Raw genomic sequence first — 72,089 nt, 5'->3', positions numbered from 1 at the left:
TTTCCTTTTCCTGGTTCTTAAAACCCGAATCCACCTAATTCTCTTCATTCCAAATGTTCTCACCCCAGGCCCTATCACAATTTATCACTCATCTGGAAGAGTCTCTTATTGCCCCTCTCCAATCTATTCTGTAGGCCACAGACAGAGTTATTTTTCTAAACACACATCCAATCAAGGTTAAAGTTAAGAATGAGGGTTTGGCTTAATGTTTGAGTTAGGATTTAACACCTAATGTTAATCCTTAATGTTAGGATTTAACATTCCTCAGTGGATTCTTACTGCAATTAGGATCGATTCCTTCACAGGACTTTCAAGACTCTCCCTGATTATTCTCTGGCTAACTTGGAAAATACCTCTGCAGACTCAACCCCTACCTCACCTATCTCCCTTCCCTTCACTAACCTGTATCCATTTATCATGGACTGAATGTTTGTGTCCCCTCCCCAAATTCATTTGTTGAAATCCTAAGCCCCAATGATAGTATTTGGAAGTGGGGCCTTTCAAAGGTACTTAGGTTTGATGAGGTCATAAGGATAGGGCCCCCATGATGGATTAGTGTCCTTATAAGAAGAGGAAGAGACACCAGAGCTCACTGACTGTGCTCCTTCGTGCTCGAGCTCGCTCTCTCTCTCTCTCTCTCTCTCTCTCTCTCTCTCTCTGCTATGTGAGGACACAGTGAGAAGGTTGCAGTCTGCAAAGCAGGAAAAGGGCCCTCACTGGTAACCATACCTGCTGGCACCTTGATTTTGGACTTCCCAGTCCCCAAAACTGTAAGAAAATATGTCTGTTGCTTAAGTCCCCCAGTCTGTGGTATTTTGTTATAGTGGCCTGAGCTAAGATACCATTGTAATTCTGAGTTTGTCATTTCCTTAGAATCTTTCCTTGTGTCCCATGGCTTAGGTCAAGGACTCTAACAAGTACTCCCACAGCATCCTACATATTTTCTCTGAGATGGTTTGTAACAGTTTATTATGTAGACTTGTTTAGATGTCTATCTTTTCTGTTAGACTCTAAGACCATAAGCGCAGGAACCCACTTACATTAGACTCCCAAAGCTCATCACAGTACCTGAGACACAGTAGGCATAAAATGCATATTTAATAAATGATGAGTGAATAACTTGATTGTACCATGCTGCCATCATATTGCATATTTCCTATCTATTTCCTGGAGTGCCAAGCCAACAAATCCTCACCCATCAAGACTTATCATCTCTTCTTGGGGAACCACCTTCATATTCCCACGTAAAGCTAGACACCTCATTTCCATTTTCTCACAGAAAGACCCCTATCACTATTTTTTTCCCATTGTTTACCTCTCACACATGCCCATTAAATTATGAGCAACTTGAAGGCAATTATCATTTTAAGCATCTTTCTGTCTTCACTGCCTATGATTCAGTCCATGTTTGCTTGAATGAATGATAAATGATTCACTTGAGAAGGAAGAAGTTTAATACCGAGGGATGGGTTATCCTAACTAGTCAGTGACTCCAGCTCTTCATTACCCTATCTGAGAGGAATTATAAACATACAAGAAACAATATTTTATTTTTAAAAAGAGATGTCAAAAATAAGAGTGTATTCCACTATTTTTTCTTTAACAATTATTTTTCTATTTGTAATTCCTTTATTTATCACTCTTATTTTCTGGCTTTACTTTCTGTAAATATTATGGAGATAAAAATCTATAGAAGGAAAAGATTTAAATTCTAGGAATTGGTGAACTGTTCTATTTCAGACCTCTGCCATTGACTGGTCACAAGACATTGATGGAACCACTTTATGTTTCTGGAATAACTCCATTATGCCTCACATGAATTGTGGCAATCTTGACTGTAAAAATACAGCAAATGCCCTCTTAAATCCCTTTTCACTCCCTGCTACTGCCACGGGCTTTCATTGCTGTTGAGGCTTTATCCAGGCAGTTTCTCCAGCTTGAAGAACATTTTGTATTATTTGAGACCATTATAGTTAGCTTACATTGATTTATCATATTTTTACCAGTTTTTCTTTGAGACTGTGTGTTTTCTCTTTTAAAAAAATGTTTTTTCAGGTGAAATTAATATAGCATAAACCATCTTATGTTACATGAACTAATCATCTTAAAGTGTAATTAACCATCTTAATGTGTGAAATTCAGAAGCATTTAGTACATCCACAGAGCTGTGCAATCATAACAACTATCTAGTTCCAGAACATTTTCATCATCCTCAAAGGAGATCTTACAACCACTAAGCAGTCATTATTCATTGCTCCTTTCCCCCAGCTCCTGGCCACTGCTAATATTTTCTGTATCTGTGGATTTACCTATTCTGGATATTTTATGTAAGTGGAATTATATTAATACAATACCTTTTGTGTCTGGCTTCCCTCATTTAGTACAATATTTTCAAGGTTCATCCATGTTGTAACATGTATCTATTTCATTTCTTTTTATGGCTAAATACAATTCCATTGTATGGATATGCCATATTTTGTTTATCTATTTACCTGTTGATGGACATTTGGGCTGTTTCCACCTTTTGGCTGCCATAAGTAGTGCCGCTATGAACATGTTAACTTCTTAAAGACTGGAATTATTTTATTTTTAATTTTTTAAATTTTTTTATTATTTTGAGACAAGCTCTTGCTCTGTTGCCCAGGCTGGAGTGCAGTGGCATCATCATAGCTCACTGCAACCTCAGACTTCCGGGCTCAAGCAATCTTCCTACCTCAGCCTCCCAAGTAGTTGGGACTACAGGTGCATGCCACAGATAAGTTTTCTATTTTTTGTAGAGACAGGGTCTTATTCTTGTCCAGACTGGTCTCAAACTCCTGACTCAAGCAATCCTGTTGGCCTCCCAAGTGCTAGGATTACTGGCATGAGCCTCTGCACCTGGCCCAAGACTAGAATTATTTATCTCAATATTCTCTGTGCCTGAGTAGTTGATTAACCAAAAGTCTTGTTGATAACAATATAAATCATGATTTTAATGAATATCCAAAGATAAGCTCATATACATATACACGCACAAATCTTGCATCTCTTCCTGTCTTACTCATCCCAAGTAATGATACCAACACCCATTTAGAGTAGCCCAAGCCAGAAAACTCACCTCCATTTCTTGTATTTAATTGACTAACATGTCCTATCAATGCTAACTCCTAAGTGTCTTTCAAGTCTGCCACTTTCTCTCTGTCTTGACTGCTTCAGCCTTATGCTAGGGCCTCATCCTCCCTGGCCTACACTATCACAATACCTTTCTAAGCGACTTCACAGTCTCTGGGCTCTTTCTAGTGCTGCTTGGTTATCTTCCTAAAGCATAGACCAGATGGTTTCATTCTCCTGCCTAAAACTCTCTAGCGGTTGTCCATGAATTATACATTAAAGGAAGACTCCTTAATATGGCACAAGATGCCCTCCATAATTTCTCTCCTTCACACCAACAGCCTATTTTCCTACTGCTCTTTAATTATACCCCCAACTACTAACTTTGAATATGTATCGATCTTCCCCAAATGTGCCTTCTCTTTCAGGTCTCCCTTCACTTAACGAATTTCAAATGAGTACCAAACCTGACTCCAACCATGATAAATTTTATAGACACTGTGTTGAATAAAACAGGCAAGGTTCCAACCCTCACAGGACTTACGTTATAGAGCAGTGGTGATATTAACATTTGAAGTGGATAAGTCTGTCGTGGGGCCGATCCTGTGCATTGTAGGATGGATGTTCAGCAGCATCTTTGGCTTCTGTTCACTAAATGCCAGTAGCATGACAGTCAAAAATGTCCCCAGATACTATCAAATATCCCCTGGTGGACAAAGTTGCCTTTTGGGAACTACTGTTCTAGAGGGAGATCATTATAACGTTAATTATTTAAGTACAAATTATGATAAATGTCACCTCCCACTACACATGTTATACCATCTTTCTAAAAAGATTTTTCCTCTCCTTTCATCATTCCCTTCTCCTGGAAGCCTCCTCAACTTACCCAGGTAGAACTAGTTACTTCTCATTCTTTGATCCTCTTTCTGAATTCCCTTACACCTTATGGATACATCGTTCACTGCATAAATGCAAAATATCTTTGTTTTAGAGAGTTAATGCATTATTTTCTCAGGTTAGGCAAAGTAATCCCCACCCCCATTAGTAAACTGTCCCTCCTTCAAATTTCAGTAAACAAAGGATTCCAGCATAGGCAGATTTCATTTTGTATACTTTTCCCCAACCACAAGAATTTTAGTTACAGTATATAAGAATTATGAATCATTCTTGTTGGGGATAATTAGAAAAAGAGGAAATTGGGTGATGAGAATTAAAAAGTAAAGGAAAGCAGATGGCATGGCAGTAACAGAGGTTTTTGCCTTGAGGCTTTAGGAAATAAGGGAATATGAGGAGATGTAAACCAGGACCTTAAAATGGCACTCCCGCAGCTGCAAGGAAGGAGAGAAGTGATATTTGTGTAAAAGGGGCCTGATGGCATGCACTTTGGGGAGTTATCTCTGGGACTGAGGATGCAGGAGTCAACAATTCCAAATCATGAAATCAAAAAGGCACTGTACATTTGGATGGAGGATCAGATACAGGGTGAAGGATCTTTTCATATTTATATTATCTTTAACAAAGCAAAGCAAATTTATGGGCATTTCATTGAAATAGCAGGGGAGAGAGACCCTGAGAAATTTCACTTGAATAAGAGATGGTAAATGGAAAGCAGTCATTTAAGATGTGAAAAATGTCACTGATCCTTCTTTATTTAGCATGCTGTCATGATGGTTCTACTTTAAAGATGATACAAAGAAGATTTGTAAGGGCTTGAATTTAATCCCTCTATAATTTTATTGTCCCCCTAAAATCTAATGTACTTCAGACTGCAAAATCTCCCTTCCCTCACAATTGGGAAGAACCTGCTGTATTCGTTAACAGTCACCTGAGATTAAGATGGTATCTCTATCTTATCCCTCTACCCACCCCCAACACATAATAAGAACTCCACCATTGCTTGTTGAATACAAGATTCGAAACAAGATGTAGCAAGAGGAACTGGTAAAACCCATGCTATTCTCTCAGATGGAGATTCTGAGAGCAAAGTCGAGACTGGGAGCAGGCATGGCAGAAATGCCTGCTGCAGGCAATGGGTGGAAGTCAGAAGCAGAGAAAGCACAGAGACAACAAGCCAGAGCTGCTCTTCAGATTGCTGTAAGGATTAAATGTTGCAAAATATTCTAGACAAATGCCAGATGTTATAAACAGAAAGAAACTTGCAATTAAGAGACCAGTTCCCTAGTTATAGGTCTACCATAAGCTGGCTAGTCACATACCCTCTCTAGGCATGTTTTCTCATTTACAGAATTGATTAATTCATGCAACTAGCACTTACTGAATACCTGTTGTATACCAGACACTTATCAGACATTAGAAATGTGGTAAAAAACAAATCTTAATTCCACACATTTACAATTACGATTTGGATGATATTTAAATTATCTTCCAACTCTAAAATTTTATGACTTGTAATTAATAAAATTAGCTCTTCCCTATTCTTAAAGCACTCTCTTCTTCATAAATTTGACTTAATAAAATAAAATATTTATGAGCTACCAGGGAATAATTAGGTGTTACTATTGGGTGAACTGGCAAAAATGCATGCAGTATTATTTAAGCAAATTTCATGTGTTGATTGCCACACTATCAATAAAAGGAAATTTTAAAATGTATAGATTAAATAGCTAACCATCAGTGAAGAAAATGACCAGTATTTCTATTTAAGTTCCTTATTTTCCAGTTATGTCATACCAAATCAATATTTGTTTATTGAGTAAATATTTGTTGAGCATCTCTAATTCAACACTATACCGTAAAAGGGTAAATAAACGAAGCATTATCTCTGCTATAAAAGATCACACATTTAAGTGAAGCCAGTTAATGAACAATTACCTCTTTTAATTAATTAGTCAACTAGTCTGGTTGATATTAGATATAAGATTAGATTAAAAAGTGCAAGCCATTTTGAAAATGTGCACCAGAAAGACTTGATCCATTCTAGGATATCTAGAAAGTCTTAGACAAGGCACTTCAGCTCTCTGAGCCTCAGTTTTCTTACTTATAAAATTGGAAATAATAAAATATACCCCACCAACAATTAGATAATGATTGTTGACACTTTGAGACAACTTATGTAAAATTCTTACCAATAGTACTTGCACTATATAATAGGTAGTTATGATGCCGCATTAAATAACTGGAAGATTATCACACAAATAGCATATTCCAAAGATCAAAATCAAATTTCAAATTTTAAAGAGTTCATCAGTAATACCATTAACTTAATTTGGTAGTTATTTTAAAATTGAAATATAAACTATATTAATTCCGCATATGGTATCACATAGAATTCAATCTTTATAATTCTTTTTCTACACATAATATATGAACTAGAGCATGTATCTTGACTCAACTTAGTGGGTGAATCAATTGACTACCAACACCCAGACCTTTTCTTGCAACTGAAGTGAAAGTCTCCTTATTTCTTCCAGCTACTTGAGAAGAGTTAAAAATTATGATTCTGGAAACTAAGCCAACCAAAGTTCTAATAAACCAGAGTAGACTTTTGGAATGCATCAGCATTCTGGCGCTCTTCGATTTAAGGATGAATTTGGAACTGGCTGAAAAAAATGTAATCAGCATCTTCTCAAAGAAAAAAGTGGATTTAATTGAAAGCTGGAATTTGTGTGCCCTAATACATCTTTCTGAATTATGAAGCTTAGAATAGTCAATAACAAGATACCACAAAACAACTATTTCCACACAATCTGTACACAAGAATACTCAGAATCATGTATAAGTAAAGTGGTTGTCTATTTCATGTTTCTAAACTTGAAAAATGGGGCACTGAAGATTAAACTGGGATTCATAAAATATGAAATAAATAGACTCTGTCTATACATTTAAAGGGACTTCATAAAAAAAATTGATCACTACCAAGATGAAAAAAAAAATCTATATGCACTTAAATGTTCTTGCTTCAATACTAAAAAACAAATGAGGAGGAGCATAACAGAAGAAACCTAATGAAAAACATTTTCATCGAGGGCTTTAGAATGGGAGTTAAGGTTAAAATTAAATAGCTGATTCAGATGGTTTCATTCTGAACACGCATAATCCTCTTACATGTTAATCCTACTATCATCCTTAAACCACACCCAGTTCTCTCCCGACTCCTAGTATAACTAAAATTTGGCCCTAGATGTGTTTATTACCTCAACTCTCTCTCTTCCACTTTCTCTCACTTGAATTCTGTTCCTCTGAAACCACCCTCACCAAGTTAACCAGTGACCTCCAAGGTACTAATATGTCTAATCTTTTTAGCCTTACTTGACCCCTCAGAAAAATGTGAAACTTTTCAGTACTCCAAAAAACTATGCTCTCTTACCCCCGAACAACCTGTTTCCTTTCCTTCTGTGACACAGACATCATGGGTTTTTCCTCTATCCAATGTGGCTGCCCTTCTCAGTTGCCTTGATGGTGTTTCCCCTTCTGTCCATTCTTTACATGCTGGAGTTCTTCAGGGTTTTGTCTGAGGTTTTATTTTATTTTTTATTTTCATACACACGTGCAACCTGGGGGATGGCATCCACTCCCATGACATCAGTCATCTGATGACTCCCTTATCTATAAATCAAGGGCAAATATAAATTGTGGACTTCAGGTCTAAATATCTAATTATCTAGAAGACCTATCTACTTGGATGGTCCATAATCACCCAAACTGAACATGACTGGCCTCTTTATCCTCCCCACCCTCACCTCAAGCTATCTCTTCCTCAAATGTTCCCTAACTCAATGCACGGTACCTCCAGCCAGTCAGTTGCCAAAGCCAGAAACTGGTGATAATCCTTGAGTCTTCCCTCTTCCTCATTCCTCACAACCCAAAGTCACTGTTTTCCTTCTATTTCTAAATCTCACCAACTTTTCTTGAACTCCATCACTATTATCCTAGTTCAAGCCACCGTTGTTTTCCCTGCAGCCTTCAGATTTCCCTTTCTCCACCACGTTCCCCTTCCAATCATTTATCCACATGGCAGCCAAAGTGGTCTATAAAAGCACTCCCTGGTTATATACTTTCTCTGTTTAAAACAGCGTAAACACCCCTGTGGCACAGTTGAGAAAACACGAACACCAGAATACAGCTTAAAAGGTCCTTTTAGATCTGGTCCTGGCAAGACCCACCAATCTCATCTCTAGCTCCTTCCTCTGTTCTCCCTCTTTTTCCCCACAATCGCATCATGCTGAAATGCTTTCCATTCCTCAGATTGCCAGATTTTCTAATGTCTCTGTGCCTAGACCACTCTCCTACCTCTTTTTGAAATTCTGTTCCCATTTAGGGCATACACAAGAATGCTGCATCCTCTAAGAAGCCCTCCTTAACTGCCCCCAACTAAATCTAGATTAGATGTCCATCTTAAAGCCCTCCTTAAACACATAGGCACCCTACTACTCCATCATCATTCTCATCACATTCTTCTCTGTCCTCTAACAGATGATAAGCTCACTGAGAGCAACGAGGATGTCACTCTGTTTCACAATTATACACCCACCAACTAGTACAGTGCCTGGCATAACATTAAACATTACTTGAGGGAATATACATCTTGTCTCATGTAAATAACTAACAGGGGCTGAATATCCTAATTGATATGACCTAGAGCACGAACTCCACACCTTCCAAACAAATATCACAGAAAGAACTCAGCCCTTAAGTCTTTTCAGCTGCCACCTTAATTATCAGCAAAGACCTTCCTTTTTAGCAACTGTTTGACAATCAACTCAACTAGAACTGGAACTACAATCTAGTAGTGTAGTGCTGGCACTTTTCACAGAGTGGAACCTCAATAAATGTTTGAAAGGAGATGTCAGTCAGACATTAAACTTTGATAAAAGAAAGAAGCATAAGTTTAAGACCACATGGCCTTATCAGGGTTCTGCATTCCTTTATCAGCCAGATTCACAACCATTCGTTTGTCATACGTAAAGGCGTGGCCAAGTTTGTAGTCTGTGGGGTTGTAAGAAGCTGAGGAGATCATCTTTTCTTGCATCAGAAAATAATTTGGGAATAGGAATCCAGGTGTTCACTGTCTAGCAGCAAAGTTGCAGAAGTTTTTGATCTCCTCTGCCTCCCTTCTCCCAGCCCTCCACTCTCAGCCCTGACCTCACCCCACTCCCTTCCTCTTTTTTCCTTCTCCTCTGTGTCTTGCTCCCTCCCTGCCCACGCCCCTTACACCATCAAGGCCATTACCAAAGCACTCTTTAAAGCTCAGGTCAGCTCTCCCAGTCCCGCCCCCATCCACACAAAAAACTGCTCCTTATTTGGAGTCACGAAAACATTTAACAGAGATCTAAATGTAAGCATTGAAACATTTAAAACAAACACTAATCAACTATTTTCCCCTAGTAAGTGATCAGTAAGTGAGAGAGTGTCAAAATTGTATGTGCAAATGGCTGGAAGTGGAATCTGTTTCTCACTTTAAGAAAGAAAAGTTTCTGTTCCGTTTTCTCCATTTTCATTGTTTCTTTCTAGATCCAGGGCCTCCCACCAAACGCTGACGAATGCCTGCTCCAAACCCTGCCACATCAGCAGGGAGGGCGCCCGGCAGCATTTGGTATTTGCATCAGTTTCCAGGAATGCTTTTCAAGTTATCAGTTCACTCTGCCCTCTTTAGCAGAGATGTTTTTCCTCTAAGTTTATAGATGTGTGCTGAACTTACATTTCTCTAAATTTCAAAAACGAGCAGAGTATTTTTCTTTTTTTTTTTTTTTTGCTAAAAGGGAAATTATAATCACTTCTAAAAAATGTCCTACATTTTAAATTATTTTTGACAACAACAAAACCCTCAATGAAATGTTTAAAATCTCGAGTAGCTATTGCAAATCCAATGATTTGGCTAATTTGATCCCAGAAGAGCTATCAGAAATAAAAGCGACCTCACTGAAAAGCATTTGAAGGGTTTCTTTCATAAATCTGTTGCCTTACATACCTGAGTGATTTTGTTCAGAATTAATCTCTGCCTTTTAGCTACATAGGACAAGTGCACAAATAATGTTCTGCGAAGGCAATTCAACAGAGTGGTAATTAAAAAAAAAATTATTGGTCCTCTGATTAATGCAGAAAAAAACATTTGGCTATATATAGTATTGAAGTTTTTCTTTCCTGATAAAAGTGACTTCCACCTTTAAAGTTTTGGGTTAGTTCTATAACAGCAATATTTTGGGAAAAGAGTAGAAATGTTCTTGGAACATACAACTAAACCTCAAGTCTTTTGTTGTTGTCCCTAGAACATATAAAACTTTAAACATTATTGCCTAGTTAGAAACAAATGTGAATGTGGATTCCTCCTTGTAAACAACCTCCTAGGACTGACCAGACACACTTACAAATTCTTTCACTCCAAGTTATTTCAAAAAATCTTCCAAAGTTGCCTCCGAAGTCAGTGCCTTTAATCACAACAACATAAGAGTGTATTATAGTTTTTGGTTATTCACTTTTACTTCCATTAACTCTTTTTCTTTTAAGTTTAGAAAGAGGAACCAGTTTAAGAATATTGAGTGTCTTAAGTTTATAGCAGCTGCTGAAGGAGTTAATGCAGAAGAATTTATGCAGAAATTCTTCCTTAACTCAAAGCAGAAAAGGGGGGATGGGGGTGGGAGAAAGGAAGGAGAAAAGATGATTCTCAAGGAACTACAGCCCACTCGTTTCTGGTTTCTGTTTCGCAGAGACAGAGCTGACCTAAAGATGCCCCCTTTGCCATGAGTCCTGGGACAGAATGGCACTCGGACTTGTCCACACCACTGCCTCACCAAGCGTGCGAGGCCAGCGGCAGAGAAGCCTGAGACCTATGGCCTTTCAGATGGAGCCCCGGGGCCTGGAATGACATCCCAAGAGGTTTGTTTGGAAAAGGCACTCAGTATTTCACAAAGCACGGGACCCCCGCGTCCCGCCTTCAATGTCTCAGCAAAGGAAGAGGGAAGTTGAATGTTGAGGAGAGAGTGAACATCCACGTTGGCAGGGCACTGCTTGGGGTGTTACCAGAGAAGACTGCACATAACCCAGTCAGAAGGCCCTCAGCGTGGGCTAGGCATTTTCTCCTGGGTGGGGAGAGGAGTTAGGATGAAGGCAGAGAGGGGCCTGGGCATGGGCTGTAAGAAAGGGGTCCCTGAGCGGGCAGCAAGGTCAAGAGGGACTGGGGCTCCCTGAAGGGTGATGTGGGTCCAGGCTCAGGATAAAGCTGGTGAATCCCGACTAGGAGTCTGTGGAGAAGAGGAGGGGGGACTTGAACCATGAAGGGCATGGGATGGCATCTCCACCACAACCTCAGGAAGAAGAGACTGGAGAGGTCCTCCGTCTCCAGGTCGGTAGCAGTCACTTCACAGTTCCAGATAATTCCCCAAAAGACCTGGATTAGATCTAGCCTCAGTAGAGGCGTGCCAGGAGGTCAGGAGGTCGAAGGACTCCCAAGTGACTTGGTCTGGAGTGCGCAAAGCCTATCCGGGCGCGCTAGCCTGCTCCCTACCCCATCCCCCAACGGTAGGCGTCCTCGGACGGACTGCAACCCAACCAACCACAGACGGGACCCCCCACACCCTCTCCTGCAATCCTGAGAGAGAGTCACTGCTGAAAAAGTAGGCGCGCACACGCCCCCAAGCTAGAGAAAAGCAGGACGGGGACGGGGGAGGGGTGGAGGGGCGGGGAGGGCGGCCCCGGCTGCGCCACGCTGTCGCGTCTTCCCTCCCTCCTCCCCTGCCCCCTGCGCGCCCACCGCCGCCCCTCCACCCTGCAGGTGGCCTGCAGGACACCAGGTGAGGCAGGACTGGACAGCTCCTGCTTTGATCACCGGGCTCCCGGTCCCTCTACAGCTGCCAGGCTGCCCTGAGATCCGCCAAACTTTGCCCACGTCGGTGTCTGCGGAGCGCTCCGACGTGTCCAAAAGTGTTTCCAAACTTGGAAAGGGCGGGGGAGGGCGGAGGTATGCAGACAGCGAGTCAGAGTTTCCCCTTGAAAGCCTCAAAAAGTGTCCACGTCCTCAAAAAGAATGGAACCAATTTAAGAAGCCAGCCCCGTGGCCACGTCCCTCCCCCGTCCGCTCCCTCCTCTGCGCCCCCGCAGTCTCCTCCCAGCGGTGGCCGCCCGGGCCCCCAGCCCCAGCCCTCCCATTGGTGGAGGCGCTTTTGGAGGCACCCTCCGGCCAGGGAAACTTTTGCCGTATAAATAGGGCAGATCCGGGCTTTATTATTTTAGCACCACGGCAGCGGGAGGTTTCGGCTAAGTTGGAGGTACTGGCCACGACTGCATGCCTGCGCCCGCCAGGTGATACCTCCGCCGGTGACCCAGGGGCTCTGCGACACAAGGAGTCTGCATGTCTAAGTGGTAGACATGCTCAGCTTTGTGGATACGCGGACCTTGTTGCTGCTTGCAGTAACTTCGTGCCTAGCAACATGCCAGTGTAAGTGTTTTCGGCTTGTTTGGGGCACACCGGGAAGAGAGAGGTGAGAGGGGTGGGCGCCCTGGTCTGAGAAAGGAAAACCTAAGCCTGAATTCCAGGTATACAGCTTGGAGGGAAGGCTCTCTGGCAAGTGGAGAAATGCCAGAATCGATAAGAAACACGGAAATTACCTTAAAAATGAAAACAAAAAAAGTTCGAGTCTCGTCAAAAGTTAGGAAACTTTTTCCTCTTATTTCGGAGTGAGACAGCGGAGGACCTGGGTCCTCAGCTTAGTGAAGCTCAAAGGGAGTGGAAAGTCCTTAGTGAAGCTCAAAGGGAATGGAAAGGATGGGATATTAGCAGCTAATGTCCTGAGGGAAGTCAAGGGCCTCTGCCTAACAGGCCCCATAACTGCCCCAATACCCACCTTGTAAAACTTGAGGCCTGTTTTAGAAAGCCCTTTAATTTAGTAATGTAAAACTCACCCCCTAAGAGCTTTTATCTTATGGGCGTTGTAAGGCTTGTCTGGATGATGATGATGATGATGATGATGATGATGATGATGATGATGATGATGATAAGGCGCCCTCTGGAGGTAGGAAAATGAAAGCACAGGGGACCAGACCTTCAGCTAATGGAATCCCAATTAGAGAGACTCTACATTCAGGTAGAGTCAAGTTTATACAGAGTAGTGATCTCAGGTTTATAGAGTAGTGATCTATCTACATTTCTGGTTGGAGCCATTCCTACCAGCTAGTCAGTGTATCCTCAGAAGGAAAATGGATGCTACTTGGAATAGACACATTCTAAAAAGTAAAATATGCTTCTCAATTCACTATCTGGTAATGAAAATGGTAACATCATTTAACTAAAATCTGCTCTACCTTTTGTTCAGCCTTAGAATTACCCCTTCGACATGCCCCCTATGACAAACAGACATTATGAACACAAAGTTGGGCTATATCAACATTGACCTGAGGCTCAAGAGACCCAGGTTCTTCCTGTGGCTTTGCCACCTTTTTACCATGTGACCTTGGGCAATTCAAACTGGGCCTTTTAAAAAATATGGGATGGACTAATGATATACTCCAAGGCCACTTTTCAGCTTTACCTGAACAGTTTCATGTGAAGATATAATGAAGAAAACCAGTCCATTTTCATCTTGGAAATGGCTGCCAAACTGCTAGACAAAGAAATTGACTTGATGGGGGGTGAAGGGTGTCTGGCCACACCCAACACCCCAAAAAGTTGCTCCACCCACATACCACCATGTTTCCTACCATTGCATACTTACTGATGCATTTGTACATGTGTGTATGTGTGTTATGTGTGTGGTTTTTCCCTTCTTTCACTTTTAGTATATACACTGTGAATACTACCGACTATGGAGTAATTGCACTGAATAAATTCACATTACCAAGTTCATTTTTTATGAGATCTGACAGTGGGAGGAAAAGGTTGGCTGCTAGAGAAAAAATGAAAACAGACGTAGGCAAGTGTGAAGGCACAAAAGCAACTCACCTTCTGCTCAATAGCCAACCACGATCTGGAACAAACATTAGAAACACACGTTCTTCAAAATGTCTCACTTCTGAGTAATTAAAAGGCAAATTTCCAAAATCTTAAGGACTTCTGTTAATCAAGTCAGGCATAATTATTCTTCCTGCTGATGGACACAATGAAGTAAACATATCATTCTTCTAATTTAACAGTAATTGCCCTTAAATGTCAGTGCTGGATGTGGTCCACCCTCCTGAATTGTGACTCTTGCAACAGATGTTCTCACTCCAAATAACACACTTCTTGGCCACCTAATTAAAGCAAATTTTAGGAGTGATTCATCCTATTGCAAGCTTGGTCACATTTGTATCCTGTATTAACTTGTAATTTTTATATTGTAGGAGAGGAATTCAGTTTTTAAGGATTTGTAGCAATTACAGCAAAGGGGGGGCGATATTAAATTAGTTTATTTTTTGCATTATTTCTTAAGATCTTTAATCCACAGTTTTTCCATTTATACAAAGCAATCCTTTCTCATGGACAAAAATGATATATATTAGTAAAGTGACCTTATCTAATTTAAGTGAACTAATTTAAAGCAAAAATTCAAATATCTGAATTAATCCATTTACATAATTAGTAATGTAAAAATTAGACCTTTTGAAAAAGGATATTAAGAATAGTGTAAATTTAGTGAAGTACTAAGTAACTTCGATGTTTTATAAAAACAAAATCTGCTTTAGGTAACATACTTTCCTAAATTTTCCCTTTTTTAGATATTTAAATATTAAAAATGAATCAAGCTATAAATTATTACCTCATCAATCTACTGGTCTTGTCTTAAATTCAGTGATTCATTTGTGCAATTCACCAGCTTAATTGCTAAACATTAGAAATATCCTTCAGACACATTAATATTTCACAGCATTTATAAAATAGTAAATAATTAACAATTTAATTCAAAATATATTTACATATTAATGTTGCAAACAAATCACCCTGCTGATCCCTGCCATTCTTTTGACCTGCATAATTTCGTATTGTTAGAATATTCTTAATAAAAAATATAATTGGCCCTTTAATTAGGTAACTCAATTTTAAAACTTGTGTATCTATTTGTTAATTACTGCTATTGATCAATGAAAAGATACTAATAATTATTTCCTACTCTCCCTTTTCTTCTACAGCTTTACAAGCGGTAAGTAAAATTATTTTTAGATTTTTTTTTTAATGCTTTGATTTCCTTGATCACAATAATGTCTTCTCTGGGTAGGTAAGGAGACAAGCTACCCTGGTATTGGCCAACCTGGATTCCCAAGAAAATCATGAAGTTATGGTAGTCAAAATCTTTCTGGCTGCCTTAGAAAGTGCCCACCCCATTTTCCAAAATGGGTGGAGCTACTGAATAAGACTAGCTTTATAAAATACCCATAAAGAATACAGTGTAAATAATTGAGTGGAAGTTTGAGTTTTAGCATCAGCTACTATGAAGCAGAAGACTTCACTAAGCTAGAGAATCTTTTCACTCTCTTGGAGTCATCTTCAAAAATATTTATTATGAACAAATTCATAGTTTGTCCATTGAATTTGAGGCATAATTACAGATAAGTATATATCTTTGGTTCTGTACCTAACATATTTTATTTAACTTCTTGGTAAAATTTAAAATTGTGTTTTGAAATATTACATTAAGGTAATAGTAAATACATAATATAATGTACTCTGTAGGTATATTTGTATACTATACTAAAATGGGAGTGGTTTTTAAAAATATGTGTATAATTCTCCTAATAATAATCTTTTTCTTATTCTTTTCTAGGAAACTGCAAGAAAGGTAAGAGTCCAATACTTCTCCATAAGTATCTGAAATTATCAGGGATAATTTATAATTTAACAAAATTGATAGTAGACTATAGTAGGAAAATACTTTGTCAAGATTTTGCACACATTAATATGCATTAGCTAAAGCATAAAATAAAGTAGTTTTGATGCTTAAGATAATAAAGTTTTATTATCTTCCAGAATCATCTCTGATTATATTTATGTTATACAAACTTGTGATTTACATGCTAAAGAAAAAAGACATGTTTATTCTGGAGAGGGAATTCATTTTATGTTAATTATAGGTAGTAAATGAAAGTTAAAGGGCTTTGACTATATGAATGTACCGTTAAAGATGTAACAAAGTAGTCATTTCATCTGCAGTAATCATCTTACTAAAAATACTATGAATAATATTGGCCTAATGGCTGGAGACTATAGCAGATTCCAGTTCCCCAGTTGAAAAAGATCACATATAATTATAATAAAACAATATACTTTTGTCTATTGGATTGTGTCAATTTTTTAGCTACCATCTAATAACATTGTGATTAGATCAGTCTTACCAACTAATTATCATGAAGAATGGTTTGCATGATCATTGGAAATTACTTAGACATCTATTATTATGCTGTTTGTGTCTTCCTTGTAGGGCCCAACCGGAGATAGAGGACCACGTGGAGAAAGGGTGTGTAATTTTTGAACTATTAAAGGGCTTTGGTCCATATTTGAATCACTATGTATTAGATACTACAGGAGACTGACAATTTATAAGAATATTATCTATTCAGATAATTGTACCACCTTTTAGAGAGATAATGCCCCACAGAATAGGAGAATGAGCATTATTATATATAATCAATATTCTTTTTAGATCAAGATTATCCTTTAAAAAAGAAAAAACTATTACAGACAGCCATATTCTTTGCATGATATACCTTTCTTTGTTTTTAATTGACCTGTCTAACACATACATAATAGAACTCTATCTACCTATCACCATAGTCCTCTTTTTAACATATTTTGTTTGCTTTTGAAGTAAGATCCTTTACATATCCTGGGAATAATAGTGAAACAGTAGTCAGTAACATGTTTCTCTGTCCAAATTCATTCATGTACAAGTCAGACTTACATTTTATTTTAGCATCCTTAGACCACCCTACTATGCTTATTTAACATTTGTAATTATATGGTTTGGCATTATATAACACTTTTGCCAATATATAAATCTTATATCTGTTACAAAGTACAGACTTACATGTACTCCATTCAAATGATTCATTAGAGAGAGAATTATATCAGTTAATTATTTTAACAACATAAATGGTGTTAGTGGTAGAAAATCTGCAGAATTTTCTATCCTGTGATAAAATGATCTTATTAAATATCATATCAGTTAATCTATTCACACATGACATACCAAAATTATTGAATAAGTTTATCACAGTCAGAAATCAACAATCGAAATGCATAGTACATCATTAGACACTGTTAGATATATGAAATTCACAGAATTATAAATGTTAGCTGTAATTTCTGTATTTATTTGAATACTGGAGCTCTCTGACATAGAAATTATTTATTCGTTTATTCATTCAATGGTGGAGATATTCCTCTAGGAAAACTACCCTGTGTTGTCTTGGTAAGTCAGTTACTAAACCTCCTTCTAAAATAGACTCATGTCATAAGTGAATTTCAAGCAATGAAAAATATGGTAAATTAGATATCCACCCTACTTGCACATTGAAGAGGTCTGAAGAACTGATCTTACCACATGTATTCTGAGGTTTTCACACAAGAGTTTCTATAGGGCCTATCTAAGCCTGATCTCATTTGCTTTTCGCAAAACAGGGTCCACCAGGCCCCCCAGGCAGAGATGGTGAAGATGGTCTCCCAGGCCCTCCGGGTCCACCTGGTCCTCCTGGCCCCCCTGGTCTTGGTGGGGTAAGGGTTTTAAGTATTGCTAACTTTTAGCTAACTTTAGTTTCTTATACTTCTGTTGAAATAAGGCTCATGGTGAAATTCATTTTTAGCAGTTAAGGGAGAAAGAAGTCTACTGTTTGGAAATTAGTATATTTTATTTCATTTCTTTGGTTTCTTCATTCAACTTTCTGTTTTGCTGGTTGTCTTTGTGAGCCGTTGTCAATTATGGGACTAGTCTTTGTGAGCGCCGAAGTTAGCTGAGGCCATCACTACCATTATTTAATTTGGGGATTTAATATCTTTTATCAGTAAGGCACAAATAAGAGGTGTTGCATTATTAAAGAGTTTGATTAGATTGAATTACATAAGTGAAATCCCTGATCTTAAGCAATTTCACAAACATTCTACTCTTTTTATTCTCCTTGGCTTGAAGTCTGCTGAACCAACATTCAAAGCAGTCTTAGGTTTAATTTGCTTGAAACTAATTTGAGAAAAGTACATTTCCCTTTTTCATTAATATCTTCTTTTAGCTTTATGTCTTTAACAATGGTATGAGTGCCAAATGGCCTCACTGCAGGAAGGAAAACATATTTGCTTAATTGGTTAGCACTATGAATCAGAAGCCTGATTCTAATACCCAACTGTATGCTGTTGAAATAAGACCTTTCTCCCCCAAAGATCTTATTATGATTGCTTATCTACTGAGTGCATTAAAAAGCACCTTTTTTTAATAGAGCTACCACTATAAGAGAGATCTTTAACAGTAAAGTTATTACTGTGAACTATTTTTTTAAAAGTTTAATCTTCCAAGGGGCATTTTAATTTAATTTTCCTCTAAACTTGAAAACTCTATATATCCTTTCTGAAACTTCAGCAAGAAAAAGGTCTCAGTCATTTTGTGTAGGTCTTGTGCGAAAGGGCAACAGGTGGAAATGCAAAGTTGTCCTCTTGATCTCTACTTAATTTATCAGGAGCTCTCAGTGACATTAAAAGTTTAGAAAGCTTCCCTTCCTCAGGGTAGACGTAGGGGGTGCAAGTGGAGGTGCAGAGTTTACAGGGCAGAAGAAGGGCTTAAAAGGCAAGGTAGGGAGCTTCTCCACTTCAAAGGAGGTGTGGGCTAAATTTTAAACTTATATTTCTTCTGACTTTTTAGGAATTGAGCTCAATATAGAATTCTCAACCAATAGTTATATCACAAACCTTGTTCTCTTTGAAATAACAACAGAAAAATTTTTACAAATAGAATAAGAAAATGAACTACCTGGCTAGTAATTATTTATATTTATATATATATATATATATATATATATATATATATATAATGTACATATATTTGTATATATATGTATATATTCTTTTTACCCTTGCAGAACTTTGCTGCTCAGTATGATTCAAAAGGAGTTGGACTTGGCCCCGGACCAATGGTATGTTTATCTCTTTATGTTAGCCAAAAATTTACTAAAGAGAGAATTTATTCTATGTTAAGTTTTACAATGCCACTTATTTAGCTACCTACGTTAACATTCAATACTTGGATCAAATGAAAACAGTGACTCTTTTTGTATTCAAGTTTATCAAAACCTAAGCCTAAGTTAAGGGTTCAAATATTCCTCATTAGGATAGGCCAGATGTTTATCTCCCAGAAATAATCTTTGGACATAGTAGCTATCCTAGGTGAATCAATTTATTTCAAAAAAGTAATCATCCTCATTAATTTTTTTTACATTCTTTTAACATTGCTTAGAATTTTAAGCAATACTGAGAAACATAGAAATATTTATTAAGTTCCCCAAACTTGTTGGAAAGGGTCAACAAGTTCTAGTCCAGCATGATCATTTTAAAACTGGGAGTTTATACCCTTTTCCCAAGATCATGCAGATGGTTAATGACAGGACTGTAACTAACCACCAGGCAAGATGTCTGATAGTCAGGGATATCATGGTTCATTGCATCTAGTCCTTGAATAAAACATTCATTTAGTCAACAAATATTAATCAGGAACCTTCAATGGGCCCCAATCTCTATTATGCATTGGGGAGACAACAGTGAATTTGACAGATTCTGACCCTTTCTCAGGGAGTGAAAAATACAGGAAATGTTTCTTTTTTGCCATTTGGATAAAAATCTGTTTTTTTTAGTCTATTGATTATAAATCAACATAGAAGAGAAGATGAGTAAAATTTAGCATTTACGTCACTCAGTACAAATATTCAGCAACATATTCTGTCATTTGAGTAACATTTAGAAAAGTTTCCTATGGTTATAATTATGATGACCTATCTAACAAATTAAGCTTCTAACAAGCATTAGTGAGACATTTTAGGGGGAAAAAAACCAATATGAGCATTCAAAATGTATTCTAGTATATAGGAAATAGAGGAAAATTTGCCAGAAGTAAAAGCATTATTAAGCACTAAAGAATTTAATACACATGTACACAAAACTTAATGATTCTAATTAATTGTTTCCAGACCAAGGTATTTATCTACAGAAAGTTACCATAGTCTTTAAAATATAAATTTTACCTGGGCAGTGCATTCAGTGCTCAATCTTCAAAAGAAGATGTTCTGTTGGAGCTAATGGTGCACAGTAAGCTAATACACTCTAAGGGCAAGATAATATTTTCTGTAAATTAAAACTCTCACTTGAGAAGTCATATACCTTTAATCGATGATTTCCGATTCCCTGATTTTTCCTGGTAATTTAAAATGCTCATATCTGAAATGAAAAGGTAAAGAGTTTCTCTTGGCTTTGTTTATATTGGATATTTGAAATTAGCCGTTTTAGCTAATGCTGGACATTAATCAGTTTTAAAGCAGTACCTATATCTCAAGAAGCAGCAAAGTGGGGGAAAGTTAAGTGCTAGTAAATATCATTTTTTTAAAAAAAAAGCCCACATAAGCTGGGAAAACTAATATGGATTTCAGATTCCCTTGTCTTTGGAACATCTCTTTAGGGGACATAAAGCAGAATATCTTACTTTTAAATATCAGTGAAATAGAATTTAAGCTTTCACCTCTACACACATGCACAGACATACGTAATCAGCAATGTGTGTTTCACAAACAGGGAAGATAGACAGCAATAAAATATTAAAATTATTTTCCATTTTGGAAAATCAATAACTATAAAGTCCCACAGGGTTCTTCTCTGAATGAATGAATAATCATAGTCTGTTTCACAGCCGCCACAAAATAAACTGCACTTTATGTAAATGAAATTGTTGCAAATACACGGAAAAATAAATATAATTAAAAATTCATGGTGCCAAAGAAAATCATTTTTAATGATGCCTAAGAAAATTATTTTGATTGAAAAGTGACAGTTTCTTTTAATGTTGAAGCAGTTTCGAAAACTAAATGAATAATTCTTATAATTAAAATTAGGTGCGTTTTAAATAAAATCCATGTTATTTCACGCTAGGCATCACTGCAGTGGGGTAGGCTTCACTGCAGAGTCCCCATGGTCGAAGTGTCATGAACAAATCACTCAAGACTTGTATGTAAGCATTATGAGGAATGGACCCTACAGATGTGCTTACACACTATTCATTACTGCAAAAGGGAATCAAAAATGTATATTTAGCTTGCAGACCAGTTATAGTCTGTTTTACTGTACTTTAGTGCTATGGAAAGAACAAAGGGAAAAACAGTCTGCTGTCATTTGAGCCATAGTTTCAATAATAATATCACATAATAGACTCTTCCAGTAGGCCATTGCAGTAATATTTTATTTTTCCTTCACCCCTCATTACATCCACTTTTGTTTGACATTTTCATCAGTCACCAACAGCCCTTAGAGGAGCTATAAGGTTATAACAAACCTACCTCTAATCATTAAGAAGGACTTTTGATTCTTTTCAATTTATACCCTTTGTGACAATAAAAATATCAATTGCTTAGCTAAGTATGACATGGGAAGATGACATATGATCAGGAGAATCCAAATGGAAATGCTTTGTCAGTTGCGTAGAAGGCAATTGTATATTCTGCACTTGTGCAAAGACCAGTGCACTTTATTGCACCAGAACTGTCTCAATATGACCAATTTCTCACAACTTTAAGGAACCTATGACAGCTCCATCCAATTCTCATTGAGTTCTGTTGATCTGGCTTGAGAGAAAAGGAAAAGCAAAGAGAGCGAAATAGTGGAGGAAACTTATGTCCTTAAGTGCTTCCCTGGGAGGGACAGCAACTATGAAATAAAATCAGGACAACTTTGTTCATCTGTCTATCAAAAAGTGTCAATGGCATTTCGTATCTAGTCCTATCTAACCTTAGCCAAGGCCATGACAACTTATCAGTGCTAACTCTACCTGTCCTCTTTACAGGGATTAATGGGACCTAGAGGCCCTCCTGGTGCAGCTGGAGCCCCTGTAAGTACCAAAAGCTTGTAATCTTTCTTATGGAAAAAGACAGAGAATTCAAAACTAAAGGCTTGGACTATGATATATTTTTTTTCTTTTAGGGCCCTCAAGGTTTCCAAGGACCTGCTGGTGAGCCTGGTGAACCTGGACAAACTGTGAGTACATTTTTCCCCCTTTGTGATAAATTTTTTTTCCAGGAAGTTTATTAATATAGCCTTAATGAAACATGTGTCTTTCACTTTCTTAGGGTCCTGCAGGTTCTCGTGGTCCAGCTGGCCCTCCTGGCAAGGCTGGTGAGGATGTAAGTGTTGACCCCTAAGTACTTCCAAAACACCTTTTAAATACTCCTGCCTCAATGAGCATTTCTAGCTCCGAATTAAGTATTCTGAATATGCCTGACATAACTCTTCCCATATGGGAAATATTATTTTAATGAAATATTAATAAGCTTGCTTGCATTTAGGGAAATATGATTGTTAATTAAATATGTACTTGGATCCAAAATTGTTATGTAATGCTTTTCTCCTCTATTGTAAAAACCAAGATGCCCCCACTTCCATTTGATGGTTACCCAAAAGATAACTCTATGATGCTTTCATGTTTTAGGGTCACCCTGGCAAACCTGGACGATCTGGTGAGAGAGGAGTTGTTGGACCACAGGTGGGGCTTTTTACAACAGTATATAGTCCAAACATCAGAGGCCGCTAAGATATCAGGTAGCTGCTGAAACTAGCTTCAGTCTAAATGACAACACTCAAACTTATAACTCAAATCAGAGCATCTGACAAATAAAAGAGCCTACTAAACCGTGCATATATTTTTTATTAATCCCAATAATGGAATATTAATGATGACAAGCATACTATAAGCAACTAAATTCTGTTTTCTACAAATACCGTTGTCTTAGTTACTCACATTAGAGCAAGTTAATTTGTGGCTCTGTGCTTGAAATATATTAGTCTTTGATTCCAAGCTTGAACTTTGAGGAGAAGTACTTTGGAGGGAAGCAATCATTGCCTTTTTACTTATTACAAAACATTTTCCACCTTCTTCTCTATTTCCTTCTCAGGGTGCTCGTGGTTTCCCTGGAACTCCTGGACTTCCTGGCTTCAAGGGATTAAGGGTGAGCACATTTTTTAGATAAGAGAAAATGCTGACATTTTTTTGGAAAAAACTCAAATGTATTTAAACCCCTAGGTAACACATATTTGCTTCTAAATTAGCAGAAATTTACTAACGGGGAGAGAAAGTGAAAGGGTTAAGATTGATTAAAAGTAAAATAGGGTATAGTTTTTTCAGTCTGTTCATAGATAGTTACCAAGAAACAGGATCACTACAGAGAAAATTGTTTAGAACCTGTGTTACTTAATGAGTCTTTACAACCATCTGAAAGTGATAGTATTACTAAGAATGGAAAGAATGCCATAGAACACCTAGTCCTGCATCCTTCCCCTCCCAAGTGCAGGAAGGGTAAGAGACTTACCCAAGGCAATAGAGTGAGTTTGCCAGGAGCTGGGACACTGGACTCCATTCTCCTGAAGCCATCACAGATTCACCCAAAAGATGTTAATTACATAGAAAAGTTTTATATGACCAAGCACTATAATGGAACAGCATTTTTTTTTTATTTTATTTTTTTTTATTTTATTTTGGTATATTATGGGGGTACAGATTTTAAGGTTTCAATAAATGCCCATTTCCCCCCCTCCCCCCAAAAGTCTGAGTCTCCATCATGACCATCCCCCAGATGGTGCACATCTCACTCACTATGTATGTATATACCCGCCCCCCTCCCCCCTCCCACCTGGAACAGCATTTTAATAATAATAATAATAAAATAAGCATTTGCCTTTCAGGGACACAATGGTCCAGATGGATTGAAGGGACAGCCTGGTGCTCCAGGTGTAAAGGTAAATATTAAATCAGAAGCATTGTCTTTAAACAATTTATTTGAAATTGTCCATGACCGCCAAAATCTGTATTTTTCACTGAAGTATTATTACCCATATTCTAAAAAGTATCTTATTTCCCCTTCTGTACTTTGAATTTCTTAGTAGTAGGGACTGTGAGATTCTGTGACAAAAGGTCTATTATTAATATTTATTTAACCCAATGTCTGTTAAATAATTGAGATAAAAATAATGTTCATAATTCCTTCCTCCATTTCCTTTCTTCATTCTGTAATTTCATTGTATTTCTGTAGCCAAAATAAAGTAAGTAAACATAATCAGATATTAGGACACTGTGTATTATTTTAAACTGTAAATTCTTCTTTGCTATGCACTAATTAGATAGGTACATTCATGTCACTATACACTTTTCAACCCCTTTCCTGTGATTTATCCATGCACACTCAAAAAATTTTTAATTAGGTAATTAAAGTCTCAGAAGTGTGTTATCTCTTGGCTGGCTCTTCTCTGACAGCATTTTCAACTATAAAATGTTCTCTTTCCTATTAAGGAGATAATGTGATATTAAAGTGAATACCAACGTAATTACAAATTAATGAGTAACGAATACTAGCGGGACCAGAAATGAACATGAATATGGAGAATCTGTTCTAACTTTCCAGCTGCCACACAAATGGATAAGGTCAAACTCATTCTCCCAAGAGCTCAATATAACAGCTCAGACTACTAATCACAATATCATAAAATGTTAGTGCTGCAAGGAGATTTAGAGACCCCCTCATTTTGCAGATGTGGGAAACTGAGGCTTAGCAAGAGCTAGTGACTTGCCCAGAGTCACACATCTAATGGTTAGAAGGACACAGGTTAGAGACTCTGATCCCCCTCACTGAGGTGCACTGATGTGCTTATTCCCGAAGAATCTACTTCCCATAGAATCCTAGAAATGAAGGCTTCTTTTGAGGTCTCTGAAACTATGTTTCTTCTATATCCACATCAGATTATCTTGAAAGAAAGTTATTTCTCTTGTGCCATAGAACTAAATCACCTCCCCCTACTACCACTATCACCATGGTTTTTTTTTTGTTTTTTTTTTTTACTCAGGATAAGAATATAGACCGTAAAAAATATGACAGCTCTAAAAAATATTATGAAGCTTCAATTTTTCATGCATATTTTATGAAAGTGATAACATTGAGTGTTCAGAATAACTTTAAAGAGGGTAAATATAGTTATATTAAAAACAAATTTATCCTTTGCCATCTCTTTTTATAACATCATTCTTAATATATAATAAGCTAGTCTAGGTGATATCCGGACTCTAAGGGGAATTGGGGGAGGGGTACACTCAAATAACCACATCTCCTTGGTACCTTGATATTTGGCATTATCTAAATAAAAACTCATATTTTAGCAAATTTTTAAATTTGTATACCTGGTATAATTGAGAAATAATATATGTGTAAGAAATGTTGCAAAATATATGAATGATTCAAATTGAAATACTAGGGTAAAAATTGCACAATCAGGAAAAATAATTGAGATATATAATGAACAAAAATTCAATCCTTCTTCTCTATGTAGGGTGAACCTGGTTCCCCTGGTGAAAATGGAACTCCAGGTCAAACAGTAAGTATTGATTACTCTATTGTAAATCTAAATGTGTACACTCTTTGTGAGCTGGAACTTCCTTCATGTTTTCGCTAATTACCGTTTCCCTGGGCATTGTATTCTTTGATATTTTTCTAATAGCCTTCTGCATGCTTAATTGAAATCCACTACCTTTTAGTTGGAATTAGAACAAGACCCTATTTATTTTTAGTGGATTCTTGTGCATGTTGGAAAATTGGACAAAGCAAATGATGCCTGTGACTTCTTTTAAATTAGCATTCTGGATTTCATTGAAATATTTCTGCTTCTAGGGAGCCCGTGGGCTTCCTGGTGAGAGAGGACGTGTTGGTGCCCCTGGCCCAGCTGTAAGTGCTTCTATGTTTGCTCTTTTTTATCCCTTTTGGAGAACTTGTAGTGACTGCCATATAACTTTCCACTTGATCTCCATCTTTACTTTCTTCATAGGGTGCCCGTGGCAGTGACGGAAGCGTGGGTCCTGTGGGTCCTGCTGTAAGTTTTGACACTGGGGAGTTTGGAAGGGGTGGAGAGTTTGGAGTGGGAGCGATCTTCCCCATTCATTTCTTATGAAATAGTACCATTTCAGACACTTCTCCAAATGTCCTGTGAGATCTTCTGCAGGCTCCATTTATAAGTAGTACAGGCTATTTATAAGTACCCGGGGCTTTTGATTGATCTATAAAGTAAAACCTACCCTACCTTGGACACCGTGAATGTCTTGCCTTTGCTAAGACCTCAATGACAACACACTATTTATCAGTTTTTTCTTTGCCTGTACCAATTCAGATCAAGACAGTCTAAGCAACCTCAATGGTCTGTTGTTGTTTTCTTAATTTACTAGGAGGAAATTTCTTACTGCCTTCTGCTTTGATTTCAGGGTCCCATTGGGTCTGCTGGCCCTCCAGGCTTCCCAGGCGCCCCTGGCCCCAAGGTAAAAACACCGGTGACCATCGTCACTACCTTGATAAACTTTTTACTGTGATGTGAAAGATCAAAACTGTGTTTGCAGATAGGTAGATAATTATAGAACAATTACCTTAATTCGTCTCTCCCTTCCGAATGAACATAGGATAACCAGTTTTCTCATTCCCGTGTTTGAAATAGATCATCTCTCCACTCTAGTGCACTGTGATCGTAGAATAGACGGCAACATGGAAGCTGATTGCATGGGGCCACTATGGGGTAGGTTCTCAAACTAGTCAGGACTGGCTGAGAACCAGAGTCAACCACAGACAGCGAGGAAGAGTGAGGGTAGCAAAAACAGCCAAGACCCTGCAAGGAAAATAGAAAATCAAATCCAAATCTTGTCCTAATGAGCCAGATAAGGGAAATGATTGCAATTCTGAAGACATTTCATAAAACTTGTCCTAAATTCAGAGATATGTTGTGTCATTATTTGCTGGCTAATTTCTCAGTTTCATTTCTTTTAGGGTGAACTTGGACCTGTTGGTAACCCTGGCCCTGCTGGTCCTGCGGGTCCCCGTGGTGAAGTGGGTCTTCCAGGCCTTTCTGGCCCCGTTGGACCTCCCGTAAGTAGCCATTGTCATTAACCTTTATGAAGCAGAAGAAAGAAAAAAAGAAGAAGAGAAATGAAGGTGGGGTCAGAGAAGAACAGAAATATTCCCATTAATTAATACCCTTCTCCTTTCCTTTTCCTCGTAGGGTAACCCTGGTGCAAATGGCCTTACTGGTGCAAAGGGTGCTGCTGTGAGTACATCCAGCTAGCACTTCGTGCTGCTGTGGTTTTAAAGGCATTTTACGGGTGCTGCCCCTGCAGCCCGTTACCTCCTAATGGATCACACTGCATTTTCCTTCCCAGGGCCTTCCCGGTGTTGCTGGGGCTCCTGGCCTCCCTGGACCCCGTGGTATTCCTGGGCCTGCTGGTGCTGCTGGTGCTACTGGTGCCAGAGGACTCGTCGTAAGTGATCATAGCTGTGGCCTTCATCATCCTGAAATATCAGCTCTAGCTAGACTTCATGTCATCATTTCTAGCTAGACTTCTTGTAGTTTTATTACTCCTACTTTTTCCTTCCGTAGCATTTTTAGTTTGTTTTTCTACTTTAAGTATATGTATTTGCACATACACTCCCTTCTCACACACACACAGACACATCTCTCCTGTTCTCTTAGAACATTGCCTAAAGGTAAATGAGGCGACAAAGTTCTACAGTGTCACTGGTACCTTGCAACCATGACCATTCCTCTGTAGGCCATTTAAATATGAACTGAGCACATTCTTAGAGAACAAGAGCTTCCTTTTACCTTGACCCCTAAATATTCCAAGAGATTTGTCTGCGATAGAGTTTTGGCAGATGTTTGTCATTTGACCACTGTTTTGTTTTGTGTCCTAGGGTGAGCCCGGTCCCGCTGGCTCCAAAGGAGAGGGTGGCAACAAGGGTGAGCCCGTAAGTAGCCCTAAAATCACAGTTTTATGGAGTTCATTATCTTTTCAATCCAGTTTCTCTAGCTGGATATAATATAAAAATTATGTTTCTACCCCCCTTCTTTTTTTGTTTTCATTGAACAGGGCTCTGCTGGGCCCCAAGGTCCTCCTGGTCCCAGTGGTGAAGAAGGAAAGAGAGGCCCCAACGGTGAACCTGGATCCGCTGGCCCCGCAGGACCTCCTGGGCTGAGAGTACGTTCCAAATGCTCCTGCCACCGAGACATACCAGAGGCAGATGATGACACCCCTTGACTGGGAATTGGTCAAAATCACTAAGTGTGTTTTCTAGATGAAAAAAGCATCTGCTTTCCATCTGCTTTATTTTATTAAATCAGTGACTTTCAATTTGGTATGTTATAAAACTGGTCTAGAAACAGTGTCGACCTACTTTTGCACGATGCTCATCCTTGCATTCCTTTGGGGTTTGGGGTGATGTTTTGGCTTCGTTTGGGTCTGGTTCTCCCCCTCGGGGGGATCAGGCCTTGTCTTAATAAACCCGGCCTTATCAGATGCAGAAGTTTTCTCTAATTCCCTTCTGTTCCGTGTACTTTCTTGCAGGGTACTCCTGGTTCTCGAGGTCTTCCTGGAGCTGATGGCAGAGCTGGAGTCATGGTAAGTTGTCCATCACTCACTTCCTGGGGGGGAACTTAAGGCTTCTGGTGGTGGGCGTGTCATTAACTTTAGTAATCTTCTCCCTCAACCCCTCTTTTTTAATAGGGCCCTCCTGGTAACCGTGGTGCTAGTGGTCCTGCAGGAGGCCGAGGTCCCAGTGGAGATTCTGGTCGTCCTGGAGAGCCTGGTCTCATGGGACCCCGAGTAAGTTTCAGATGGGTTCTGAGCAAGTCACATCTGGCACTCTCTCCTTCTTTAAAGGGTTGGTTAATATTGAAGATAACAATAAAAACATCAAAAATAAATTTGTTAGTAGACTTGCTGACAGTTGCCTTGTAATTTAACTATCAAAGCTCAGTACATATTTTTGTGTATTTAATTAGTTCATAAATTTCCTATTTGTTACTTGACACAATGGCTATGAGGTCTTTGGAAGAATAGATCTGTTTTAATATATCCAAATTAGGTTGGTTCTCTTATCAGCATGAATCTTTTATCTTAATTTGTGAGTTTTATATAAGGTGTTCATGAAATATATTAGGACTATACATTATTAGTTTATTAGATTCATAAGTGAAATCATCTTTCCAGCAATCACAAAGTGCTATAATGTATTCAGCATCACACTAGCTATGGAGAAATAACCTTTAGATCTGTAGACACTGTAATCCATAGCAATAGAGTAATTTTTTTTTTTGCCTCCATTATCTCTGATGGGTGAGTATCAACTGTAATTGTACCATAAACAAGAAATAGGGACACAAAATATAGCAATAAAAAAAATCCACTTTGGAAATTGCTTACTAACAGTATTAGTTTTTTTCTATTATGAGGTAAATAATGTGGTACGTTTTACCCATATACCATACTGCTTAACCATTTCTTGAGATGTCTGTAAATGGATCGTTTGCACTTAAATTCAATAAAAAGAAAGGCACAAAACATAGAAAGAAGAAAAATTTCAGAGCTCTTTTCACACTTCCTCGCTAGTGGCTAATATTGCTAATGATTTGCCCTGGGCAGCAAACAAAAAGTGTGAGGTCAGGGAAGGAGTGCTTTTGTGAGATTTCAATTAATTTAAGCCTGGAGTACATGAGTTAAAGTGCCAATATAAAAGCATCCTCGTTTGTCTTATAGGGTCTTCCTGGTTCCCCTGGAAATGTTGGCCCAGCTGGTAAAGAAGGTCCTGTAGTAAGTACGGCTCATTTCCCATTATATTCTCAAGGACACTTATTGCACCCCTATCAAGTCTATTTTGTGGCCTATTTATACATGAATACGTTGAAAATAAATATCAGACACATACATCATCTGGGAACGCAAAGTAATAGATTGTAATTATGGAGTCCAAATGAATGCAGCCCTGAAAGCAGAGCGGGAAAAAGAAAAACATGGCAGGGAAAATTGAAGCAGGTGACCAGAGTGTGGAGAGAGAGGGGAAAGAGGGAAATTGCGTACATAAGAAATTGAATTGGCTGCGTGTGTACTGACATCCTATTTAGAAAAGGAAAATGGATTCGTAATTTATTGACACTTTGTACAGAAGCTCTGTGCATTCAGGAAAATATTCTGTTTCATCCCGTGGCAGCATCATAAGCTTGAGGTTGCAAGAACGTGTGGACGTGCAGTAAACTGTAAATAAACTCTGGTTTCAGGGCCTCCCTGGTATTGATGGCAGGCCTGGCCCAATTGGCCCCGCTGGAGCAAGAGGAGAGCCTGGCAACATCGGATTCCCTGGACCCAAAGGCCCCACTGTAAGAATCACCATAACTTTCCATCAGCACTTTTTGCCTACATTTCTCCAAAACTCTAGCATTTCTCTCCTGCTTACCAATCCCATACACCTCAAGGGGGTTCCTTTCAACGCAGGAAAACTGCAGGTCATGTACCGTGTTCAAAGTTTCCCTCCAATGTATCCTTGCATACCTGCTGAAATCAACTCCTGAATCCCACACCTGTGCAGATGCACGTGCACAATCGCAAAAGAACACAAAAGCAAGCTAGAAAATAACATTTCAAAATCAACATGGTTCGTGTGACATTAAATATGTAAGGTTGTTTGTTTGTTTTTAATTTTTACTCTAGGGTGATCCTGGCAAAGCTGGTGATAGAGGTCATGCTGGTCTTGCTGGTGCCCGGGTAGGTGCTCACTTTTGTACAGATCCATTCACGTATTATTCACATGAGAAACACACATCCACAGAGGCCATCTGGTTATCATTCTGTCACTTTCTTTGCAAGATGACATCCTCAAGCATTCTTTTATTAGCATTAATTATCTTTTTTTAAAAAAACCAAATTCATAAGGTAGTGAGCTATACCAAATCAGAATATATGTTAAGTCAAAAATACTTACAGATGTATTTGGTTTTTATTTTATTCATCTTGTGATAAGAAGGGTATGGATCTGTAGTAGCATTCTCTGGCCTTTATAAATTGCCTTTCTTCCATGGACTTCTCTTGAGCTATATCAAAAGTTAGTAGGTTCTATGTGACTGGTACACACAAAAAAAGCAAAAAGCAAAAAAAAAAAAGAAAGAAAGAAAAAGTTAGTAGGCAGTATTTGGGTTTTGGCAGGAATTCAAAATGAGTTTAATTCATGCTAAAATGACAAACTGGTTTTGAGGAAGTAATGCATGAAGCTTTGAGGCATCTTAAACTGTCTAGCTTGCAGGTAACCATCAGCTTTTCTGTTTAACATTTTTAGGGTGCTCCAGGCCCTGATGGAAACAATGGTGCTCAGGGACCCCCCGGACCACAAGTGAGTGTTTCTCTCACTCTTTTGTTTTTCTGCACCAAAATGTTGCTAGTCCCTCGAAACAACCACCTCCACTTTTTCAGTCTAAAACTTCTCTATCTAGATAGCAATAGTGGTACATATGCTATTTATGCTATGTTTCCTGTCATTTTTAGGGTGTGCAAGGTGGAAAAGGTGAACAGGGTCCTGCTGGTCCTCCAGGTTTCCAGGTAAGTCAACTAAAACATACACAATACTGCCTTTTGTCAGACTATCCAAGCGTAAGTCACCTTATCACTCTCTTTCACCACACTGAATATGATTTCAGAATTGAAGCAAAGAAAGGTGCATTTTTTCTAAACAAACTTTTGTGTGATGCTTTACTAACATAAAATCGTGCTCTTATTGACATTTGCTAATCTCTACTCCCACACACAATTATTAGCAAATCTCCTAAACACAGCCATAAGATTGAGATTTGCATTTCTTTTCTTTTAGGGTCTTCCTGGCCCCTCAGGTCCAGCTGGTGAACTTGGCAAACCAGGAGAAAGGGTGAGTAAAACACGTAATAGTAAAGCCACCTCGACTTGAGAATTTCCCCCTATTTTGTACCCTACTGCAGTGCAATTATAACATACAAAAGCAAATTTCCTATTTTGTGTATTAACAATAGTGTTTTACATCTGTTGGTGCTGATGGAGAGAATGAGCCGAGTTACTTTAGTTCAACTTACTTGATTTTACAGATTTAATGAAACATCGCATTATGGAAATAAAATCTATCAATGAATATTTCATTTAATAGCCTTATTTTTTTTATTGTTCCTGGTAATGTTAGAATACAAATTATTTCCTTCCCCATAGTGAAAAAGTAAATGCACTGATTTTCCATCAAACTAGATCCTGAAAAATTGCTTTTAATGTTTTTCTTGGCATTCAGACATGACACTGCTATCCACAATCAGGGCATGAGTTCTGAGTCATTTTCTCTGTAATTGTGATGAATGTGCCTCAATTTAGTTACATTCTGTGGCCTGGTCTCCTTTGTCAACAGTGGGGCACATTAAGGAGACAGCTGGTCAGTAATAAAAGAGATACACTTGGGTGTACAATTAACTAGGTAATGTACAGAATATGATAATTTTTATTAAGAAGACATTCTGTTATATGACTAAAAATAGGCAGTGTCTGATATTGTTCATGTTTATTTATGATATTATCAAAAGTGATAGTCTGTTTTATCACTTTTTAAAAAGCAGTAAGCTAAATAATGGGAAATGATTGTTTTGTACCAAGCTCTGCAATACGACATCTTTGATATCAATGGAATTCTCTTTTTTATCTTTCCACACTAAAAGTTCTGTTGTTTTTATTATCCTGTGTAACTACGCACTTGTGTGTTAGAGCCAGCTTTATTCCACTCTTTCAAAATCTTTCATATATCTTAATCACAAGTGAATTTAGAGATCACCCATAAATTTCATGCCTTATTGATTCTCATGTTTTGTCTAGGGTCTCCCTGGCGAATTTGGTCTCCCTGGTCCTGCTGGTGCAAGAGTAAGTGTTAACTTAATTAACTTTCATAAACTCCGGCAGTATATTTTTAAAAGAAGTAGTGCTTTCTCCCTAAAGCCACCGATGGCCTTGCAACAAGTTCCTGACACTCTTCTGTAGGAAAATGTAATCAGTAGAGAGCATTAGATTTCTAAATTGATAGACTTTTTTGTTGTTACTCATGTTTCCTATTCAATGACTGCATGGTTATGAGAAACAGAAATGAATTAATATATATAGCATAGTCAGTGATTTAGATGGACAAGTATGATATATATATGACAGTGGTTTGACTTGAGCCAAGGAAAAGTAATTTCTTACTAAGATCTAAAGTCAATTTTTGCAATGTATATTGATGTTCAAAGTCTAAAGTTGGACTCATGAGTCTAATCTTATAAAGAAAAATAAAATAAATAGACTTAGTTTGTCCATGGGTTTTAGCATAACAAGAATGATTAGTTTTCCCTGAAAGTTTCTCATTATGTTGCTAGTTACCATATATCTAGGATGCCCAAAAAAAGTGTCAGAAAATTACCATAGCATAGAACAAGATCCTTTGAAACAGTTATAGTATAAACTTATGTAATAAATGTTCTGGGCCATAGAATGCTGTGTTATAGTGATATTTAGATGTAAATTTGGAGATATTTATGTAGGTAGACAAAGATATATATAGATACACATGTATAAATATATATCCTCTTAAATATTATAACTGTTACATCATTATTGCATGAGATTATAAACAGGAGGCATAGATATAAGAATATCTAATCTTACCTACAGCTGGCACTATTATTTAACTAAAATGACAATCGTTTCCTTTGAATACTAAACATAATTGGCATAATTATTTTACCTATAAATCTATCACAGAAAAGACAAAAAAAGGAAATGAATTCCAAAGGTTGAATATTATGCTCTAGAAGGAACAAATTTTGGACTTCTAGTCACAGAGCATCAGAGCCAAATGAGACTTTAAAGATTATCCCCTCCCATTCCTTCATTTTACCAGTGAAGAAATTAGGAACACAGGAATTTTTAATTTGCTAATAAATGGCAGAACCAGGGTGCAAAAACTAAACAGGTGTGTGAACTCTGGTGTGTGAAACAGTATCTCTGAAAGTGATAAATGAATGGTGCAATGCTTCTTCTAATCACTTTTTTCCAGGGCGAACGTGGTCCCCCAGGGGAGAGTGGTGCTGCTGGTCCAACTGGTCCTATTGGAAGCCGAGGTCCCTCCGGACCCCCAGGGCCTGATGGCAACAAGGTAAAATTGTATGTTCTATGTACTGCTGGTTTGGCCTAGTCTGCCCTAGAATAAGTAGACCCTTTACACTAGGAGAAGAATCGCTTTTCAGATTTTTATTTATGTTCAGTTCTGTGATAATTTCCCTCTCAGTAAATAGCAATCTGATTCCAATGTGCCTGAATTATTCAAAACAAACAAATGACAAAAAAAAAAAAAAACCTGTAGGGGAAATTTCAGTATTCCACAAACATAAATGAACTAATATGGGTTTTCCCCCTATACTTCTCATCACACGGTTTATGCTTTTGTTTTCATCTAAAAACATCACATACATTGAATGTTATTTTTAGAGAGCAAACTTTTCCCTTCTCAACATCTCACCCCATAGAATAAAATTTCAAAAAGTAGTCTAACTTGTAATAATAAGAGAATTTATGATGAATGATGATGAAAATTAACTGGTGATTATATTCACCCCTAAAATATAAGTCTGAAAACTTATGTTCTGAAACAGAATCTGTGGTTTAGATTTTAAAATACATTTCTGAGAAACAAATTAACCACAAGAAAAAAAAAAGGCAACTCATATTACTTCTAATTCTTAACTTTAAGGGGAAAAAAATGTAAAGATTTGTTACAAAAAGCTATTGTAGTATGTGGAAGGATATTACCAGAACAACAACAACAACAAAAAGCAAAGTAAGAGGGAGAGAAAAAATAAGAAAGAACATATAGTTCCATGTGGTAGCACTTTCAAAAGAGTCTATTTATCTTAGAAGCTAGTCATCAGGTTTTAAGTATGTGGAATTGTAGGGTTTTATATAAAAGTGGAAGTTACAGTCTCCACTCTTAAGGAGATTAGAACACAAACAGCTCCCCAATTGCCGAAATCTCTTTCTACAGTTTCCTGTCTAGACTAAGAAACTTATCCTTGAAAAATGCCCGTGGGCAAACATTTTTCACTATCTGCTTCCCATTGTCCTACCCTCTTCTTCTTCATGTCTGCCTTCCTCAAGAGGACTGGAGTAGGTTATTGAGGAATCGCTGCCATGCACTCCCACTACCCTGTCTCCGCGTCATTAATAGCTTCTCTCTCGGTTACATTCTCCCTCCTTTCAATAGCCTTTGTGTCTCTAAGCAGGCAAGAATGCCATCTATATAAAGGTTGAAATTGAAATTCTTCAAGAGTTTGATTCTTTAGTTTCTTCTTTCTTTGCTGAAATAATTGATTTCCCATGTGCTTGATTCCAGGGTGAACCTGGTGCGGTGGGTGCTCCAGGCACCGCTGGGGCATCCGGTCCTGGTGGACTCCCAGGAGAGAGGGGCGCTGCTGGCATACCTGGAGGCAAGGGAGAAAAGGTACCCTCTCAGTGCCGGACCTTAATACATATTGTGGATGAACTCTGGCAAAGAAGGCCAAACACGAATGCCCGGTTTTTTTACATGTCTTGGCAGGTGGTCCGGTAGCATTTCGATATCTATCTATACACATTTCCCTCTGCCACCTAGCACCTACGCGCATTGCTAAACTCACTAATCTGGCAAAATTCCTTGCTACCATGGAATTTCACACAAACAGATGGTGTTGAGTAATACATGAGGCTCATTTTAATGCCACTAAAAATAATGCCTCATCCTGCCCTAATTAATGGGAAGAAGCTATATTGAACAGCTGTCAACCGTGCTGCTGCATTAGTTATGCCATAAGAGTGATCGGGCACTGCAGCCCATTGTGATGTTGCCTTTTAATTCTGTCCACGTGAATTTGTACCTTGCCTCATTATGCTTCAGGAGGGTGTATGAAATTAGAAAAGAATGTTTAACAATAATCTGCAAAGGGTCTTGAGTTATTTTTTCTTATTTTTTTTTCCTTGATTAACATCTTACAGAAAGGTAGAGAATTAAGACATTACTAAAAGTCTCAAATGACTGAAGGGATCATAACATGTTCTGTAAAAAAACAAAAACAAACAAACAAAAAAACTTCCTGTGAATTTTGATTCAAAAATTTCATCAGAAAACACAAAGTTGCTCTTGCTTTATGTTTTCAGGGTGAATCTGGTCTCAGAGGGGAAATTGGTAACCCTGGCAGAGATGGTGCTCGTGTGAGTAGAGTTTTGTATGTTTCTTTGTACTTAGATTTTTTTATTCTTTTACATTTTATTTAATTGGAACTGAGTTTTCCAAAATACAACTAAAAAAAAAAATTTAAGATTAGTAAGATACTGTTTCATTCCTTCCTGGATCTATGATTAATAATACCATTTAACGTGTTCCAAAAGAAAAATTCAACAGGACTTAACCTCTTTGAAAACCATATCCTGAATTTTGTACTTTCCCCCACTGTTAACTACACCAACCACAAACTACAGACCAAAATGTCTAGAACATTAAACAATTATTTTAAGTAATAATAGGGCTTTAAAAAAAAATAACACCAATTTTCTTAAATTTTAAGAAGCCAGAACTTCTAACAAGGTCCTATAGTTATTCAAATATATGCTTTCGAAATTTGTCACTCAAAGAGCAGCCCCAAAGATTAGCTGTTAATGCCAGGAAGATGCCAAAGATAATCCCATAAAGGTATAATTATCCTACCTAGGGAGTTGGCATCAGAGCTCTTCTAGGCCATAGTCAGCCTTGGTTTTTTCTCACCTCTCCCTCAGAGCTGATAACTCACTGTGGCACATTTGTAACAGTCCTTCCTCTGAATCACACAGTTCTAACAATTCTCAACAAGACTACTCATTTGCTCCTCTCCAGGGAATCTTACAAGAGCAGAGAGTTCAGATCTCCCAAATATCCAGCCTGCCCTTGAGTTATACATTTCCATAACCTTTATTACTGGTGTACTCTCCTCCTGAGAGTGGCTTCTAATAATCCTGATAATTAGAACTGAAATGCATCAGAGGCTTTCCTGATGCCCAACCAGAGTGTGCAGAAAGTGTTCAGTCACTTTCAGAGCACAGCAAAGAGGAATGACAAGGTTCATTTTTGATGGTATGGGGTGCTTATAATAAGACATGTTTCATTTTTGGTACTAGGGTGCTCCTGGTGCTGTAGGTGCCCCTGGTCCTGCTGGAGCCACAGGTGACCGGGTAAGCATGCATTTTCACTGAGTTGTAACTCTCTGAGCCAATAGCAATATCTAAAATTTCCTGTCTGCCCTAGTCCCAAAGAGCCCCAGCAATTCATTTTTATGGCTTGGTATAAAGCCCACTTCTTTAAAAACCTAGCTGTTGCGATAGAGTAGCAGGAAACAAATGCTATGTGTTTAAAATTTTCTTTCCTTTCCTATAGATGTGCCAGCTATCTGATCTATACTCCAATCCTTATCATTTGTTTTAAAGCCTTTCCTTGTTGCCCATTAACAATATCCTTATGCACTGAGCCTTCTCAAACCCTTCAGTTGTAGAAAATCAATAAAATACATAGCGTGCCCATTTCACATTGAACAGTCCACTTAAAATAGATCTTATTTATTGTATCGCAAAGATTGCAGCAAATGGATCAGCCCTATGTCCATCTAAAAATTAAAATGTCCTCCTTCTGGCATTGTGGGCACTGATTTATAGTGTTTTCTCAAATGTACAACCAATACCACTTCACCCCCCAAAATGAATACAGCATTAAGTAGAGCAAGCATCCACTTCATTGTATTCCGGGAGACATGCATTAGTTATCTCTTCCAAGGCAATTGCAAACTCTGACAGTAGCCCACTGTCTACCACTGTTCTCTCTCCCTCCTCCCGCTCGGAGCATCTTATGGAGGCACATTAACAAACTCATCTTTGGTTCCCTTCTAGGGTGAAGCTGGTGCTGCTGGTCCTGCTGGTCCTGCTGGTCCTCGGGGTAGCCCTGTAAGTGGAAACTTGGCTCATTTAGGGTACTTCTACTTCTCAACTTTTAGACATCGATGAAATTAAGATTGCTGAAACATTTTTAAATCCCTTCTCCCACCTAGGGTGAACGTGGTGAGGTTGGTCCTGCTGGCCCCAACGGATTTGCTGGTCCCGCTGTGAGTATCACGTAATGAAGGTTAATCTGGAAAGATTGCAAGGTGAGGAGGAGAGTGGATCGGGATACCAAAGCTATGACTGTTCCTTTCCAACAGGGTGCTGCTGGTCAAGCTGGTGCTAAAGGAGAGAGAGGAGCCAAAGGGCCAAAGGGCGAAAATGGTGGTGTTGGTGCCACAGGCCCAGCCGGACCTGCTGGCCCCTCTGTAAGTTGAATTCACTGATGGTCAACACACCTTGTGTAATTACCATGGTATCTCATCATCCAGTACAACAGTCCAATGCCTACTATACACTGGGTGATGTATAGTAGGGACTGAATATGGTAAAAAAATATAAATAAATAAGAATTAACAGTTGCATACTGCTTTACAATTTATAAAAGTCTTATAAATACTGTCTTATTTTAATTCTTCCATAACCTCCCATATGGGTGGTAACACTGAAGAAAGAACACAGATTTTACTTTTCATTTTGTTTTTTTGTTTGTTTAATTGTTTTCATTTTGCATAAATGCTCCAAATTCTGGGTGAAGGAACACAGATTTTATATGACATAGATAATCATTTTTTTCATTTTTTTAAAATTTTTTTCTAATAGATATGGGAATGATCCCTTTGAAGAAAAGAGTAACATTTATAAGAGTTTGCTTTGTCATTTGACCCCACTTTTTTGTTTGCATTTAGGGTCCCAATGGTCCCCCTGGTCCTGCTGGAGGTCGTGGTGACGGAGGCCCTCCTGTGAGTATTTGCAGTGGACTCTGATCACTTCTCTTTCTTCAGAACCTGTTAGGGACAGCTTGAAAGTTTTGATAACTTTGGGGTGTCTTGAGATTGAAATTCATTTTATTCAGAGCAATTCCGATACTGATGTTAACTTTCACCCAGCCAGAACTCAGTGCGGTATACATATTTTTCTACCTCCTTGCTTGGGATAATAACCAAGGTCAACCCCAATCAGTTTAATTGCGAAATGGGGAAAATATTTCTTTGGTGCCCTTTATTCCTTTGTTGATGTCCCCATTCTTCTGCCTGACTGAATCCCTTCCCTTTGTGTCCAGGACTATCACACCGACTCTCTAGAGACCCAGAGCTTCCCAGGAAGGGGCCGCACTGACTCCTCCTCTCACTAGACAGTACTTCATGCTCTAGGTCACCTGCTGCAGCTTCCTCTGTAAACAACATAACTTATTCAGTGGTCACTTCCTTAGCACTCAGCCCGGTGGTTAAGATAGTCATTAATGTATGCACATTACCGTGTGATAATGACACAGTGTCCTATCTTCTTGCCCTTATAACCAGCAGATAATATGTTAGCATTTCAAAAAAGACCATCAAAATCTTAATGCAAAATATGGGCACTGCAACTGACATGCGAGTAAGCAAGATACGTGGGGAAGGAGGACCTTCAGGGTCCTGGTTAAATGACACTGTATAGGAAACTACCTGCTACCTACTCCTTGGTCCATCCCTGGTCACCTGTACTGGCGATTTGCCAAAGGAGAAATTCCCATCTTATCCAAATTCCAGGAGTTGGTGTTGACTGTGGAATTTTAATGTGCTTGGTTCTTAGGGTGTTACTGGTTTCCCTGGTGCTGCTGGACGGACTGGTCCCCCTGGGCCCTCTGTAAGTAGATCACTCCAAACATGCATCTTCATTTACTCTAGCCAAAAGACCTAGCCTCTGGTAGGAAACTGGTAAGAACTCTTTAGGAAAATATATCGCTAATATTTGCTATTACTTTCCTGGTCTGAAATCAGTTTTTCTGAATCATTAAGGCAAAACCATCACAAATTACATTTTCTAATATCAGTTTAAGAGGCCTTTATTCATGCAAACATCATTCCCCGTGCAGGGGCATGGTGTCTTTGTAAAAAAAAAATAAAAAACAGAACCGTTTTAGTCACATATCAGATATTTCTATATCTAATTACCCTTTGTGGCTAACATTCTGCCTCCATTGTTAAGGTATAATTGTTCCTGAATTTAAAGGTGGTTTGGCCTCTAATTTAATTCCAATTCAGACTCTCTTGTCAAGGCTCAGGAGAATTTAATTAATTACTAAGGATTAAGTCTTCAGGTTAAGGTTTCGGGGAAAAAAAATAGCAAAGATGTTGATTTCTTGGAATCCTTTTACAGGTTCATAACAGAAAAATCTTCATTCCCTGTAGGCATTTAATTAAACCTAGCTGAGAGCATATGTGATTCCTCAATTATCAACAAAATGCCAGTATTGGCTTTCTTCAGAAAGAAATGGGCAGAGTCCTACAAAACTCCAAGTCCTGCTCATTTACAATGAACTCATAATTTCTCATAGTTCTGGTTCCAATATGCCAGGGTATTGGTGGTACAACATTGCTTTTCCTCCCAGAAATTTGCTATAGACACTGTCTCAGTTATTTGCTTTGTTACAGCCCCAGGAGAAGGAAGACAGGAGTAGCTTCTTTCTAAAAGAAAGAAGATTAAAAAGTCTAAACATTTCCCCAAAATGGCCAGGATATTATTTTATTGCATCACATAGTTTGCATGTTACTATCTAAACTCTCTAATGCTCTCTTCCGGGTTCTTTAAGACTAAGAGAAAGTAAATGACCTTGCACATTTGCTCACAGGGTATTACTGGCCCTCCTGGTCCCCCTGGTGCTGCTGGTAAAGAAGGAATTCGTGGTCCTCGTGGTGACCAAGGTCCAGTTGGCCGAACTGGAGAAACAGGTGCATCTGGCCCCCCTGGCTTTGCTGGTGAGAAAGGCCCCTCCGGAGAGTCTGGTACTGCTGTAAGTGAATTCGAACTCCCCTTTCTCAATACCCTGTGTTGCATTAAAGTAAAGCCCCTATACACATCTTCAAATGGCACATACCTGGGATGAGTATTGCAGGAAATCTGCCCGGTATACACTGGGGTGCCTTGGCCTGTGCAGATGCTTGGAAAGTCCATCACAGGGGTGGCAATACATGAGGGAATTTGTTTTATCACAGCAGCCCTTTAAGCAGTTGAGGGCGCCTTGCTAGTACCAGGATGAGAACAGCATCCCATTGTTGTGGCCTTCCTACTGTAAATTAGTCAGCCTCAGTGAGCGACCATTTCCTTAAACCTGCATTGTCCAATGTTAGTGCTGCTCTGAAAGTTGCCTTCATTGCTTCAGAGGCCAATATCAAAATTTGCTTCCCTTTGATATACTGATTTCCTTTCTTTGGATATATCCCCAGCAGTGGGATTACTTGATCATATGGTAGCTCTATTTTTTTTTTTTTTTGAGAAATCTCCATTCTATGTGCAATCATCATGTAGCCCTAATCATTAAAAATTTAAAAAATTTTTAAATTACATCCTTGAATGGGTTCTATAAAAACTTTTTCATCCCCACCCCCAGGAGCTTTATTAACCTTAACCACATATTTTTAAATGTTTTACCATCGGTCTCAAGGAGGAACCAAGTACCAAAAACGTATATATGTCAAGATGTAAACTCATTGTCATCACTAGAGAAACCTAGGATATGTTCTACTATTAAGGGGCCACTACCCTTTTTCCAAGCTGAGGGCAACTCACTCTCACAATCCCCAGGCCAGCCTGTGTTATCCCAGGGTCTCTCAGTAATACTCGGTATTTTTCCTCTTGTGTAGGGACCTCCCGGCACTCCAGGACCTCAGGGTCTTCTCGGTGCTCCTGGTATTCTGGGTCTGCCTGGCTCTAGAGGTGAACGTGGTCTACCAGGTGTTGCTGGGTCCGTGGTGAGTGTTTGACACCATTCCGATTTCCATTAACATAATAAAAGATTTAAAAAGCTGCCACTTCAAATGTGACAGATTGATCACTGAATAACTCCACTTAACATTTTTATTCATGGCATTTTCTTTATACAGATCACGTCACTTATCTAAGAAGCTTTAATACCACCTTACTTAGAAACACACTGTAAAGACACAGCTTAACATTATGCAGAATGATTTTTGTTCTTTCTACACGCTTAAGAACGATATAAGCTCTAATTGCATTTACTCCCCTGCAATATGAAATGCTGGCATCATTTATCCTGTAAGAAGAATGAAACTCTGGAAGTTCTGAATCATTCCATTAAACCTGATATGTGACAGCAACTAGGAACCATCTCAGCTCCACAAACTTTATCAACTATAAATTCATTTTAGTTGGGATATTGGATAAAACTAGGCTCACCCTGTACAGAGCAACTTCCCATAATTACATGAAGTTGACCAGCTAAGTGTGGAGAAGGAGAGCAGGGATGACACTTACAAAGCTTTGTACCATTTTGTGGCCATTCACACTCAATCTACCTCCTCTCTTCAAACAAGAATCTCATGGCTAGGGTTGGTTTTGGAGGGTGGGGTTAGCATTCCGTCCAATGAGAGGAATGTCATTTTATCTTCTCTGCCTGTTTAGGGTGAGCCTGGTCCTCTTGGCATCTCAGGCCCTCCTGGAGCCCGTGGTCCCCCTGGTGCTGTGGGTAGCCCTGGAGTCAACGGTGCTCCTGGTGAAGCCGGTCGTGATGTGAGTTCAACACTTGCTTTGTAAAATAAAACCAAGCAGGATTTTATTATGTGTAACTTTATGTCCTGAGCTGAGGTTCTCTTGTTCCAAGTTTCTGAACAAGATAGTCTGTTTCTCCATAATATCTACACCTAGTATTAAAAATATGAAAAATTACTTGGGCTAAGGAATGAATGGGCTTTTAACAAGCACACTTCAAAACTAGGGGTCCAAATAGCAAAAATATCTGTTTTTTTAAAAAAAATCTAGGTTGACATGTTCTTGTCACTGGTTTTTAACAGTCTGAGTGGGGGGTTCATTATTGAGCACTGGGAGTGGTGGAGGCAGAGTAGCCAAAACATAGGGGCTGCTAGACACAGAGCCTCACCAAGAGCCTTAATTTGTGTGGCGTCTTCACAGGGCAACCCTGGGAACGATGGTCCCCCAGGTCGCGATGGTCAAGCAGGACACAAGGTCAGTACACGTTTCATCTTTCTCTAATTTAAAAGTGATTAAATCACAGGCCAGATTGATGCTAAGCTTCATTTTGCCTTTGGTAGGGAGAGCGTGGTTACCCTGGCAACATCGGTCCCGTTGGCGCTGCAGGTGCACCTGGTCCTCATGGCTCTGTGGGTCCCGCTGGCAAACACGGAAACCGTGGTGAACCTGTGAGTTTGGAAATACCACTCCCTTAATGCTGTCATCTTCAGGAGCTTCAGTTGGGGACGGCGCGGGTATGGAGAGGGGACTCTTGGGCTTGGCTGATGAGTTGTGTTTTTTCTCTTTCATTTCACAGGGTCCTGCTGGTTCTGTTGGTCCTGTCGGTGCTGTTGGTCCAAGAGGTCCTAGTGTATGTACCTGGTGAAGATTTCTTCACAAATTAACATTTAGGAAGAAGCAGCCCAAAGCATCCATTAAGAAAATAACATATAGGCAGACTTCCTATTTTCAAAAAATGTTAGTGCATGCTGAGAATTAATACAAACAAATTGATCTGTGTTAAGTCTTTTCTGCTTGTTAGTACTAAATAATTATAAGGATCTGGCCACTTTACAGATGGCTTAACTAAGGCAGATTACCAGAAAAGATGAGATCCCATCTAGAACTTTGCATGTCTTGAGTTGCCCTTGTAAATGGATTTAATAGTGTTTGCAGTGGAGTGTCATTTTGTCCCCAAAGGTAACAGTTGTATCCATCTTCCTCTTTCTTTACAGGGCCCACAAGGCGTCCGAGGTGACAAGGGAGAGGCTGGTGATAAGGGGCCCAGAGGTCTTCCCGGCTTAAAGGGACACGCTGGATTGCAGGGTCTCCCCGGTCTTGCTGTAAGTAAAACGTGGCCATCTCCCATGTCTACCCACCCTGCAGTCCTTCAGTGCAGAACGGTCTGCTTCACATCTTCACTGCTATTGTTCTAAAATCTCCTACATCGTATCCATTTCCCATTCTCTGCCTAACTCCATCTCTCCCAGAGATAATGCTATTTCATCACAACACGAAAAGGTGAGGGTTAAGGGAGATGGAAATATACATATATTAAAATCTCTCAGCAACAGTGTCCTTCAACCCCACTTAAAATAAATATAATTAGAGGAATGACTAATATCGCGCTGCTGAAATAGCTTGTGAAAAAAAATAATTGAATATAATAGATATAATGGGAGAAAAAGGCCCCACTTTACATTTTCAATTTTCTCAATTCAGAGTCCATTGGAACTACAGTTTTCTATTCAACGTGGGGGGAAAAAAAAAGCTATCTATTGGCACGTGTTCTGAAAGTGTGATTTTTCTGTTCTCTCTTTAAAGGGTCACCACGGCGACCAAGGTGCTCCCGGCTCTGTGGGTCCTGCCGGTCCTAGGGTAGGTACACCCCAGAGAGAGTTCGTGTCTGGAATAGAGCCTGAAGCAGGCAGTGAGCCCCAGGCCACTGCGCGCTTGTGGGGCTTCACCAGCTCACGTGTACTTGGTGTCCTTCTTTCCTAGGGCCCTGCTGGTCCTTCTGGCCCCGTAGGAAAAGACGGTCGCAGCGGACATCCCGGTACAGTTGGACCTGCTGGCATTCGGGGCCCTCAGGGTCACCAAGGTCCTGCTGTAAGTATGATCTCTGGAGAAATAACAAAGAGCATCACTGAACTAAGGAATATTTTCTTCAGACTAAACCAAGACCATTATGACAACACATTAAAGTAGACCCACTTCAAAATATTCTGTAAAATATCTGAAAATTGTCTCTGTGTAATGGGCTTCTTAAGCCCATTCCTGCAAGTGTGCCTGGAAGCAAGTTATTTATTTGTATGAACTCGATTCTTTTCTACTTATTAGAACATGCCTTTGTGTGAAGCTCAGCTGAGTATCTCCTGCTACTGAGACCTCTCACTGCTACCAAATACAAAGCCTCTCCTCTCTCTTTCACCTTTGCAGGGTCCTCCCGGGCCTCCCGGCCCTCCCGGCCCTCCTGGTGCCGGTGGTGGTGGTTACGACTTCGGTTTCGATGGAGACTTCTACAGGGCTGACCAGCCTCGCTCACCACCTTCTCTCAGACCCAAGGATTACGAAGTTGATGCTACTCTGAAATCTCTCAACAACCAGATCGAGACCCTCCTTACTCCCGAAGGCTCTAAGAAGAACCCAGCTCGCACGTGCCGCGACCTGAGACTCAGCCACCCCGAATGGAGCAGCGGTAGGTCAAGGCGTCCAAAGCAGACTTCTCACGAGCTGAGCTTTTCAAAAATAGTTTCCACTGACATGTAGAATGAAAATGTGTTTGGGTAAAAAGTACATTCTGTGAAACCATACCCAATTCATGAAGCCTCCTTTTCTTCTCCCGACCAGCACCCGTCCTCAGGTTTCTCTTAATATATATTTTTGCCCTTTTCATGGTAATAAGTACCCATTTGACTTTTTTTACGGAGGAGAGAAGGAACTGTCTAATGTTGAAAATAGCAACCTTCCTCCTGTTAAATGTGGGTAGATACTGTAACAGTACAATTAAAAGTGTTACTTGTGATAATCAATATCTGACCAGTAATTATCAGAATCTATGTTGTGCACAAAATAAGAAGTTTTACGAGCTGGATCTTGTTTTCTTAAAAGGTTACTACTGGATTGACCCTAACCAAGGATGCACTATGGATGCTATCAAAGTATACTGTGATTTCTCTACCGGTGAAACCTGCATTCAGGCCCAGCCTGAAAACATCCAAGTCAAGTACAGGAGCTCCAAGGCCAAGAAGCACATCTGGGTGGGCGAAACTATCAATGGTGGAACACAGGTGAGGAATGCTACAAACATGTCTCTTCCTACTAAATAATATTTTGTTACGATTGTTTAATTATCTGCCTTTTAATACCTTAACAAAATGGGCTTATTAAAAGAAGCTGCTTTTTTCTTGGGTCCTGATTCTGTATAAGAGCACACATTAAAAGATGGATTGATAGAACACATCCATATAATTCAAAGTTATTATTCAAATTTGCCTTAACTGATAAAACTGATGTCATTTATTGTAAAGGAGCACTGACCAGCATATACCCCCACCCTCATGCATATGCATTTTTAAAACATGAGCAGCTCTTCTGAATTTTTAATCAAACCTTTTCACTAGCTTTATTGAATGACTACTGGAATTCAATAAATTACAAAATTACAGAAAAGGAAAAAGGTCCAAATCTCTATCTTCTTTCTCTCTTACTCTAAAGAAGAAACATACACATAAAGGCTTAACTGAAACAGATACCTTTTTCAGATGACCTTGCCTTAGCCTGGTAGGTCTTATGTTCACCTAGGCAACTGATGCTTCAGAGACAAGTGAATTGAGTTTCTTTTAAAAGTACCTTTTTCCTAAGGCTTAGATCTGAGTCCATTGTTCCTCCCTATACCAGACTTTTTTTTTCTTTTGAGACAGTGTCTCACTCTGTTGCCCAGGCTAGAGTGCCGTGGCATCGACCTAGCTCGCAGCAACCTCAAACTCCTGGGCTTAAGCAATACTGCCTCAGCCTCCCGGGTAGCTGGGACTACAGGCATGCACCACTATGCCCAGCTAATTTTTTCTATATAATTTTTAGTTGTCCACCTAATTTCTTTCTATTTTTTTAGTAGAGACAGGGTGTCACTCTTGCTGGTCTCGAACTCAAACGATCCGCCCGCCTCGGCCTCCCAGAGTGCTAGGATTATAGACATGAGCCACTGTGCCCTGCCTTTTTTTTTTTTTTTTTTTTTAATTTGACTCTTAGTATCTGAGTCCTTCTCTGCTTAACTGGAATTCCCACTTTATTTTCCGTAGTTTGAATACAACGTAGAAGGAGTGACCTCCAAGGAAATGGCTACCCAACTTGCCTTCATGCGCCTGCTGGCCAACCATGCCTCTCAGAACATCACCTACCACTGCAAGAACAGCATTGCATACATGGATGAGGAGACTGGCAACCTGAAGAAGGCTGTCATTCTGCAGGGTTCCAACGATGTGGAACTTGTTCCTGAGGGCAACAGCAGGTTCACTTACACTGTCCTTGTAGATGGCTGCTCTGTAAGTATTAGTGAAATACGGGAATAGCATTTATTTTGGGAAGTTAGGGGTGGAGGGAATTCTAGCTTATAGCATTAAATGAACAGAAGACTGAGAGACCTAACTTAATTTGATCTTTCTTCATAAATGGATTTATTCAAATACAGATGGTAAATTGAGGGTATTCATATCAGATAGTGCCATCTAAAATACTCTGAAATACTGAAATGTATACCATGTCCATGCACAAGTTGTTTTCCACTAACATGAATTTCTTAATAGTGATGTATGCCCAGAACTTAAAATTTCTTGAGATTTAAATAGCCTAAGCTATAATTTATAGGTATATGTATTTTATTTTACTTATTAATGTGGCCTACATTTGTTTACGCTTTGCCTATAATATGCTATAAATAGAAGAAAAATTAAAATTCACTAATTGTAATACTGCATACCCACCCATTTCCCCTCAAATACACACATGCATATACACATACCAATCCTATAAATGCTACTGTAGAAATAAGTCACTTGGAATGTGTGTTTTAACTAGACTGATAGGGAATTCCTTCCCCTAAAGGCACCTGTTATGCCACTGTTTCAAATATAAACGTGTTGATGTGGGACACACATCTTCAGAATGACACAGAGAAGCCAAAAAGTGATTCTTTTAAAATCTATATTCAGGTATTGTCAGATGCAGAAATAGTACTGCCTTATGGATCTTTTTTCTTCTCTTTTTTTAAACAGAAAAAGACAAATGAATGGGGAAAGACAATCATTGAATACAAAACAAATAAGCCATCTCGCCTGCCCTTCCTTGATATTGCACCTTTGGACATTGGTGGTGCTGACCAAGAAATCCGTTTGGACGTTGGCCCAGTCTGTTTCAAATAAATGAACTCAACCTAAATTAAAAAAAAAATTTTTTTTAAACTTTCTCTCCTTGCCATTTCTTCTTCTTTTTTAACTGAAAGCTGAATCCTTCCTTTTCTTCTGCACATCTCCTTGCTTAAATCGTGGGCAAAAGAGAAAGAGAAGGATTGATCAGAGCATTGTGCAATATAGTTGAATTAACTCCCTCTCCCCCTCCCCCTCCCCAAAAGATTTGGAATTTTTTTTTTTTTCAACACTCTTACACCTGTTGTGGAAAATGTCAACCTTTGTAAGAAAACCAAAATAAAAATTGAAAAATAAAATAAAAACCGTGAACATTTGCACCACTTGTGGCTTTTGAATATCTTCCACAGAGGGAAGTTTAAAACCCAAACTTCCAAAGGTTTAAACTACCTCAAAACACTTTCCTGTGAGTGTGGTCCGCATCATCAGGTGCTGACCTAGACAGAGATGAACTGAGGTACTCCTTTTGTTTTTTTTCATAATACAAAGGTGCTAATTAATAGTATTTCAGATACTTGAAGAATGTTGATGGTGCTAGAAGAATTTGAGAAGAAATACTTCTGTATTGAGTTGTAACAGTGTGGTGTTTTTTTTAAATTTGATTTAGCATCACTATTTTCCATCGTATCAAAGTATGCGGATTATTTGCCCAAAGTTGTCCTCTTCTTTAAATTCAGCATTTGTTCTTTGCCAATCTCATTTTCATCTTCTTCCATGGTTCCAAAGAAGCCTTGTTTCTTGGGAAAGCAGAAAAATTAAATTGTACCTATTTTGTATATGTGAGATGTTTAAATAAATTGTGCAAAAAATGAAATAAAGCATGTTTGGTTTTCCAAAAGAAAAACATTGAGTAAAATTCCTTGCTTCAATGCTCTCTGCAATATAAATATGCATCTCTACCAGCTAGTAGACCAAGTGCCTCTCATTAGATAGAAAGTATGCAAAAAGGGCAGTTTGGTATGGTAGAAAGAGCAGAGAACGAGGACCCAGGAGATCTGAGCTCCAGTTCTGGCTCTGCTTCTTGTGGTTGAGTGACCTTGAATCTCTGAGCCTCTGCATTTCAGTTTTCATATTTACAATATGGGAAAGATTCCTTTATGCACTACTAACCATTTGTTGTACTCAAAATATGCAATGCATAAGCAACATGGCATTGTTGACCTAAGTTTACTCTGAGCAAAGATCTATAGAATCTCTTGGTTTATTTTCCATTAAGCACTTTGTAACAGTGGCTGAAAGTTGGTCTATATACAATTAATACTATTACCTAAAACAGTTTCAAATATTCAGCAAAAATGCCATACACTTAAATCAGATACAACTTGACTACAATGTCTGTTACAAGGTCATGTGTGTGCTGTCAATCAGCACAGACATTTGTGGATAATAGTACCACGAACACCTACCTGCCAAATCAAGTTCATTTTTCTCCCCTGCACCATTCAATGACGTCTTTAATACACTAACACACAGTAATGTGTCAAGTAAAATGTTAAGATTCATTTAGAACTTATTTCCTGTTGCAGAACATAATTGTGATTATAATATTTGCCTCCTGCTATAAGTCATCTCAAGATCCAATTAGCTTTAAAGGCAATAGACTGAATATGATGAAAATCTAACTCTAAAAAGTTAGCAAGGTCTACTAACAAATAGCAACACAAAATTATGGTCCTGCTACTACCTGAATCAGAACACTGGGATGCTTGTGAAAAATGCAGGTTCCCAGGCCTCTCTCACCAAATTCAGATTTGGTAAGGAATCAGTATTCTTAATTACCCTGTGAAATTCTGATGTGCACCAATTGATGAACCACTGAATAAGGCCATTTCTATAGTCCTTTGTAGCTCTAACATTCTATGCCTGACATGAAGGATTCAATATACCTGACCAAATCATATAATGAAAACTCAACTCCTGGAATCAGAATGCTAGTGTGGTATGCCATGCAAATGAGTAATTGAAATAGTCACGGCACAAACTTACATGATAAAACAGTTAGAAATGTCTGGATTAGATATAAACCATACCCTCAGGCTCATGGCACACACACAAAAATACCTACATTTATTGTATGCCTACTAGGGGCCAAACACTATGCTAAAAAATAATAGTGACCTTTGTCAACCTGAATCTGAATCAGCAGATTTCCTAAGCCAACAGTCACTTAATAATCATTTAATCATCTGTGTGAGACAACAGAGAAATAGTTAAATAAATAATGGTATATCTAATGGATAACAGTGAAGAAACAAATTATAGTATATCCACTAGATAATAGGATAAATAGTGAAATGTTGTTACCCTATCAACATTTATGAGGACGACTGAACAAAAGAAAAAGCACTTAGAATGAAATATTCAATCTTTAAAATATAATATTCTAGTACACTGTCATTATAAATATATTAAACACACACGCTAAAAGATGCTAACAGTAGGTACATGAGGGTGGTAAGATTAGGGGTGATTTTTAGGTTCACATTTTTCAAATTTACCATAATGTTATATTTCTTTTATTAGTTACAACAAATTTGCTAATAACATATCGTGAAAAGAAATAAGCAGCCAACAAGTAAAAAGAATCCTGGTTGAGGAGTGACCATCTCCAGGGAAAGGGTGGTCAACCTGCCACCCACCTATGTTCTGAAAAGAAGGGAGACCCTAGCCTGACAGGCAACATGCACCATATACCAGCCACCCTGAGGGACACTGGGGAGAGTATACACAGCTGTCCCAGGCGTAGCCTCCTCAAGCATCTCCCGGTTCAGTTGCAGAGACAGAATGAAATAATGTGTGAACAGAATTTTAAATAAAGTGTCCTCCGAGGAAAGCAGAGGACACTATTAATTAATTAGAGGGAGTTTCAGGAAATTAACCTTTGTCTCATGTAGTAACCGTGATATTTGGATTGAACTGGCCTGTCTTGATAGAGATCTCATTTCTCCTTCAAGCCCTCTGTCCAGCTAAATGCTTCTTCTCTGGAAGCTACATATTAGAACAGTCTGGTACTTACCAAGCCAGGAGATCCGCTGTGAGTGTTCCTAGAGCCCAGGCTCAAAGAAATGGACATAGAGCAATGTCCTGAAGGCTTAACCCTTCCATGACCAGCCCCCTCCTTAGAGGCCAATGAACAGGCCCCAGGGATACTCCTCACAACATTTCTTGACCCTTGGTCAAGCAAAGGTCAGCCACCTCTCACTTGCGTGAGTGTGAGAAGGAAGAAAATTGCACACGAGAGAGAAGGAACGGGTAGCCAAGATCTGGGGAGGGGCTATTAATCAAGCCTGGTAAAAAAGGTCATTTAAAATTCTAAAATCAATACAGCTAATGCACTGGCAAAGAGCAAAGACACCTGAGCAATGCTGAACACATTTGTTATCTTTAATGCCAAAAGACTTTTTTATGCTATTCCACTTAATATCACTGAAGAGGAAGTTCAGAAATTGGATTATATATAAGAAAAGTTGGAAATGTCATTCTGGGTCAGAACAACAATCCATCTGGATGAATACTTTGCCTTTGACAGTGGCACCAGGGGAAATTTGGGAGAAAGAGTGGTTGGCACTTCTTGTGAAGCCAGCCTCAGAACTCCCATTTGATAGCCCATTGTAAATCTTTTTTGTACATAGATGTATCTAAACCCTTCCAGAGCCCTCTATCTGTTTTGAAATATGTTGGTATTACAGTACCAACAAGAGAGAGCTAATGCTGAATTGTTAGCTCAGTTTCCTGGCCCTCTGATCAAGGAGCTAAATTATGTTTTCTATCGCCGTGCCTGGATCAACCAGGGATTCAACAAACCCATATCCTCAGGGAACACCAGTAACTGCAGCAATGGGGCCATAGACAGCCCATAATGATCAATTTATCCCTGCAGTTCAGTGAAATGAGCACATAATTTGTGGTCGGCAGCAAGGTTATGAGTGCCAGTTCTACCATTGACTAGCCAAGAGCCCTTGGGAAAGTCTCTGAAGCTATCTGAGAATTTGGTTAACATACCCACCCTCAGAGATTCCCATTAGCACACCTGTCTCACAGAACTGCAGGGGAGGACCGCAAGGAGAATGTATAAAAGTGCTGAGTAAAGTGTGGACAAATGTCACTTGTCATCATTAGGTCCAAACTTCCCTGCCACTGATAATAACCTCTTGATTTAATTTCTTATTACCAGCCCTCCAATTTAGGAAGAGGAGAGTCTAGAATTTATATTTAATTAGCAGCACTTTCTAAATTGATTGTCTATCTAAATTTTGAGATATGCCTTCATAATAGTAAAAATTTGAGCTCTGATGAGTAATCTTATCTATGTATAAATGTTATGCATGCACTATGGTACTAATACATGCAATATAAAACCTCTACAGAAAAAAATGTTTTAAAGACAGAAGATAAATGCAAATAGAGGAGTCCATATGCCAGTGGATCATTTTGCACAATTCCTGGGGTTCAGACACCCTCCACCCACCGTTTTAGAAAACTACTGTTCTAAAGAAGGATGGGCTGCAGGGGAGGGAGGGCATCACTGAATTCCTGAAATAGCATGTTAAATTTTGTATGTATGTGCATTTTTTTAAAGAAGTTGCACTGCTTTTTTAAAGAAGGTTCGCAACTTTCTTCTGATACTTTTTGAGTTCATGACCCAGAAAGATGTTACAAACCACTGCACAAAAGAAGTATTACTCACTTCCTTAAATCCTAGACTTTTCTGATGATGACTTTTGTGTCTCTTCTTGGATGTCTTAGTCAGAACATGCTGCTTCTCCTAAGACCTGAAAGAACCAACTAGCACCAGCCCAAATCAAAATAGAGGTTGGTCTTCATTCTTCTACTTTCCTGTTAGGAACTGTCTCTCCTATGCTTGAACAAGGCTTAGCAGATACTTTATGACCCAGGCTCTCCTTTGCAATATCAAAATGCACCTATCCTCAGAACCTTGTTAAAGAGGGAAAACTCAATAATGGAGGGTGAGTAATGATTCCTTCTAGGTGAAATATCCATTTGTTATCTACTTGATTTTAAAAAGCAATAAGGTTTAACCTAAAAGGGATTGCAATTTTTGGCACTGTAAAATGTTGCAAGGACAATATTGTAATTGGTTTACACGGACCCACACATCACCTCATAGAGCCAACTCTTCTCATCTGGATGCTCCCAAGAAAACCTATTATTCTAACCCCAAGGTATAGGAGTAATTTTGGCCAGAATTAAAAATCCTCCTGGAATTTAGAAAAATACCCTTAAAACTGCAGTTCACCGTATATTTAAAGAAATTCATAAACACACATTTTCCCACCAAAGTGAACATATTTTTCTAGTACAGTATTGCTTTTGATGTCCAATGGATTAATTAACCATAGTCCAGGATGGAGGGAAAAACAGAAACAATCTTTTTGAACAAATGGAATCTATAATATTAATGCCAGGCAGGGTAAGAAGACATACCCCAAAACGCTTAGAAGGCCTTTCTCGCCCTTCAGGCTGCCACTTCAAGTTCACTGCTCCCCCTGCTGGCTGGATCATAGAACACCCCGGTCCTTTCACAGTGCCACAGGCACACCGCAAGAGAATGAAAATTCAAATGTAGGAAGAGAAAATTAATAGAACAGCTTCTTGTGCTTATTTCCGAATGCCTCAAACACACAACCTTCCCTCCTGCTTCCATAGCGTTCTACTTTCGTGTACTCAGTGCTTCCTACTGTACTGACCTTCTCCAATCTGTCTTTAATGTCTCTTCCCCAGAGCTAATAAATAGACGTTACAAAGGGGCAAATATAAGCTCAACCAGAGAATGGACTTTTGAGTGAGTAGAGCTGTCCAATGCTACAGTGTTGCCCCCAAATGCAGTAAACAATGCTTGAAGATTTAAGAAAATCTTCAAGGTGGGCATGTTTCAAAGATGATATGGAACAGAGACAAGAAGGTGTGCTAGAAAGAACCGAGGCTTAAGGAAGTAGAGCTATCTGGATTGGAAGCCTGTCCACCTTCTCCTCATCTGTAAAATGGGGGTAATGATAACACCCCCCATGAGACAGTTAGGAGCAGAGCTAGAAATGCACAGTAGCTTGTAAGGTTGGTGGAAAGTAGGCACTCAGGACTATTAGGACCATTAGGACCATTACTGTCATTATCCCCACAAGCTCAAATCTTCCCTAAAAGCTTTTAACTCTATCACCAAGAAAAGTAACCACCTTTCCACAAGTACTATCTTCTCTGACAACAGTGCCCTAAAATAATAGCACCTCTACAATTCAATTACACTTCAATTTCTCCAACTTTTATACATATAGACTCCAGCAAACTTCCAAACCCTCACAATTTTGGTGAGTGCTTCTCTACAACCCAATACAAAAGTACCCAGCTTTTATTAAAAGTATGTAATTTTTTGTCCATTTTTTACAAAAGTAAACCAATTCCACCTTCACAGTTAAAAAAAAAAACAGTAAAATTGCTGACAAAAAGAACAAATTTGCATTTAACTGTTCTCTGCCCTATGCCATTAGGGGCCTCCAATTTTGGAGAGAAACATTTCTGAGCTTAGAAATGTTCTCTTTGCTTACTTGGAAGCCACTTCTTCTACACAATGGACTATAACTCATACGTGTTACATTTGCCAAACTTCTGACATTTCATTTTTACAATTTGATTTTTTAAAACTTTGCCTCTGGCAATAGAAATTCTAACTCAAGTGTTATCAGTGCAAGAAATGAGGATAATTATTAAATTCATGTCCTCAGGGAAATTTCTTGGTCTATATGAATTTACTTAAGGACTTTAACCATATTAAATCACCTATTATTTCCAGTGATTTGAATGTCTATATGAGTAATATTATAAGTGGATCCACTTTAAATAAACATAGAAGAAGCTTTGATTATAGGTATTTCCAACGTGGTTTTTCTATTGCTGATTATAGATCTATTTTCCCTTATAATACTGAAGTCTGAAATAATTTCTAAAACTTTGTCAATATAACTAATTAAAATTTCCATCTGCGACTTTGCTCATTATGATAAGATTTGTTCCTAATCAAAAGAATAAAAGAAAAAACCTTCCCCAGACAATACCTAGAAAATTGCCCATTTAACTATTTCTCTGAGTTATTCATAATGAATATGTACTTTTAGTTACCGCTGGGCACACACTATAATAAAATATATTGAATTCACAGTGAATTTTAGGTGCTACATGTTTTCTTAGACTTTCTTCAACCAAAATATCACAATAAACAGTCGCTTGCTGCCATAAATTATAAAAAGAGCTTTACTTTCCTTCTCTCAGCACAAAGTCCACTGAATCCTTTGAACCTTTGAAAAGAGAAAGACAAATCAATGCCAAAAATGATGTGCCTTCTCCCCAATACACAAATTAAACTGTGTATTTTGTAAAATTTATAGGGTTATAAGACTTTTTATTACCACTTTTGTGAGGTATCTGACAAATAAGTCTAATTCACTAAAATAAATTGATACATTGGGAAAAAAATCTCTAGTCTCCATTCCAGTTTAGGGGGAAAAAAACATGCAGATGGTTTAGTCACCTTATCCTACTCATATTATGATTTAATTGGCTGGAAATATCATTTAAAACTCCCTTAGTGATTGTCATTTGCAGTAGGTCTTGACAAAAATTATACTAAAGCTGCAGGGTTCTGAAGCCCTTCCTCAAAATCATTGGCCAAGTATGTGCCTATGTGCCTTTTCTAGGGAGACAGGGTACAGTACTTCTCAAAGCTTCTCCAGACCCCATATAATACATACCAGAATTGCTGGGGGGGGGAGGACCCAAGATATCTCCATTTTTAATTAGTATACCAAGGTGATTCTTATGTATTCCCAAAGTTTGGGAACCGCCGGTTTATTGCTGTCATCATATTTTTGGATCATTCTGTGCCCCCCTTCCCAAAATGTTTAGGACCACAGCTCTCAAACTGTGGGCTGTCTAAGCTGCTTTTAAAAAGAACATGTAATGGCTCATTGAACACGTGAGCAATTAATTTGGGAACAGTTGCAGTATTACAAATGTGATTACTTATTGCAAACCCAATTAATCCAGTCAGGAAGAATGTTAATTACAAAGGAGTGTGGAAATTAGCATGAGTGCATGACTAAATGCCTGAATTCTGACCTATTATATTGTCTGTCTGGTAATTTACTTTAAAAATACTTCCACAGGAGGTTTCATGCATATATGTGCATGAAGGCAATAAGGTAACATTGGTCCACATTCAAGGGCTGATTGAGTAACCTTAGAAATACCCTAATTAGGAAAATCCACAGTTTTAGAGGTGGCTACTCTGGCATTTCAAATAGCATTAAATCTATATCAGAGGGTATGTTAATTAGCATAAAAGATGTCACAAACATTTTTTCCTTGTTGAAATAATGGTCTTAAAGATATATGGCTAGCTAATAAATATTTAGCATTAACAAAGCTTGGGTTAAGTCTTGCTCTACTTGTAGCATATCACATGGTAGCAAGATTGACAAGAAAAGACATATAGTCCTATCTTGAATCACCAGAGACTACCTATATTTACCCAAAACTCTTAAATCACTAAATTGGGTAGGGTTAGTGCACAAAACGACACCCCTCGCTCCTCAAAAAATTGGGAAATGGCAAAAGATGGCCAAGAAAATGACACACAAAACAAAACTGTACTTAATTGATTAAAAAATAAATGAAATAATACTCAAAATGATAACTGTATTTCTCTTATGAGCAATGAAATATCAATCAAAACAAATGCAGTAATAATAGAAAGCAATTGGGAAGGACTCCAGAGCTCCCAAGAAACTATTCCTCCTTCTGTGGGAACAGCCAAGATTTACTAAGTCTGTGCTTCTATGCCCATTTCCCCTGGGACATAACTGAAAAGCTAGAAGAACCCTAGCCAAGCTGTGCCACTCAATCTCTCTCTTCTGAGGATTTAAAACTTGGAGTAGAGAATGACCAGGAATGATGGAGGCATGCTAATGACAGCACTCTAGAGACAACTGTTAACATTTGCAGATGAGGTCTCAGAACAGTACTGGGATCTTGGTTGTTCTTTGCATTATAAAATAATCCAGTACCTTTCCACTAACTTTCCTCTTTTTAAGTTGGAGAAAATTAATTTTTGTTAAACAAAACAAAAACGGTTTCAATTAATACACCTAGTAAACAGAATAGGATAAAAATGAAAGACTACAAGACAATCTTAAAGTATGTAGATACTTAGAGTAAGTAGAAATAAGAGCCAAAAGTTTGAATGGTTTTCAAAAAGCACCCAGAGAAAGAACATTGTTGGAAGACAACACTCCATAGATGTTTGGCATTTCTGCATGTCTTGCAAGCAGAGGCATTGATGACCTTTGTTCTGGAACATCTATTCAAGGATGCTTGCATAAGATAGTGAACAACCTTGGAAGAGAGAGAGTGTGTCTCCCTCCAGAGCAGAGGGCAGGTCACTATCCAGTGTAATAAAGATAATGTCTCCCCGCAGGGCCAATGTCAGGCAGGTTTGCCTGCAGCCCATTTTAAAAGATTTGGGTTCCCCATGCTGGCATTTCTCAATTGTGATACGTCTACCTTGGTTGCTTTGCATTGCCCCCATGGGACTTGGAGGACAGGGGGTCTGAGGCAAACATAAAACTTATGATCCTTGCCTTGCTGTAATAAAGTCCTTTGTCTCTGTGACCCAGAAGTCGCACGTCTTGTGCCAGCATCTATTAAACTGTGGCAGGTTAACATCTTAGCTTTAGAGACAATTGCAGATCCATCACAGTTCTTGACAAATATTTCAAAGACAAATTCATATCAGAATGAAGCTGCATCAGCTCTGTATTCCTGTCTTTCGTGTTGCCTAGCAACTCGTTGGTCACCATTGATCTGACAATCTGCAGTAACAAACAACCATGCTATGTAGAAAAGTGAGATTGAACTATATGCTTCTAGACGACAGAGCTTGTCTGACTCATCTCCATATCTCTACCACCTAACTCAATAATAAAGACATCTACTTCATGATTTTCTGTTGAATGATCATTAAATGAAAGAACTAACTATAAAAATGACTGCGGAGACATGTTATAGACATGTAGTGACTAAGATAGTTTTAAATCTGTATCATAGGTACTTTACCTTAGGATCATCTTGTTTCTTCATGTTTATTTAACCATACTTAACGGAGAGCCACCCAAGGAAGCTGAAGTGATGGAGACATGAATAGAGAAATAAGAGCAGGAAGAGTAACAGCTTACTAAAACTGGAGCTGTAACATGGCTGGCTATTTATTTATTTGTTAGAGATGGGAGTCTCACTATGTTGCCCAGGCTGGGATGCAGTGCCAATTCACAGGCATTATCATAGCTCCCTGCAGTTTTGAACTCCTAGACTCAAACGATCCTACTGCCTCAGCCTCCCAGGTAGCTGGGACTGCAGGTGTGTGCCACCACCCCAGCTTGGCTTTCTATTAAGATTTAAGGGTGGCTTCAGAGCTCTCAGGAGCAGAAGTTTGTGACTCTTTTTACTCTTTCCTCTACAGCTCTACTGCCAATCTGGTTCATACATATTCTACGTGTGTTTTTTTTCCAGATCTGCTATTTACTGGCAATTTTTTTACTTGTTCTAATTCAAATGGGAGAGATTCTGGCATAGTTCATAAACTCCAAGGCAACCTATTAACTGGTGACCTTTGAGTGGACATCCATCATTGGAGCCATGTGATATAAACACAGCCACTTAGACATCAGAAGCCCCTTGTGGGGCAATTTTTAAAGAGGGTGAGGGTTTGAAAGGCCATAAGTAACCTCTCTGTTACAGGGTACATCCCAAAAGCCTTAATGTTCTGGTTAAAATAGAAACTTTATTTAATTCAAATATTTTTTCCTTTTTTAAGTCCAAGTTTCTTTGTATTTGAATGTCTGCTACCTATCTGCTCATCTCACACTCTTCCTATCACTTCTTTCTCCTGAAAAATATATATCTTATTTCATGACAGTTGAGCATTTTGCCTTTAGATAAGGACTTAAAATATAAAAAGTTATTAGACATAAATATTTTTTAAAAAATATTTCCCCCCCAAAAAAGAAGGGATGGGGGAGACATAGAACATGAATAACAAAAGACAAAACATCATTAAAATGCAAAAAAAAAGTATGTCCAGCTCCTTTAAAAATTAAGGAAACACGAAGTAAACCTCACTTCGTATTGTTGATAGGGTTTAGCCAAAAGCTCACTCTCATATATAATATGAGTATAAATTGGTACAAAATTTCTGAAGAGGAATTTATCAATATGTATCAAAAGCCTTAAAAATGTCTGTGCTTTGGATTAGGAATGTATCCTAGGAAATGAATATCTAAACTTTCTAAAGATTTCTGGACAAGGACAGTCCATATGAAGGGTTTCTCACAAAGCTGAGACTCAAGTTTTCCCTTCACTACCTAAATCAGAAGAGCATGTAGCTGTCCCCCAATGCAGCTGTCCAGGGCAACCCAAACTTGGATGGAGAGCTATGCAGGTTTGAAGAACAAGCACGTGAATCACAGAAGTCTTCTAACTTTGGGAAATGCCTTGGTTATTTGCAGCACAAAGCTGACAGAAGGAACTAGAACACGGCAGCTCTCAACAAGCCACAGCAAACACACTCTGAACTATCTCACATGACGACATGCCAATATAGCCCTCTGAACAGGTGTCATGGCAAGGAGTTTGCAAAAAAAACACCAAAAAGTTATATTTAAAAATTCATGGTTTATCAACTCCTCTTCCATTGAAGGCAAATCTCAAACACCTATAATGAAATCATATTCCCCTTCTTTCTATACCCCATCAGCATAAGAGCAGTAAAAATGCCCGAAAGACGCAACAGCATTAAGTACGTGTGCAAAAATAATGACTGACCCTCATATCATATCTCAGGCACAACAGTTGTCATGGCTTTATTTATAACAAAACATTGGAAATTAACCAAATGTCTAATAATAGTTGATTGGTTAAAGTAACTATGGCACATCCATATGATGGATTGCAATGCAGTTATTTAAAAATGTTCTTAAAGTGTACTTAATAATGTAGAAAAAATTAATGACTATATACTAAAAAAAAAAAAGCAGATTATGATGGAGTTGCATCTCATCAAAAGTTAGGTTTTAAAACCAGCACCTAATGAAAAAAAAATTGTATAGTCAACATTATCTTGAAAATCTCCAGGCTGGAGACCAAATACCATAACTTCAAAACAGTTTTTCTTTTAGTGTTAGAATAGATAGCTGTTTCTGTGATTGAGCATCAAAGGTGTTGCCTTGAGTTTCCACATTGTAAAAAAATATGTATTTTTACCATCAAAATCATTGTCACTGCAGAAAGATCCACATGCTATTAGGGACACACAAAAACTGGAACTGACTGAGGAAACAGCGAATTCGTACCCTCCCATCTCATGTTTATTCCAGAGCATGCACTCATCAGCTAAATGAAGGAGAATTTTAAACATCTATTTAAATTGTTAATTGTTAAATGTGTGTAGTGATTATCTGTGTAAATTATTATGTATGCTATAAGTCCAAGTTTGTTTAAAAATGTTTATTTTATATGGATATGCATAAAATCCAGAAAGGACATATATAAAATATTAATCTCTAATGAGGATGGGTATTGTTAAGGTTTACTTTTTCTTTCATATTTCTATATTTCTCAAAAATTTTTAAGTGGACAAATATGGCTTTTATAATCAGAAAAAAACTGATCATTTTTAAATAGCATTCCCAAAACACAGATGATATCTTTAAAACTAAGCCTTAATTTATTACAAATTCAATTCATATATATAGAACAATGTATGATTTTTGATGTGCAATTTCTGTTTCAAAAGAACAAGCACTTGGTTAAACAAATTACTGCTAAACATGACAAAAATATGAAAACACATTTATGATGCAGTATGTTTCAATCAACAGAATTCTATTAGTTCTACGTTAGGAAAGCGATGTTATTAGGGACTATTGAAAAGGACGTGGAAATAGCCTCCCTATATTGAACTGGACATTAAAATGTACTTGTCAAGGAAAAAAAGGTTCTATCTAGATATGGACTATTTAAATATACTAAATCTATAGAAAATTGCCTTAGGAGGTGCTTTCTGAGCTTCCATAAATTCCTACCCTTTATGTACTTCCCTGAAATATTATTAAAAATACCCATCACAGCAATACTTTCCCTGCTTCATTCATAAAAGATGCATAGATGCTGCATGCATGTAATAAAAGAAATTTCTTACTGAAACACATATTTCACTCTAGTAAGTCTGTTTTAATGATTGAAAAAAATAAATGTCTCGCACGAGAAGGATTTAAAAGACAGGTCAGTTAAAATAGTTCTTTGATTATGTAAAATCACTGGTGGTTGATCTATTGTGTCAGATGTGAAATGAGATTAAATTGTAAGAGTGAGTTTTAAATTCTCAGCATTAGACTGCGTTAATAAATTGAGCAAAGACATGTTTCAAGTAGGATTGAAAGGTTCTGCTAAAACCAGACTGTTTAGATCCATTAGCAACATAGCTACAAAGAAAGAATATCCTATCAGAAAACAGTGTAGTCTATGGAAAATTAATAGAGAGTGCTAGACCCAATCTTGGTGTAGAATTACATGGAAGGGATTAGGAAGTGAGGAGAAGGTAATTAAGTAGAAAGAACAGCCGGAAAGAACTGAAAAGCAAAAGATCAGATGGTCCTGAAGTTGAGCCCCTCACCATCTGTTGGCAATCATCAAAATTTATTTGATCTTATTGTATATTTCGTTTGTAAAAGGAAAAACAAAAAAAAAAAACCCCTCATTCTAGTGAATTAATAGGTGCGATGCAAGGAGAATGCCCATTATAACAGAGCTCATTATTGCAGCAAGTAAAATCATTCCCATTGCAACATAACAAATACAATTAATATAATCTAATTGTTTTGCCTTTGTCCATCTCCCTGATATCAGCTTCATAAAAAGGTTCTTATGCTTTCCTGGCCTTTTGTGATTTAGTTGGAAGGCTTTGCCTATAATTTTACTGTCATTGTTTGTTGGATGTTTGTCCATACAATTTGCTCTTGCAAAATTTCTGAGTAACTGCATGTATCCATTAGGAAAAATAGGTCAATCAGCCCCTATGTTTCCCCTTCTATTCTGCATCAGCACCTGTGATTTCAATATCAGTTAAGGATGTTACTGCATATCCAGTCACACAAAGCAGAAATTCCTTTCTTTACCCCTGGCTTTCCTATCCGATCCCTCCTAAATGTTTTTCCTACATGCGTTACCTTCTTTAACCCTTATTTTGAGGCTTCCTCTCTTCTTTTTCAGGTGTACTGCAACTTTTCACTGCAGGCTTTCACGCTCTTTCACCTTAACTACTACCTGTCTCTTTTCTCGTCTCCCTCAAATCCCTCTTCCATTACACAGAGAAAACACAAATCTGACCTTTCAATACCCTGTTAAAAGATTTCTGTTTCCACGGCACTTACAGGATAACGTCAAAAGGCATCTGTGTCTTATAAGAAATCTTTAGCCACAGCATCCTCTATTTCAGCTCTCTAGCCCTTTTCTCCCATCTCACAGTTTATGCCCTCCAGCAAAACCGCAGCAAGTAATTTATAAAGCAACTACTAATAAATAATTAAGCGATTGTTATTATAATCAACTCATGACATGCCTCAGGGATGAGTGTTTCTATTTATTCTTTAGGTCTGTGCTATGCATTAGTATTTAAAAATTAGCTGCTTGGGTTTTAGAGTGTGAGCCTTGCGAGGAACCAGAACACACTCTACAGCCAGCTGTCACACGGGAGCAACTGCACAAGAGGTCTCCACACAGCTCAGCGAAACAAGCAGATACATCATTGTGTCTCTGAACACATATTAGTATTGCCCACCAGTCAAGCAGTGTGCAGCTGCACAAGAGAGCTGTATATTTTCCTTTATTAAAAAATGATTGAGACTGTCATTCTTTGTCTAGTATCATCTTTCACGAACCTAGCAGCACACTTTTAACAAGCCGGATATTTGAAAGCTTTATCAGAAAAGGCTGGCTGCCTCAAATCAAGTGTTTTATTTAATTTAGTTCTGAAGTTGCTTAAGGAAAATAAATTGATGTCAGGTTTTTAATTTTAAAGTTACATTTGCATTGCAGATAGACTATTTAACAGTTCACATAATCAATAGAATTACTGCTGAAGCACAGGATGTGTTAATGAGAAACTCTAATATCTGAATAAATAGTTTCCTTCTGAAAATTCACATCATGCTTGCTTGCTTGCTTAAGTTTGTTAATCATAAGAAATCACCATCTTGTGATAAAAAAAAGAATAGTTGAATGTTTCCACAAAGTAGTCAGCTCCTGGACATGATATTCATTTCTTTTTAGGGACTAACATATCCTGATAAGTAGAAATATTCTACTCCAATCTCCTTACCCTCCCACCCATGCAAAGAATGTGCAGGTCCAAATTAGTGTAAACTGGTTTCAAATGCTAATTCATTACTGTGCCAAATGCCAGCAAAGAAGTATTTTAATTAATAAACATTTGGGGTATTCTATAAATGGAATAAAATGCACACTGGACTAGTAAAAAAGTGAACACTGTGCATTTTTTAACTCTTCATTTTTCTTTTTAGAAAGAATTGATAAAAGTTTGTTATTGGACAGCACTATATATTTATAACAGCTTTTTGAGGTACAACTGACATACAATAAATTGTGCATATTTAATAAATACAATTTGATGTATATATTATATGTATGCATACAATTATATGTATATATGTACATTTGGATTTTATTGTTTCTAATTAAAAAGTTCAAAATGAATAAAGAAAAATGCTATCCACTATACTCATAGTACTACAGATAATTACAATTAAAATCTTAGAATATACCCTTATATGTTTTAAAAATCTATTCATATACATGTATGAATAAAATAGACATGTGCTTCTATTTCTATGAAATTGTGAATAAAGTGCATAATATATTAGGTTACATTTTTTTTGCTTTTCACTGAAGTTTTCATGAATTTTTTGTATCATTAAATATCTTGCTAAAAGATAATTTTTAATATATATCACACACATTTTTGTTTATCAGTAGTGAAGTAATTAGAAAAATGAATGATGAAGAAAATTATCATCTATAGCCACCTATAACCCATAAGCACCACTTACAATCATAAAAATATAACCTTAGAAGTAACCATGCAAATAATTACTATCAATCCTTTTGTAGTTTTAAGCGTGATGATTATTTACACTCATGTGCCTCTCTCCACCCTAGTGATAATGTGGGTACAATACTTCTCTGACATGAAAAATATATATATAAATTACTATTAAAGCTCTAAAAATATATTTTTAATCTACCTATATGATTTAAAAATATAAATAAGTATATAAACATACATGCTTTCATTTTTATTAAAATATTAATCAAACTAAATGTATTATTATTTTGTACCCTAATTTTAAAGAAATTTTATTAAGCAGTTTTTATATTTGCATTTTTTATTTACAAAAAGTTAAAAAAATACAGAAATGAATGAAGAAGTAAATTATCACCAATAATACTAGCAATATAGATAATCATTATTTAAACTGTGAAATAATATCTTTCTGAACAGATATAGACAAAACTATTATTATTTAAATCCTATTTTTAATCTAAATTTGAAATGAGCATTTTTCCATGTTATTATATATCTTCTTAAGAAATAATTTTAAATAGCAGAGAAGTTCTATAACATGGAATACTTTTGACAACATTGATATAATAAAATATTTAAAATCTTGGTAAGTTTTATAGCTAAATTTTTCTTTTTTTAAAAATGTGCAATCCTTTAGTTCATAAGGTTAAATATGTTTTCAAAAGCTCATGGACCTTTTTAAAAGATGTCTTATTTGTTTTGCCAGTTCTATATGCTATACGTATTTTTTTCATTTTATCATTTGCTTTTATGAAATTTTTGTACACAGAAGTTTTTCTTTATATTTTTCTTTATAATTTTTTCTTTGTATTTTTGCTTAACCTAAATATTTCCTTATGTATTCTTAAATTTATTTGACTTTTTTTATTTTTAATTTTTCACATCTGGAATTTGTTATATAAGTGAGGCAACCAAGCATCCTTGCACATAGATTTGAAATGGTATCTTTATCACATAATAAATTCTTCTGCATGCATTTGAATTTAAAATTTGTGCTAGTGGAGTGATGAAAGGTGCAATTCAGGCTCCAGGCTTTTGTTTCTTTTGTATCTGTTTAGTTAAACGTGGCACAGATTTAGGGTGGTGCTTTTTTTTTAACACTCCATAAAGCACCATTATTGAAGACTTACATTTCAATTTATATATGCACACATAGCTATTTTTCTTCTTCAGTTTCGTATATTTTTAAAACAATACAAGCTTTCCGTAGCAAAATAAATAAAATAAGTAAATAAAAGTGTAAAGAAGCAATAAATTATTTTAATCTCTTTTAATCTTAGTACTCAATAGCAACCACTGACAACCCTTTGGCATATTTAATTTCATGACTTTTTTTTCACTTTCCTCCCTTTGTAGAGGTAGCAAGAGATGTGAATAAAGGTTTTTAAATGGTTTCATACTGATGATTGTTTTATTCTTCCAGCAGAGTTATAAATTGGTTCACAATAACAAAATTCTTTATACTTCTAATGGGATTTGAAACATATTTTTTAAAGAACCTAAGTTTACAAATTCATACTCTGAAAACAAAAAACAAATTTTTTCAAATTACTCATTAAAATGGAAATTTTCTGTTTTCACCAGTGGGTGGCAATCTCAACATACACAGCTTGGTATTTTCTACAGAACTGTTTCATGCAAAGGGGAAAACTACCTAAAATGTCTGACAGCCAGAACTCCAGCAGCTGTTGTTACCCTTTAGTTGTTGTGATTTTAAAAAGAAAAAAGAAAAAGAAAAACCTGCAGGAATAATCACAAGTGAGAACATTACACAACATGGAACAAAATTACCTTGGTTTAATGTGGACTTGGTGAAAATAAAAGCTGTGTGTTAAAATACCGTTCCTCGTGTGCTTCTGAAAACCCAGTGTTTTAAATATTTCTAGATAGAACTGAAATTTACATCAAATTTCCTACAATTATGCAAATGTTAACTACTGCAAAGGAAACAAAACAGAAGCTTATGGAGAATATAACTGTGATGAGGAAACAGCAAATTTTATTTGTTAGCAAACACCCAAAACACACAGCTAAGCCAACACAGTAGCCAAAGGCAATCCAAACAGCAGGAGGCTTGCAAAGGCGGGAGCACCTTCTCCAGGAAGACGTGCAAATAACCTTCTGAAATTGCACTTATCTCTGAATCTAGAAGCAAACATGAACATAAAACTAATATAACCAAACATAACTAAAGTAATTGGGTTTATAAATGCAAATTTCAATCGTTCCAAACATCAAATCATAAAAGAAAGCAGATTGGGGCACTTTCACTGACAGTTTTGATCTACATATTTGTATACTCAGTCCCCAACCCAAATATAACATAGACATGACAATTTTTTTTTTCAATTTTGTACAGAAAACCATACTCTTACTTTCACTGGGAGTTGAAAATAAATGAATTGGCAAAAAATATTACCTAAGAGAGAGAATCCCCAAAGTACAGGGCAGTCGAAAAAAGAGGGTAAGGTTAGCAGTAAAATTAGAGTTTATCTTCAGACCAAGAGAAGGCTCCCAGAGAACTGAGGGCTCAGTTCTGTCTTGTTGACCATGACTCCTGGCCCTTGGCTATCTGCAGTTTGTTAGTTTCAATTGTGTCTAAAATAATTGTGTCCCCTCAGTCTGGGGGAATAAAAAAATAAAGTGAGTTTGATTCAGGATTCAGTAATGCTTATGCCTTCTGGCAAATGGGTAGGCATTTTCTCAAGAAGCTCCACTGAGCAAAGACTAAGGAGCCTCTAAGGAAAACTATTTAAATAAAGAAAATGATATGGATGATAAAGGAGACCTAGAAAAAAGCCAGGTAGTAAGTAGTAAGGACTATTAATGTGTGGTGACTCTTGTTGGTAACTATCCCCAATTCAGGCTCAGGGAGCCATATTAAAGCTTGACTATACACAGAAATCTAAAAACTGCAAACCTCTCCAACAGCATCTAACATCAAAGAAGGAGAGATTTTCATTCATTGCACCATTCAGTTCTTTCAACTGTTTCTCATATAATGCAAGGTTTCTGCCCCCACCCACCCACCCCACTACCACCACCACCACCACCACCACCATAATTACCCTCCTCTGCTTGCCTCTCATTATCAGGGAAATTCTTAGGGTGTACGTTCCCATAATTAAACCTGATATACTAGCCATGGGGAATAAAACAGAGCTTCTGTAAGCTAGACACTTTTTCCCTATCAGTAGAACACAATATTCCTTGAGCTTTCTTAGTATTGACTTAGAGCTTCGAATAAATATTTATCAGAGGTCAGTTTAATTGTGAAGAGCACTGAAATAGGCAGTCTGCTATCTTAAACACTGTTTAAGCCACATTTAGCAATCGGAGGGAGATTAAAATTGCCTCAATAGATAGTGATGAAGGAATTAATGCATGATCAAATGCCAAAATGAGCATTTCAGATTCCAAGAGCTTTAGTAGTTCAGAGTCAAGGAGTAGTTTATAAGGCAGACGGGACTTAACAGCTGACATTCATTGAGTGTTTATTTGGTGCCAGACCTTGTCCCATGTACGCCAGTAGCATGAGCTCATTTAATCCTCACATCAACCCTGTGAGTTAGATACTATTCTTATCTCCATTTCACAAGCAAGGAAACTGAGGCTTAGAGACGGTAAATAACTTGCCCAAAAGTACACAGCAAGTAATTGGTAATATCTGGGTCCTGCACCTAGACAGCCTGACTCCAGACGCTCAGATAACCACTGTGCTGTGCATTCTCCATACACAGCTGTGGCATCATCAGTCTCAGTCATGCCAAAAAAATTAGAGGTGTCTCATTTAGCTTGCTTCATGGTAGCTGCTTTCCAATCTGCAGGGATTGGCACTTCCCAGCTCCCTTTTTATGTGAAACCAGGCAAACTGGCTGTAATGAAACAGTCTGAAGCTTAATCACATGAGTCCCCTGCATTCATGAGGATCCAGCCCATGGTGGCAGCTTTGGGGTCAGTGAAAACGAGTAGCATAAACAACAATATAATCCATAATAGAAGATTGATGAGAAGGGTCAATGTTACAACCCATCTTTGATTTGGGGATAGTAACAGATAATTCAAAACTGTTTACATCTTTTTCACTGAAATAACAAGCAAGACAGGATGCAGATTGCGTGCAAGGCGCTGCAGTATGTATTGTGAGTATTCGCTGCAGGGCTCTGGGAGATGTTTACGGCTCTTTAGAAGCAGATATACTTCTTAAGTGTCATTGTGATTTAAATTTCGGATTCTAAGCACACAAAGCTATGGTGAGAGAGGTGAGCCTGGAAAGCACTCCACAGCAGCAGCAGCAGGAAATACACCAGAAGGAAACAAAGCTCTCCTCAAATTAGTTGAGAATATTTGAGGATATTAATTGAAAGCAAATAACTCCAGACCTCTTATGATAACATTCACAACCTCGAGAAGAGTGCTATTAGGACTAATGATAAAATAGAAGGAATTCCTTTTACAGAAATAAAAGTCTTTTAATATTGTTCTTGGGTGGTAAACAAAACAAAAAATTTGTCAACAAACATACGAATAATCCATATGAGACTAATGAAAAGGGAAAAATATACCAAGAAAATGTGATCGTACGTCTTTTGTTAAACAACTTAAACATTTATCTAGACAAGTACTATATTTAAGGAGCCAAATTGTGCCTCAAAGGGAACCAGCTGGCCATGAAATATAATCTCTTTAGCTGGATGGAGGATAAACAAAGTTCAGTCCTTCGTGCAGAACATGCAATGAAGACAGAAAGCACATTGCCCTGGGATTTGTCCCGAGCAGGTGTCAGCAGCCCCTGTGAGGTGGCTGCCAAATATTTATTTATTCACTCTCTCACGAACTGGGAGAGGAGAGGATTCTAGTACCTTTAGGTCACTCACACACACATGCCCAGGAGTGGATCTACTCCAAGGGAGCTAGGTTACATCGATAAGCAGAAACACTGGGAAAAATCCTTGAGTCGTATTTGCTGATCCACAGAAAATGTGGGACTAGGGCATTTCCTCCCTGCCCCAAAGAACCTCTTTTCCCACAACACACTCAACACAGTTACTGCTCCTAGGGCTTATGTAAAGTCCTCAGGAATTTCCTTTTATAATGTAAATACCCTTAAGACAGACCACACCTCATACTTACTTTCCCAAAAGACTTAGAGAAGCTAAGAACCAGATAACACTCTAGCCTAGTTAGGATCTTATGCTCCAAGAGGAAAACAACTCAGTTCTGTGTATTTCTCCAGTCTTGGGGGTATGTGTGGGACGAGAGTGACAGGGAAAGGCAAAAAGTATTATTGGTTAAGAAAGCCAGTGGCCCCTTATATTCTTGTTGTTCTATTTTTCTATTTTTATCTATGTTAAGACCTCAGAGGAAAGGTGTTATAGATCAATTTTGAGACTAGAATACTGTTATTCTACAATCATATTTTGCATATATTTATAGTATGACAGTGGCTTAGTAAACAAGAATCACTGAGATCTGACCAGAAGCAGCATGTTGTATCCAAGATTAATGGGAAAAATAAACTATAGAGTTTGGTTTGCCCCTGGTTTGCTAGCAAACAGAATATTTTACCATTATTTACCTATTCGCCAGAGCCAAGTGGAGCAATATAATTAAAGTTTTTCATGTCATCATAATAAATAAAAACAAAGTCTCAAGAGCACTTTGATCTGGATCAATTAAGGAAATATTTAGTTTTACTGTTTGTTTTCTTTTTTTCTTTTCTTCTTTTTTTTTTTTTTTTTTAGTTTGGTCCTAAATAAATGTTCTTTAGTCTAATCATAAGTGAACAGAAATATTATGTAAGACTGTTGACAAAAAAAACTAATTAGAGATTTTTAAAAACCTTTATAATTTTCTTAGCTCTGTAGTAAAACAGAAACTCATAGCCACCTTCATACTGTACAATTGGGGGTTAAAAACCTAAAAGCCTGGTTTCTCTGTATCTTCCATATCCAACATGCCTGTATGTCTGTATGTAAGGCATTTTGTGTTTTCCCAATATCCATCTCCTCTTTTTTAAAAATTAAGTTGCACAAATTTCCTTAAAGAACTATTTCTGTACTCTTAACCTTCAGTCCATGCATTTTTGCTGGCACACCATCTGCTCCCTGGCCAGTCGGAGCGATGAATGCCCCAGGAGACTGCGCCAGTGACCATATGATCCAAATTGGTCCCAAGATTTGTGTGGAAATTGCTGGAGAAGACACTTTCTCCCTTTTCCTCCATACTAGAATCTTGAAGTTAGGCTTAGAGCTAGCCTGAGAACAAAGCCAACATAGGGAATACAAGGTTGGAAAAATGTGCCAAGACTAGAGCCTGATGATATTATTTGAGTCCTGTGTCAAACCTCTAACATTTTCCGTTATGTGGGCCAATATATTCTATTTCTTAAGCTGTTTGGAATTAGGTTTCCTTTCCCATGCAACCAGAGGAGACCTATTGGATATAGAAACAAATTTGATTGCTTCTTCTTACTTTATGACTATAAATATATATATGAAGATATTATATATCTCTTCTTTTTGTTTCTACTCCCTCATTCAGTATATTAGATATTAAACCAAAGTACCACATTTCCTTGATTCTAAAGCATACCTTTTCACACTTTGAGACATTGTCTAAACATAAACAAACTTATCTAAGTGAAGAAGGAATCTTGGCATTGGGTTGTGATTCCATTATTTGCAATGGTTTTACATACTATACATTTGCACATTGACTTAAATTCAGATTCCAAATTTTCACTTAAAGTGATTTCAAAAAGATTGCATTATGAAGCAGTGTTGAAATTAAATGTTATTGTGATAGCAGAAGCTAAAGATTACCTGGCAGAAGCCAGGCAATGCAATTAAAGTCAATAGAAATGGCCAAATCTTTTTAATAGATCATCAAATGTTCAAAGCTAGGAGAGATTGGTGCAAATGATACATGCTTATAAAGAACCATAGTCAGGCCCCAAAATAGCTATCTGTCAAAAATCTTTGGCTGACTTTTAAAAGAAGCTATTTAACTTCCAGAAATAATTTAATTCTTTTATCTTTAATTCAATTAAAGGTAAAAAAAGAAAGTATAAGTTTAATCAAATATGAGCTTCTGACAAAATCCCAGTGCTTTCCTATGTCATAGTTTTAATATATTAATCCTAACATGTTGAGGAAGTTAGTCTCCCAGGAACTGTGTTCACTAAATGGTGCTATATATGACTATGAATGACAATGATTCAGAAGAGCCTTTAGATTCCAAATATGAAGAAGAGTTAAATTTAATCTTTATGAAGATACAGACATAAAATGTCATTGCTTACATAAATTTATTAACATACAGGTACTAAACTTTATTAGTAGACTCTGGTTCTAAGATGTAGACTCCAGCACATGCTGCTATCTCTTCCTTCCATACCAAACTAGAGAAGAAGAAGAAGAAGAATGAACAAGAGAGGGAGAAAGGAAGAAAGGAAGAAAGGAAGGAAGGAAGGAAGGAAGGAAGGAAGGAAGGAAGGAAGGAAGGAAGGAAGGAAGGAAGGAAGGAAAAAGTGAAAGGAAGGAAGGAAGAGGGAAACAGAAAGAAGGCAAGAAAGCAAGGAAGGAAGGAAGGTAGCAAGAAAGCAAGCAAGAAAGAATCTCAATAAGAGAAGAAACTTAGTGGGTGTGAAACTGTGCAGTGAGCCAAAACTTCAGCCACAAACTTAGGAAGCATCCATCCATCGTGGGTAAAGCCATCATAATTAGAAGTCATTATAAGCAGGAAATCTTCGGGATC

At 37.9% G+C, this 72,089-nt stretch overlaps 1 protein-coding gene and 1 pseudogene across 1 annotated transcript; both read left to right on the top strand.

The window, feature by feature from the left end:
- The first annotated feature begins 12,276 nt into the window (after nucleotides 1–12,276).
- Nucleotides 12,277–48,657, top strand: COL1A2 (collagen type I alpha 2 chain). The gene is made up of 52 exons (XM_012757123.2): nucleotides 12,277–12,481; nucleotides 15,148–15,158; nucleotides 15,780–15,794; nucleotides 16,434–16,469; nucleotides 17,633–17,725; nucleotides 19,075–19,128; nucleotides 22,035–22,079; nucleotides 22,172–22,225; nucleotides 22,318–22,371; nucleotides 22,677–22,730; nucleotides 23,140–23,193; nucleotides 23,927–23,980; nucleotides 25,562–25,606; nucleotides 25,900–25,953; nucleotides 26,054–26,098; nucleotides 26,484–26,537; nucleotides 27,037–27,135; nucleotides 27,269–27,313; nucleotides 27,426–27,524; nucleotides 27,958–28,011; nucleotides 28,134–28,241; nucleotides 28,608–28,661; nucleotides 28,767–28,865; nucleotides 29,799–29,852; nucleotides 30,317–30,415; nucleotides 30,747–30,800; nucleotides 31,369–31,422; nucleotides 31,575–31,628; nucleotides 31,897–31,950; nucleotides 32,910–32,954; nucleotides 34,123–34,221; nucleotides 35,455–35,562; nucleotides 36,255–36,308; nucleotides 37,248–37,301; nucleotides 38,010–38,063; nucleotides 38,168–38,221; nucleotides 38,318–38,425; nucleotides 38,906–38,959; nucleotides 39,792–39,845; nucleotides 40,831–40,992; nucleotides 41,843–41,950; nucleotides 42,621–42,728; nucleotides 43,128–43,181; nucleotides 43,268–43,375; nucleotides 43,504–43,557; nucleotides 43,922–44,029; nucleotides 44,511–44,564; nucleotides 44,688–44,795; nucleotides 45,126–45,384; nucleotides 45,798–45,976; nucleotides 46,988–47,230; nucleotides 47,960–48,657. The coding sequence occupies exons 1-52, from the start codon at nucleotides 12,412–12,414 to the stop codon at nucleotides 48,104–48,106; spliced, it is 4,095 nt and encodes a 1,364-aa protein (XP_012612577.1). The 5' UTR covers nucleotides 12,277–12,411; the 3' UTR covers nucleotides 48,107–48,657.
- A 15,688-nt stretch (nucleotides 48,658–64,345) lies between these two features.
- LOC142873238 (uncharacterized) lies at nucleotides 64,346–64,435 on the top strand (annotated as a pseudogene).
- The last annotated feature ends 7,654 nt before the right edge of the window (nucleotides 64,436–72,089 follow it).

The sequence above is a fragment of the Microcebus murinus genome, chromosome 9 (genome assembly GCF_040939455.1).
Source record: "Microcebus murinus isolate Inina chromosome 9, M.murinus_Inina_mat1.0, whole genome shotgun sequence".
Taxonomy (NCBI): Eukaryota; Metazoa; Chordata; class Mammalia; order Primates; family Cheirogaleidae; genus Microcebus; species Microcebus murinus.
Note: the sequence above shows the minus strand (reverse complement) of the source record. Positions and strands in the feature narration are given on the sequence as shown.

Excerpts from the sequence above, each read along its gene's own strand:
- COL1A2 (XM_012757123.2), top strand. The coding sequence starts at position 12,412 with ATGCTCAGCTTTGTGGATACGCGGACCTTGTTGCTGCTTGCAGTAACT. Across the intron at positions 38,960-39,791 it reads GTGGTGACGGAGGCCCTCCT|GGTGTTACTGGTTTCCCTGG; the intron begins GTGAGTATTTGC and ends CTTGGTTCTTAG. Across the intron at positions 44,565-44,687 it reads TGGGTCCTGCCGGTCCTAGG|GGCCCTGCTGGTCCTTCTGG; the intron begins GTAGGTACACCC and ends CTTCTTTCCTAG.